Source organism: Syngnathus typhle, linkage group LG5 (genome assembly GCF_033458585.1).
Source record: "Syngnathus typhle isolate RoL2023-S1 ecotype Sweden linkage group LG5, RoL_Styp_1.0, whole genome shotgun sequence".
NCBI lineage: Eukaryota > Metazoa > Chordata > Actinopteri > Syngnathiformes > Syngnathidae > Syngnathus > Syngnathus typhle.
The window spans coordinates 4,024,734-4,096,822 of record NC_083742.1 but is presented as its reverse complement, the minus strand read 5'-3'; the positions used below and the strand labels follow the sequence as shown (position 1 = coordinate 4,096,822).

Genomic DNA, 72,089 nt, shown 5'->3' with positions numbered 1-72,089 from the left:
ATATATCGCGAATGAATCGCAGCAGGCTTTAAGATATCGGCAAATATCGTATCGTAGTTCTTTATATCGATATTATATCGTATCGTGACAAAACCCGCGATTTACACCCCTACTTTGAAGGATAGAATAATTGTACATAAAAGATGAAAATACCAAATGCAACACGGCCTCTTTAGTTTAAAGGAGACAAGAAGGGGAGGAATGCCGCCAGAGCAAAAACTATAGCGGTCTGATGCCACTGAACATTTTGAGTGGTTGAAAGTAAAAAAACTACCGCATTTTCCGCCCTATTAGGCGCACCGGGGTATAAGGCGCACCTTCAATGAACGGCCCATTTTAAAACTTTGTCCATATATAAGGCGCACCGGCCTATAAGGCGCATAAAATAGAAGCTTTACTGCAACAAACTGAGGTTGACTAGGGTTGCGGTATGCACCCACTAGCCAATAACCAACGAGCCCTCTGTAAACAATCGCGTTTCTCAAACGATCTCCTATAAAATGATTGGAACTGACTAAAGTTCAATCTAACGCATTGGTACTACTTACCTATGTTTCCCTTCCATATCGATCCGTAGATTTACTCGAAACATGAACAGAGCAGCCTATTTTGACATGAAATAGCATCACGCGTATAGCAGCTATCGTTATAGCATTAGCCATCCGCAAAAACCCATGACCCTCAGCTCGCAATCTCCCATGAGCCTCAGCAAAGTGTAAACAATCGCGTCTCTCAAACGAGCTCCTATAAAATGATCAGAACTGACTAAAGTTCGATCTAACGCATTGGTACTACTTACCTATGTTTCCCTTCCATATCGATCCGTAGATTTACTTGAAACATTAACAGAGCAGCCTATTTTGACATGAAATAGCCTCGCGCGTATAGCAGCTATCGTTATAGCATTAGCCATCCGCAAAAACCCATGACCCTCAGCTCAGCAAAGTGTAAACAATCGCGTCTCTCAAACGAGCTCCTATAAAATGATCAGAACTGACTAAAGTTCGATCTAACGCATTGGTACTACTTACCTATGTTTCCCTTCCATATCGATCCGTAGATTTACTAACGGAGCAGCCTATTTTGAAATCAAATAGCCTCGCGGGTGCAACAGCTATTTGGTGACGCCCCCTGACTACAGTTACCGTAATGCTGGGAAGCGATGCGACCTTGTAATTTACTAGTCGTACTAAAACGTACTAAAACATTTTGGCAGAGCACTGTGTACAACCAGTATGGATCAACAAATTCATCACTTGATCCATATATAAGGTGCACCGGACTATAAGGGGCACTGTTGACTTTTGATAAAAATTTAGGTTTTTAGGTGCGCCTTTTAGGGCGGAAAATACGGTATTCATTAATTACTGTTATCACCTATCAAAGGCAGTGACATTTTCTGGACAAAACTAACACAAATCTATTAAAAAAATACACCGAGGGGGTTAAAGGTCCCGCCATCGAAATCCATTTTCCCCACTTTTTTTAGCATAGCAGCTCAAAGCGAGTCTGTAACATGTAACAAGTGAGACATCTATGCAGTTTGTCGCTTTGCAAGAATTTAATCCTTTCCCTACTAGTTTCCATTCTTTTCAGTTTGATATTTTGACTACCAGTACTCACATTATCAAGTTGCACATCACCACCAATGTCTGTGCCCACATCTCGATGTTGTTTGCCATTGTTGGTTTCTGATGCAAACACAATGGAGAAATGTTTCAACACAAGCTGTACAAGACTTTGAAGTATAAGCCTCAACACCAATCTAAAGCTCTCCTGGGCTGAAGAATTGTGATAATTACCTCAACACCAATAAAGCAGACTTTGACTTTGACAAACAAACCAAAAAATTCTCAAGCAGCATAATATAAAATTGCTGCCCACTGAAATGGATTCGGCACAAGAGGAAAAAAGTCATTAATGTTTGGCTGTGTGAAACAGTAGAATAAACCCATAGAATTTTGGGTGTATCAGTACAGTTTGAAATAACTTTGGAATTGTGCAACACTTTGTCACATTGTTCATCCATACAACTGTTTTAGAGCAGTGGTTCTTAACTTTGTTGGAGGTACAGAACCCCACCAGTTTTATATGTGCATTCACCGAACCCCTCTTCAGCGGAATTTTTTTTTTATTTCAAGTTCAAGACAATTATATTTTTTACTGGTGCACAAAATGAGCCGTGCATGATCGTCACCTTGTTCAACTAACAAAACCAACACAATGCATAAACTCACAACAAATTACATACTTGCAAATCAGTGTGCTTTTGCGAGAGCAGTTCAGATATTCATTATCACAAATTTACACGATAATTCAGGTGTTTGCGGACCTTCGCAGTGGAGGCTCTGCCGAACCCCTGAGACCGACTCACCAAAATCGTAGAGTTCGATTGAACCCAGGTTAAGAACCACTGTTTTGGAGGGAATAATTTACTCATATTTGGCTGTCTATACATAATGTTGACCTACTGTTTACTGCTACAATTACCGATAATAACATGTCCTTCTTACACAAATCACATTAAGTATATGAAGAATGAATATTCTCACACAGTAACTAGATGAATGCCCGTTTGTATGTTATGTATGCACATTGTTTGTTAAATGGAGCTAAAAAATTATAACGTTCTTAGTAGGGGTGTAAATCGCGGGTTTTGTCACGATACAATATCATATCGATACAAAGAACTACAATACGATATTTGCCGATATCTTAAAGCCTGCTGCGATTCATTCACGATATATCACGATATAGTGCTCTACGATCGATTTTTTTTTTTAAAATAAATAAAAAATATAGAACAATATCCTGATTTATAACAATTCATACGCAAAATCAACAAGGTACTGCAAAATCTTTATTTAGGAAATTACAAGAGTATTGTAGTATACAAAGTGCTTATTTTAACACTGAACTTTGATGTCGTGTTTTTTCTTTAAATGTGCGGCGAGATTTGTGGTCCCTGAATATTTGATCACCGCATGGCAGGATTTACAAACTGCACGTGTCTTGTTCGTTGAGCCATCTTTTCTTTGGAATCCAAAGTGCTTCCAAACGAATGACTTGAAGCCTAAAGGGGAGCAAATTTCCTCGTCTGTTTGGACACTAGCCATAGCACCAGCCCAGGAGCCGCGTACTAGTTGTCGACTCCCCTTTCACGTGCCTGCTCTGCTCACAACACAACAACGCCGCACACTGCTCCCGAAAAGAGGAAGCAAGCAACAATGAACTGGATTTCAAAATAAAGTTGCGTCTAATGTCCGAGGTCAAACACGGCGATGTAAATCGATGTTTACGTTTAGCATCGATGCCAATAAATCGTAGAGCATTATATCGATCAATCGATGTGTATTGATGAATCGTTACACCCCTAGTTCTTAGTCTGAACTATGGTCATTAAAAAAGGCCTAAACCTTACTTGGTATTTCTGCTACACTGTCAAGAAGCAGGTTGACTTTAGGTTTTGTTTTAGCCGCTTGCACCTGGGGTTTTTCACGAATGCCAAATGCAGTTTGTTCCTGCATTGTTTTTGACAGTGAATGTGCGCCATGTTTCAGAAGCAGCTCCACTATCTGCAATCAAACAAAATCAGCTGTTGCATTTACTGTAAATGGAAAATGAAAGTTGTTGTTTTAAGTGTATCAAGGTTTTTTTAAGTACCTTTTTATTGCCAAATGTGATGGCTTCATGCAAAGGTGTATTTTTCATTCTTGTTGCAATGTTGACCAGAGCGCCAGCGTTAATCAGACAAAAACAAGCCTCATACTGATTACGAAGAGCGGCTTCATGTAGGGCTGTTCGTCCTGGTAGCGAGAAAGATATAGACCAAGACAAATACAACAAAACGCACTACTTTAAAGACTCTGACTTTACATTGCATCGTACCTGTATGGTCAACCATGTTGACATCTACTCTAAGCTTCAGGATGTCTTTGAGCAGCTGAGTATCTCCCTTCAGTACAGCTTCATGGAGCAAAGTTTCACCGTAGCGATTCCTCCGTCTTACATCTTGGCATGTAAGAGTTTTTCCTGTGCATGTTATGTCAGTGGGCAGGGAAGAAAAACCATCAAAGCCAATAACATCTCTTTGCCTGTGATCCGAAGTCAACTGGAATGGGCTCCAATATGCCTGTGTCCCTCGTGATGATATGTGGTTCAGATAATGGATGGATACTAACATTTTTGGGAGAATTTCTGTGCTGTATCAGGACAACTGAAATGAAGAAACTACCAATAAAATGCAAGACGCGTTGATAGATAACACATACCTGTCAAAGATGTCTTCACTGTCGGAAGAATTTTCCTACTAATACTAGCTTTTGTCCTTACATTCTGTTGAATTTTCCTACAAACAATTATTTAATTTAAAAAAAGACAGATTACTCCCTAGCTTGATCTTGAAACATGACATGACTCATAACACAAGAAAAAAGATCATATATACAACCCTATTAAATGACTGAAATTGACAAGGGTAAAACCAATTCACTGATGATTAGAAGCACATACTACCTTGCTTTTGGACTCATGGTTCCTTGCAGAATGTCGTTGAGACTTGAATCCCGGTGATATTTGGGGGGGATGATGGACTTTACTTACTTGTTGATCTGGAGCAACCTTTGTGGAAATAAAATTAAGTAGAATTCCCAAAAACATCCCTATTTACTCTTAAAAGCAAAGGCGCAGATAGGGTTTTGGAGCTCAGCTCTAGCCTCCCTGTGACACAAACAGATAAACTGAATTCAAAGTGGATGGACAATATTAGGTAGTGGCAATGCTCCCTTTCAGCTCATTTTGATGTGGAATTTCAACAAGGAAAAGATAACTGGAAGATAACTATGGTTTGTTGAGGCAGAATTAGCTTTTGATGGCTAAACAAACAAATTGTGATCCCTCCTGTGACTCCCACCAAGACATGCATGGGCATATCCCTATTCAAAAGTGGGTGTTTTCTAAGGCAGTATTTATTTATTTCTCAAGGCATTATCCATCCATCCATCCATTTTCTGTACCCCTTAGTCCCCACGGGGGTCGCGGGAGTGCTGGAGCCTATCCCAGCCATCATCGGGCAGTAGGTGGGGGACACCCCTGAACCGGTTGCCAGCCGATTGCAGGGCACACGGAGACAAACAACCATTCGCACTCGCACTCACACCTAGGGACAATTTGGAGTCTTCAATCGGCCTACCAAGCATGTTTTTGGAATGTGGGAGGAAACCGGAGTGCCCGGAGAAAACCCACGCGGGCCCGGGAAGAACATGCAAACTCCACACAGGGAGGGCCGGAGGTGGAATCAAACCCACACCCTCCTGACTGTGAGGCGGATGTGCTACCTAGCGCGCCACCGAGCCGCTACAAGGCATTATTATTTCTTCAAAAAGAATTGATAAAACAGAAAATTAAAACTTATCCATCCATCTTCTTCCGCTTTGGAAGATGACTGAATGAATGACAACAGCTGCAACAAAACGCTTTACAAATAACAAAATAACAACAGCTACAAAGACATGTAATTTCACGGAGGGCTTTGATCAGAAATTCCAATGATGTTTCATGTAAAACCGGATTCGGTTGAAGTTGGTAACTTAATTGTTTTTGCCAAATAATAATTAACGTAGAATTTCATGGCTGGAACACATCCAGTAGAAGTTGGGAAAGGTGGCAAAAAATACTGAGAAAGCTGAGAAAAGCACCTATTTGGAACATCCCACATGTGATCAGGCTAATTGGGGACAGGTGGGTACCATGATTGGGTATAAAAGGAGCCTCCCCAAACATGCTCAGTCATTCACAAGCAAGGATGGGGCGAGGTTCACCACTTTGTCCACAACTGCATGAGAAAACAGTTTAACAACAACATTTCTCAAAGCAAAATTGCAAGGAATTTATGGATTTCAAATTCTACGGTCCATAATATCATCAAAAGGTTCAGAGAATCTGGTGAAATCACTGCACGTAAATGCCACGTCCGGAAACCAAGACTGAATGACCGCGACCTTCGATCCCTCAGACGGCACTGTCTTAAAACCCGACATGAGTGTGTAAAGGATATCACCAAATGGGCTCAGGAAAACTTCAGAAAACCACTGTCAGTAAATACAGTTCGTCACTAAATCAGTAAGTGCGGGTTAAAACTCTACCGTGCAAAGCAACAGCCGTTTATGAACAACATCCACAAACGCCGCCGGATTGTCTGGGCCCGAGCTCATGTAAAATGGACTGATGCACAATGGAAAAGTGTTTTGTGGCTTGATGAGTCCACTTTTCAAATCATTTTTGGAAACACTGGACATCATGTCCTCTGGACCAAAGAGGAAGCGGACCATCCGGACTATTATCAACGCAAAGTTCAAAAGCCAGCATCTGTGATGGTGCGGGGGTGCATTAGTTCCCATGGCATCGGTGACTTACATTTCTGTATAGGCAACATAAATGCTGAAAAGTACAAACAGGTTTTGGTAAAATATGCTGCCATCCAAGCGACGTCTTTTTAATGAACACCGCTGCTTATTTCAGCAAGATAATGCCAAGCCACATTCTGCACGTGTTACAACAGCGTAGCTTTGAGGTAATAGAGTCCAGGTTCTCCCCTGGCCCGCTTGCAGTCCAGACCTGTTCTCCATTGAAAATGTGTTGTGGCACATTATGAAGCGTAAAATACGACAGGGAAGACCCCGGCTTGTTGAACAACTGAAGCGGTTCATCAAGCAAGAATGGGAAAGAATTCCACATGAGAAGCTAAGATAATTAGTCTCCTCTCTTGCAAAACATTTATTGAGTGTTATTAAAAGGAAAGGTGATGTAACGAAGTGGTAAACATGCCCTTTCCCAACTTCTACTGCACGTGTTGCAGCCATGAAATTCCAAGTTAATTGTTATTTGAAAAATAAAATAAAGTTTATTAGTTTGAGCATTAAATATGTTGTCTTTGTAGTGTATTCAACTGAATATAAGTTGAAAAGGATTTTCAAATCATTGTATTTTGTTTTTATTTACATTTTACACAATTTCCTTACTTCAACCGAATCCGGTTTGTAAATCATCACCGATTGATCACAGCATCCCTGCAATCAAGAGCTGTGATCAGCTAAAAAGGGCCCTTGCAGCCCAGGCAACGTTGGGGTACTGGTACGTTGGGATACTGACATATTGGAAATTTAAAGTAAATTCAAAATATCCGGCTTCCTAATAGTTTTAGCATATGGCTCCAAGAGACTTTTCTTGTAGGTGTTGGGCTGTTACATATACCACCAATTTTTTTTTCGTAGAGCTACGTGAAAAGTACAACTGAGGCTGTTTTTTTGACATTTTGTAGAGGGGAGGAATTTTTTTTTTTTAAATCGCAGCATAAACTCAGAAAATATTTTTGACAATAGTGCTAGTATGTGGCGCTACCATTATGATAAAAAATTCTCATAGATGACTTCAGGCCTGGACTGTCATCAAATCTGTAAAATTTGGAGACAATAGGATCGTTTGGATCAAGTTACAGCAGCAGTTTTTTTTGTCACAGGGCATTATCAGACTTTGCAGCACCGTAATAGCCACACCTATTGCCAAAAAGTCATGAAATTCGACATAGAGCAATGTTTTGAGGCTGTTATGACATATTTTCAGTTGGATTTGATCTACAGGCTCATTGCAGTACATTAAAGTGCAAGAAATCTTTATTTCTTATCGCCACTAGGTGACACCATAGGTATAAGAAAATATATCGCTATTTTCAGATAGCTTCAGATCCCAACTATTTATATACATGTGAAGTTTCAAATGTTTTAAATCACGTGCAGGGAGTTAAAATTTTCCTAGTGTATCGAAGGAAATATAAAATGTTTTATTGATGCCTCGCCCCATTATATAATATTTCCAAAATTCAAAAAATATGGTACAGCCTAAGTTTGAAGTCAATTGAATAAATCCTCTAGGACAGTGGTTCTTAACCTTGTTGGAGGTACCGGACCCCACCAGTTTCATGTGTGCATTCACCAAACTTCTCTTTGGTGACAAATAAAATTATTTTTTTCAAATTGAAGACATAAATGTTTTTACTGGTGCACAAAATGAGTTGTGCATGAACATCCCTTTGTTCAAATAACAAAACTAACACAATGCATGAACTCAAAACAAAATGGTATAAACAGAAGTTGGGCGAAGGTGGGTAGTGGGATTTGGAAATGATTCACGAGAAGGGTTTTCGTACATTTACATACCTGCATTTACAATCAGCATAACTTCTGCTGTTGCCTTTGCAAGACCAGTTCAGATATGCGCCATCACGAATTTAACAGTATGGTGCAAACGACATAGCTCATATTTAGAGTTGACCCACCCCTCAAAAATGCAATTTTTTCAAATCTATAGACTATTGAGACTATAGATTATTTATTATTTTTCTCTGCCTAATTTTAAGTAAATTGGGAAACTTAAACACGATTTGTTACACCTCCCATGATGAGACAGTATTTTCCATTGCCTATGCTAATCTCATCACTTTTATCAAATCATATATTAATAAAGCACATATTAACCATGACATATTTAATATGCTGTTTCACAACCTATGGAGTGTTTGTTCAAGACTCTTTTAATTTGTCCCTCTCTTTGAATGCCATCTAATATAAACCATTAATAAAGGTCATTAGGTAGTTTTCTTTCTACATTTCACGCAATGTACAGTTAAAGTACATTTTACTAATAGGAGGCATTCAAATTATTTTAAGGTAAGAATACAATTTCAAGCTCACAGTAGTAAGCTTTCCAATGATACCAGCCTTTAAAAAAATAAGATGAAGAGGATGAGATTATGTAAATTCTAAACTCAGATTCAACAACCAAGATCACACCAAAAATCTTGGTGCCCAATGACTTTACATCAGGACATTGGCCAGAATTTTCACTGGTTTGGAAAAGTCAAACCTTTCTTAAAATGTGTCCAACACAGTTATCCTTTCATCACTGGGATCGTCTTTAAAATATCTGCCTGATAACGTGTAAATCAATTTAACTATACACACGTAACAGTACAGTCAAACCTCTACATATGATTACTTCTCTGGTTCTTCTATATCAAACAATTTGTTTTAGGTTTATTTACCTGACATGTTTCGGCGGGGCGGAAGAACCTAAACAATAACAATAAACCTAAAACAAATTGTTTGATATAGAATAACCAGAGAAGTAATTGAAAAGGAAAAAACAAGATGAACCCAGTACAACTCTACATGATTGCTTATACATACGAATGTTTCAACATACGATATAAAATTTGATCAAATATTTGACTCAACATCCGAAGTAATTCCCAACATACGAGGTCATCATGGTTAGCCCGCTTGACGGTGGCACGTCGGGATGACATCAGGATCACGTTATCATATCCAAAGAAGGCTATCGCAAATGGGAATAGTGGTGAAAAAAGAAAGAAGTTGATGATTTCCTTACAATTAAAACAAGAAATCATAAGAAAACATGAGCGCAGAGTGCGTGTGAGTGATCTTGTGAAACAATATGGCTGTAAAAACGAGTCAACAATTTCGACGATCATTAAGCAGAAGGAAGCCCTCAAAGTGGTCAAGCCATCCAACGGGATCATCATCATCTCTAAACGTCGCAGCTCTACTCTGGAAGAGAATGCATTTCTATAAAAAATCTGCAGTTTTTGAGTGATGGTGAGGAGGAAGGTGAAGCAAAGAAAAGAAAGCCTGACTTCAGTGGAAGTGAAGAGGGTGAAGACGAAAGTTAAAAAGAAAATGTAAAAAAATATATAACAAAATAAATAAGCTAAATTAGTTTTAAGTTAACGTTATGTAAGTTGGATAAAACAAGAAATAGAAAACATATATATATATGAAATATTTTTTTTAAAAATAAGCTAAGTTTGAAGCTCACATACTGTAATTTACAGTATGTGAAGTTACATAGTGTATGTGTCACTAAGGTACAGTGACAATAAAAACTCCTTTTTATTGATTATTTGTAGTTTATTTCTCTTTACCCCCTCTGATATAATGCATTTGTTTTATTACTATGTGTAATTATCTGCAGTATTTTTTAAGGAGTTATTGTGGGGTTAGGGTTTTTTAGCTGTGGAATGAATTAAACGAATTACAGTGTATTCTTCTGGGAATATTTGATCCAACATACGGCTATTTCAAAATATGACGTAGGTCCTGGAAATAATTAAATTAGTATGTAGACTCTACATACTAATTTAATTATTCTACATTGTAGAGATTTAACTGTACGGATTTCATATCCATGTCCACTATACAAAACGCTCAATTTACAAGCTAGCTTTCGAACAAAATACAAATAGGCCATTTTTACTCACGGTTTGATTTGATAATTCCTTTTCTCTATTTCCTCCTCTCGAGGTTTAACACTAATGGACGGATAATGAGTTCAAATTACCTGAAAAATACTCGACTTCGCCCTTCTAAAAAATGTCCAAGTCGGTCTGCAAAAGAAGCGTGCGTATCGATGACCACCTCCACCACTTGAACAATGTCGCCATCAAGTGGCGCGAAGCACGGTACAGTACTCACTGCGCATGTACACAAGAGGAACTCGACGACCATCCAACCACGCAACAAAGCGCACGAAATTCTGTTTAGTTAAACCGATTAGTTTATAAAGGTCTTCATTTTTGTTTTTAATTAAACTAAAGTATACAATCACAATACAAAATTGAAAGATGTACAGTCAACCAAACATAGTTGAACCAATTAAACACCTGGGAGTTTAAGATCAGGGGATGTTTGAGAATATTTGTCAACTTTCGCACATGTCCTGAGTGTTGTTAGTCACCTCAATATTGAACAGAGGCTGAGATAGACCGAAATCAAATTCCTTGTTTGGCATGCTCAAACACGGCCAATAAAAATTCTTGAATATTAAATCAAGGTCTTTATTTTTGTTTTTAATTAAACTACAGTATACAATCACAATATAGAATATAAAGATGTGCAGTCAACCAAACAAATACAAGAAATTTAGGAGGATAGATTACTTAAAGAAGAAGAACAACAACTAATTGTTATTTCATCAGTGAAGTTCACAGTGTTTACACAATCTTTTGAATGAATAGCTTTGGGGTTAACCCTAACCCGAACTCACATCATCCACATGGATTTAGAATACGATTTTAAATACGAAATATGGTTGATTTGCAGGTCAGTATCATATCACACACACACACACACACACACACACACACACACACACACACACACACACACACACACACACACACACACACACACACACACACACACACACACGCGCACACACGCACACGCGCACACGCGCACACGCGCACACGCACACACGCACACACACACACACACACACACGGTGTCGGCACAAAAGACTCCTTTTATCAACGGTTCTCTCCTCGCTCCGTCCCGACGACACAGGTCACAGGCGTGACGAAGTGTAAATGAGCGACACGCAGCACGTCAACACAACCCGTTCAACTGCGAGACGAATAGGGAGCACATTTAAAAGGACAATGGGATTTTTTTTATTTTATTTTTTTAAATTTACCAAAACCACATTTGTCTTTAGAGTCTGCTCATTCGAAAGGTTAACTATAACTATAGTAGTGCGATGAGGCGTCTTCACACGGGCCGCGCCCACATTGCCGTCACCAAGGAAACGGGGCGTGGAAATAGCGTCACTGAAGTCGGTGAGCGCTGTGATTGGCTTAATCCTCGTATGATGTAGTAACGTGTCATGGTTCCATGTGGCCTCGCTTAATTGCAGAATCCGCTCAACTTGGATGAAACTGATGTTGGGAGGCCCAGGTTCAGCCCACCCCCCCTCACCTTGACTAGAGCAGCCTTTATCGCTAAAGCTCTGTCGCATAACATTCTCCTCACCCTCACAGGTAAGTCACTCTTGTCTTGTGTGTATTTGTATCGGTCTTTTGCATTGGAGAGAAGGTAACATTTACTGCTTCAGTACCATGCAAGCTGAACGCATATACTGTGCAGTCTTAAAAACGTATACTGTAGAGAGGTACCAATTCAGCAGTTATAAAAGTAAAAGCTACTTGGTAAACTCATACGCAAGCCCATTTACTAAAATAAGTCATTCTGTGATGTGTTCTAAGGGTGTAAACATTTGAATAATTATAGTATTTTCAAAGCTGTTTTTAAAATCAATAACACCACTAAAGCCTGAGAATGCTTTAATAACTAAATCTATATAAACAAACATTTTATGTACATTACAATGCCTAACAATCATTACATTACATAGTACAAGATCTTATCCCATCCTTAAAAAAAACCCCAGTATATTTCCTGAAGATTGAAATGGATTAAAAAGGCAAGGGGCTAAGAATGAAATGAACATCTGGACAAAAATAACACTTGTATCTCATATGAATATATTTTGATAGCATATGCATGAAGCTTTGATTGTCTATTTATTTAAAACTTTTGGAATTCCATGCCCTGTCAGTTTGAAATAATTTCTCATTTTTAATGAAAAGAGTGAAATAAAAAAAATCACAAATCGATTATTTGAAAAACTTAATACAACTTAATTGAGTATTGTAGTTAGTTATTGTTAGATGCAGCCCTAGTGGAGATTATAATGACAATATTAGTTTCAAGTTTGGCAGGACCATTACCCTGCACACTACTAAAGCACATTGAAATAGACAACTCAGTGCACCGCTGTTTTTAACTGGACACATTAGTATTGTTCTACTGTTGCAATAAATGCACATGTTGTTGTTGTTGGTTTTTCATGTAGTATGTGGAAAATTGTACTTTTTTTTCCTCTTACTGTTGTGGTTCTCCCATTCTGGTATTCAACAGTGCTCTTCCACCATGCTGACCCACCTGTTCCGTATTCATGGCCTGGTGGTGGCTTCCCATCCTTGGGAGGTCATTGTAGGCACCGTCACCCTCACACTCTGTATGATGTCCATGAATATGTTCACTGGAAATGACCAAATCTGTGGCTGGAACTTTGACTGCCCCAAAACAGATGAGGTGAGTGAATGCAATGATGTAATCTACTTTAAATATTAAAACTGTGGTTGAATTGGTTTTCATTTGGGTGGTCAAGCTCCCTCTCGCATTCCAAAACCATGCATTATCAAGCAGCCACAAGTCAGAATAGACTACCGTTTTTTTCCATGTATAGTGCGCAAAATTTAACTAATTTATTGTCCTAAAATCTGGGGTGCGCATTACCGTTTTTTTCCGTGTATAGTGCGCAAAATTTAACTAATTTATTGTCCTAAAATCTGGGGTGCGCATTATACATGGGTACAAAAAAAAAAAAAAATATTTTTTTTTTTTTTAATTTTTTTTTTTTTTTTTTTTTAAAGTCCCAATGATCGTCACACACGCAGGGAGGCAATGGGTCCCATTTTTATAGTCTTTGGTATGGTCTTAACTAGGCTGGATGTAATTTTTTTTGTTGGCGTTGATTTCTCCGACTGCCCATAAACGCACCACCGCGCTTCGTGCGCGCACGGGACAGCAAACGAGCAGGTGATCGAGCAAGCGTCTGATACGAGAGCATTGCGGTCGCATGGAGCGTGTTTGAAGTGAACAGCAGAGAAGAAAGGCAAAGTGTTGTGAAATAGAATGCACAGAACGGATGCGCAAGACACGTCAGCTATATAAAGAGCGAGAGTTGTTTTCTTCCCATTAGTTTCAATTCACAGTTTAATTAGCAGTTTCAATCAGCAAATAACAAAATGCGTATTCAGGTAATATTTTATTTCACAACACTTTGCCTTGTTCCTTTGGTCTCTGCTGTTCATCCGAAAACACAAAGGTGCTCTTTAAGCAATGCGACAGTGAGCGCCCGGCGCGCTGCGGTTGCGCGACCGCACCAAATTAAGCTCCCTGCGCAGTGCGCACTGAGGTCCACTTAAATTTTAGAAAGTACATCAGGACTTTAAAGATATCTTCTAAATTTCAGCGACGGCTCTGTCACAATAATCGACCAGCCCGGTGCAGTTGGGCGGTCGGCGGCGCGCTACGGTTGAGCGTTCTCTCGCGCGCTCTCTCTCTCGCTCTCTCTCGCTCTCGCACACACGCAAACCGGATATCATACGGAGGCCGCCATTACAGATGCGCAGAACGGATGAGCAAGACACGTCAGCTATATAAAGAGCGAGAGTTCAGTTCTCTACCTAAATCCGTATTACAGGTAATATTTTATTTCACAACACTTTGCCTTGTTCCTTTCTTCTCTGCTGTTCACTTCAAACACGCTCCATGCGCACGGAGCGCGGTGGTGCGTTTACGGGCAGTCGGAGAAATCAACGCCAACAAAAAAAATTACATCCAGCCTAGTTAAGACCATACCAAAGACTATAAAAATGGGACCCATTGCCTCCCTGCGTGTGTGACGATCATTGGGACTTAAAAAAAAAAAAAAAAAATTTAAATTTTTTTTTAAAAAAAATTCATAAAAATTGGGTGCGTATTATACATGGGTACAAGCTTTTTTCCAGCATCAGCATGCCATTTTTAGGGGTGCGTACTATACATGGGGGCGCACTATACACGGAAAAAAACGGTATACATGGGTACAAATTTTTATTTTTATTATTTTTTTTTATTTATTTATTATTATTTCTTTTTAAAGAAAGTCATGGTACAACAAAACCAACAACAGGACTGACCGACAAAGTCGTGGAACAAAAAGACAGCGTGACATTACCAAAGACAGGAACAGAAACCACATCATGACAGTAACACATGCAATGATCCGACGGTGAGCGAGGGGCAGACAGGACTTAAATACAAAACACGTTACATCGATTGAGGTGACACAGGAAGAGAGGGGCGACGCAAACAGAAACTATGGCAACCTAGACACATAGCAAAACTGGGGACGAGACATGACAAATCTCCCTCGAAATAAAACTTGAAATCACCTTTCTTCTTGTTTGTTGTCAATCGCGCATCGCATTCAGCCATCCTGCCCAACACACTTAGTAAAATTCATAATTGACGACACATCGTTTGATGCGATGGTGCAATCCTTGATGGTGTGTTATTGTCAAATATTGTTTGGTTTTTAATCTCCATCGCGGACCGGACGTCATACGGAGGCCGCCATTACAGAGGCGCAGAACGGATGCGCAAGACACGTCAGCTATATAAAGAGCGAGAGTTGTTTTCTTCCTATTAGTTTCAATTCACAGTTTAATTAGCAGTTTCAATCAGCAAATAACAAAATGCGTATTACATGTAATATTTTATTTCACAACACTTTGCCTTGTTCCTTTCGTCTCTGCTGTTCACTTCAAACACGCTCCTTACGACCGCAATGCTCTCTTATCAGACGCTTGCTCGTTTGCTGTCACAATGTACCCTACACAAATCCGAAACATTTGTTGCGGCTCCGAGTCACGACGAGGGGCAAGTTTTGGTTTCCAAGGGTGTTTTTATTCCTCTTCAACGTCTCTCCCATACAGAGCCGCCTTTTTCACATCCGCACGCCTTTTTCACATGCGCGAACGGAGCGCGGTGGTGCGTTTACGGGCAGTCGGAGAAATCAACGCCAACAAAAAAAAATTACATTCAGCCTAGTTAAGACCATACCAAAGACTATAAAAATGGGACCCATTGCCTCCCCGCGTGTGTGACGATTATTGGGACTTAAAAAAAAATATATATATATATTTTTTTAAATTCATAAAAATTGGGTGCGTATTATACATGGGTACAGGCTTTTTTCCAGCATCAGCATGCCATTTTTAGGGTGCGTATTATACATGGGGGCGCACTATACATGGAAAAAAACGGTAATTATTATTTGGATTCCTGTATTGCAAGCTAAGAACACATGACACCACTGTATACGCGCAGCCAACTGGACTCCATATCCACAGCCGAATCGTGTGTTACTCCCTCCAAGCTATGTAGCGCACATTTGTGCATTGATTAAATGAGATAATTTCCTGTACATATTGTTGTCTCATGTTGCTTTCAATAAAAGTGGGTTCAGTTGATCTATGGCGCCAACTATGTCAGCTACTTCCACCTGCCTGACCTGCCAGGACAAAACAAGCCAACATACAAACAGAGTTGCCATGCACACAAAAATTAACAGAATCATGAAACTCCCAATGATAACACCATTTATACCTTTACATCCCTCGTGCTCGACTTGGAAGCAGTCTGCAGTCTACCAGTCTGTGATCGACTGGTTTGAACGCATACCTGCTCAGGCCGCTTCTAAATATTGTTGTAGTTGGTCTAACACGATTTTACTGAATTATAATAATAATCACACAGATTTCGAACTTTACGGACACTTCACTGAGCAGATACATACCGTAATTTCCGGACTACCGTTTTTTTCCGTGTATAGTGCGCAATATTTTACTAATTTATTGTCCTAAAATCTGGGGTGCGTATTATACATGGGTACAAAGAAAAAAAAAGTTTTTTTTTTTTTTTTTTAATTTTTTTTTTTTTTTTTAAATAAAGTCATGGTACAACAAAACCAACAACAGGACTGACCGACAAAGTCGTGGAACAAAAAGACAGGGTGACATTACCAAAGACAGGAACAGAATGACAGTAACACATGCAATGATCCAACGGTGAGCGAGGGGCAGACAGGACTTAAATACAAAACACGTTACATCGATTGAGGTGACACAGGAAGAGCGGGGTGACACGAACAGAAACTATGGCAACCTAGACACATAGCAAAACTGGGGACGAGACATGACAAATCTCCCCCGAAATAAAACTCACCTTTCTTCTTGTTTGTTGTCAATCGCGCATCGCATTCAGCCATCCTGCCCAACACACTTAGTAAAATTCATAATTGACGACACATCGTTTGATGTGATGGTGCAATCCTCGATGGTGTGTTATTGTCAAATATTGTTTGTTTTTTAATCTCCATCGCGGACCGGACGTCATACGGAGGCCGCCATTACAGATGCGCAGAACGGTTGCGCAAGACACGTCAGCTATATAAAGAGCGAGAGTTCAGTTCTCCACCTATTAGTTTCAATTCACAGTTTAATTAGCAGTTTCAATCAGCAAATAACAAAATGCGTATTACAGGTAATATTTTATTTCACAACACTTTGCCTTGTTCCTTTCGTCTCTGCTGTTCATTTCAAACACGCTCCATACGACCGCAATGCTCTTGTATCAGACGCTCGCTCGATCACCTGCTAGTTTGCCGTCTGTCACAATGTACCCTACACAAATCCGAAACATTTGTTGCGGCTCCGAGTCACGACGAGGGGCAAGTTTTGGTTGCCAAGGGTGTTTTTATTCCTCTTCAACGTCTCTCCCATACAGAGCCGCCGTGTGCGCACGGAGCGCGGTGGTGCGTTTAGGGGCAGTCGGAGAAATCAACGCCAACAAAAAAAATGACATCCAGCCTAGTTAAGACCATACCAAAGACTTTAAAAATGGGACCCATTGCCTCCCTGCGTGTGTGACGATCTTTGGGACTTAAAAAAAAAAAAAAAAAAAAAAATAAATTAAAAAATAAATTAAAAAAAATTGGGTGCGTATTATACATGGGTACAAGCTTTTTTCCAGCATCAGCATGCCATTGTTAGGGGTGCGTACTATACATGGGGGCGCACTATACACGGAAAAAAACGGTATTAGCCGCACCTGATTATTAGCCGCACCAGCAAAAAATTGCGTAAAATGTTGTGTTCTTTTCATAAATAAGCCGCACCGTACTATAAGCCGCATGTGCACAGTACACAGAAAGCCTTTTCGAAGTTTTAATAACATACCTTAACATTTCTTTCCAAACACTGTCTGTGATGCGGCAGTAATACCGCAGCAACACGGAAGTAACACAGCACTAATAGAGCTGGATTTAAAAAAGCATACCGGTAAAAGTCACTGAGACGCAGTGGTAACACAGCAGCAACATGGTAGCACAGCACTAACAGGGCTGGTTAAAAAAACATACCAGTAAAAGTAAAAAAAGAGCTGTCTTCATCTTCCTCTTGTGCACTGAAACCGTTGAAGTCCTCCTCCTCAGTGTCCGATTGGAATAGTGTTAGATATCCTTCGCCACAGACTTTCTCAGTCTCTCTTTGGTCGGCGCTTTTATGCATTTCTTCTAGCATTTTCCATGATGAGGATCTGTTCATACTAATTTTATTCATGCTCGAAGCGCAAAGTTCCATTAAACTAGCGAGCTGCACGTATAGCTCCAGAATAGACGTGACTGGGAAATAAAGAAAGAAAAGGGTGACGCAACACGATGTCATCAACAATGGCCCAAATCGACTGCCTTTAACTTAAAAGCGGCATCATATGCATTTCTTTTGTACCCCATAATGACGGCTTGTGTATAAAAGCTTCCTTTCTTCAATAATGTCTGTAAGTGAATTCTATGGCACTATTTGTTTGGTGGATGGACATGCAATCAACACGTCCCTTTTCTTTCCAGTGACAGTGTCACATATCCCTCCGCCCAGCAAAGCGGTGCCGCATAAAAGCGGTCCACAGCCTTTTTACGAGTGTATAAAAGTGATCAAGTCATCACAAAAGTCATGGAAAAACCCCATAGGTAAACCGCATCGGACTATAAAACTGCAGGATTAAAAATTTGAGAAAAAAGTCGCAGCTTCCTCCATGTTGACACACTAGTTCAGTCAGTGATTCTCAACCAGTGTGTCATAGCACATCAGTGTGCAGTGACAGATCATCTGGTGTACCGTGGAAGATTATCCAATGTCAATTATTTTGATAAAAAATGCTTAGCCAACCACATATTGTAACAGGCACAAAACAAAGTGCTCTTCTACTCGATGACTCAAGGTAGAAAATTAACCTGTACCACTTTTGTGAATTATTTGGCTCAGTGCTGTGCCGTGATTTTTTTCCAATGTGAAATATATGCCTTGGCTCTATAAAGGTTGAGAAACATTGCTATAGTGTGTAACACAATTGTGCTCGACTAGCGTGGGGAATGAAAGGAGATGCCATGATCGAAAATCGCTGTGACCAGTCACAAAAATGAAACCCATAATCTGGAGGAACCACCCTATACATACCTACTGTATGGATTTGAAACTGAAATTGTTGAATTGAGTTCCCAAAAATGCAACGTTCTATATTTGTCTGCCAAACTCTGCCCACATTCAGTGATTAACCTTGACATAATTTTCAAGTTATCCATTTGTATTATCTACTCTTTCATATTGTGTATTTTATCAGACATCTGCCATGCTGCATTTAAAGTATCATACTTATTATTTATATTGTAGTAGAGATGTGTTACAAGGGATGTCCTTTTACCATATTTCGATGCACCATGTCGTTAACATCTTATTGAACACTATGCAACCCATTTTTAACTGTGTGCACATCTTTTTGACAGCAAATTCTGAGCAGTGACATAATTATCCTGACCATCACACGTTGCATTGCCATCGTCTACATTTACTTCCAGTTCCAGAACTTGAGACAACTGGGATCCAAATATATTTTAGGTATCAAAATTGTTGGTCTTACTCAGAAGGACAATTACTAAAATCGGTTTTGTGTGTAATTTTTGACTCATCTTTTTTTTTCAGGCATTGCAGGGCTCTTTACAATTTTTTCTAGCTTTGTGTTCAGCACAGTGGTCATTCATTTCTTTGATAAAGAACTGACCGGCCTCAAGTAAGTTGTTGTTCTTCTTCTTCTACTTCCTCTTCTTCTTCTTGTTATTATTGTTATTATTCAAGGGTTGAAATAAGCCGTTTCACATCGCTGTTTATACACCAGGATTAATAGTTTGCGCCTCCTTATTACATATTGAATAGCAACTGGGAATCACACGCCAATGTCAGAAGTAGTGATGAATATTGGGAACGTTCCCCATGTTCATTTGAAAGAGCCAGCACATGATTGGCTAATACAAATTGTTTGAGACTAAATGTCAATTACAAATGGTCTGAAACTAATTGTCAATTAGTTACTGCCAGCACGACCCAATGCTCGATTGGGAGTAAGAGCTCAAAAGAAGAAGAGGTCTATTTAGTACTAGTGAAAAAAACAGGGACAGCACAGTAAAGTAAATTTTCTGAATATACGGATCAGCTGCTCAAAATTTTATAAACAGCAAGTATAGAAAAAAAAAGTTATTCATACATTATATTCCATGATCAATTGGCCTACCATGCATGTTTTTGGAATGTGGGAGGAAACTGGACAACCCGGAGAAAACCCACGCAGGCACGGGGAGAACATGCAAACTTCACACGGAGAGAGCCAAATTGAACCCACAACCTCTGACGCCCTAATAAATCAATCAATCATTAAAAGAGCCAATTCCTTGATGCAGTTCCGAGGGATTGACCTAGAAAAAATAAAGCTCCACAAAATAAGAAAGTTGCTTCCTTCCCTTCCTGGGAGTTAAGATCATGGGATCTTAATATTTTTCTCGTATGGGTATGTGAAGCCCTTTGAAATGTTTCTGTGACTAAGGGCTATTTTAATAAATTTGACTTGATTCACAAACTGCTCTGCAAAGAAAACTATTTTAAAATCTTAATTTCTTATTATTATTATTGTTATTTTATTTGACTGCTGTCACACATTTGAGAAACTTCAGTGGTTCATTTTCTTTCTGGTGTGCCTTTCAGCGAAGCTCTACCTTTCTTTCTCCTCCTGATCGACCTTTCCAAAGCATGTGCTCTTGCCAAATTTGCACTTAGCTCCAGTTCTCAGGTACCAAAAATGTGCAGAAGAAATGTATGATTTATTGATTGATTTTGCAATGTCAGTGTTTCTTATTTTCAGGATGAAGTTAGGGAGAATATTGCTCGAGGTATGGCAGTACTGGGACCTACATTCACCTTAGATGCTTTGGTGGAGTGCTTAGTGATCGGTGTGGGAACCATGTCAGGTACTGTTATTTTGAATGCGAAGGTAAAAAAGAAGCATAACGAAAGTCTTGAGATTGGAAGTTGATCTTTATTCGATTATGGTTAGGGTTTAGTCGAAAAGTCAACCAGCTCGTTTGTGTCGATCACAAAAATTGCTCAAAACAAAAATGCATGCCTCGAAATTAAAAACATTTAGTGCCCCCGGAACCAGTGTTAAAGTGAACCCCCAGAGCTCCTACGTTGAGGTCTTGCTGGGGAAAGGGAATAACAATGTGAAGTTTGGTCAATCCCCTGCTCTTAAATGGACGGCATTAGGTTGGAACTAGGTGACGTCGTATCATTGACAGGGCTCAGCACCTGCTATTGAGTGGATAGCCATATTGCTTTCCTATAGATGGAAATCATTTTCTTTTTCACTAGGTGACAAATATTTTCAGTAGGCGACTTTAATAAGCCGTCTTATGGGGAGAAAAGGTTAACTGTACGCCAGGCAGGCCACCGAGCAAGGTCCTCGCCACCGCTGCGGCACCTGCTTCCTTATTCGGTTTGAGATGTCAACATAATCCATATTTCCCGGACAGTGGACAACACCCATTTCTGACGAATCATCCCAATTTTGCAGCACCAATATTGATGAAACGTTCATCACTCTGTCATTGGAAAGCCGCCACCCGAAAAAAATAAAATACCCAACTGCTGCAAGCTCGTAGGCCCCGCCGTCGCAGTGCCGCCGCTTGCTTGCTCGTTCAGCATGCTGTGTTGTCTACTCTACCCAATTTTAACGAATCTGAGTTATCCTTGCAATTTTGCAGTGTCAATATTGAAAAAAAGGTCTGTCAATCTGTCACCGATGACACGCGCTCCGTGTGACATCCACGAGTACACTTTAAACCACTTTCGCATTGACAGTCGTTGCTGCGGCCTCTGTTTTATATATTACTGGCGATGAGCCGGTGCTGCTCGTTGGTGCCAGAGGTAAAAACAACACAGGTTAAAATTAGTTTCTGTTTTAGCAAATTCACACTGGACAAGCTTAATCTTCACAGTACGCCCCATTGCCACTTGGGGCAAAGTGTCTTCCACTCAATTGTGAGGGCAGTGCGCGTTAAAGCCTCTCCAGCCAACTTAGCTGAGCAAAGCTTCCCGTCTGTGTAATATTACACGCATAATCATTAAAACACCCAAGAAAGTTGTTTATTCTATGAGTGTAAATTATTCGGATGTCAAGCTTCCAAAATGCAATTATAAATTGCCTTGTAATTTTGTATATTTCAGGTGTTCGACAGTTAGAAATAATGTGCTGCTTTGGCTGCATGTCTATTTTAGCCAACTATTTTGTCTTCATGACATTCTTCCCTGCATGTGTGTCACTTGTGCTGGAGGTAAGAATTTAGTTTATCTTTCCATGCAGTCAAAGTGTTTGGAATTGTATTTATGATGCCTGTTTTTTTCCTGAAGCTGTCTCGTGAGAGTCAGGAAGGCCATCCGATTTGGCAGCTGAGCCAGCTCTCTCAGGTGATGGAGGAAGAGCAGGATAACAAACCAAATCCTGTCACCCAAAGAGTAAAAATGATAATGGTAATACTAGTATTTTTTTCAGTCTGTTCATTGTGTTGTTTTTGGTCAGAACGTGCTTGATGAGTTATGTATCTTGCTTTGTCTGCAGTCTCTGGGCCTTGTTATGGTTCATGCTCACAGTCGGTGGATTGCTGAGCCCCTATTGTTCAATGATGCAATGGGAATTCCACTGAGTACCTTTGATGAAGAACACCTGTCCCCCAGGAGGATTGAACCAGAGATACCTCTGTGTCATTTTTACCTCACCAGGTAAGTGGACATCAACATTCCAGCTTCTGTCAAACAACACATCAGGAGTAAATCAATTTCAAAAAATGTTTTCAAATTGTTGTCAAAAAAACATCCTACCCATGGCTCACTAATTAGTCATTTGCATTTGACTCAATCACAGTCTTAACGACCACAAATAAATCGTCGCATCAATAACAAGACATCAAGCCTCTTATGATGATGGGACTGCTGTGTGAGGTGCTCAGTTTCAGAGCCACAGCAAGACCAAAATACAGATAAATGTAATATTTGGTCTGGTTTATGTTTGTGAAAGGAGCTATGAGGAGGAGCTACATGCAATCTGCATGCAAAAGACATGAATGAGTGATGATAAACACATTGTTTTTAGTCCCATCCATCCGATCAGTGCTGCCGTAGCCTACTTCAGCACCTCAGCGCATGCTCCCTGGGAGAGAGAAGGTTTGTTAGGGTGGTGCTCACTCTAACTTATTTTGCAAGGACCACACTGGAGACAAGTTAGTCATTTTAGACACCTGCAGGCGGAGAGTTCACTCGTCGCTGTGCTTACAGCGATGGTCGAATGAAGTCTGACTCAGGCCTCGTCAGGTGCTTATTTATTGAGAGAAACCGAGTGGGGTGAAAGTGGGGGTGTGGGAACACACAGGATAAGGTGAAGACAGTCCCCTACTGATCAAAGCATAGCAGGGGACCTTTTACGACGTTCTGTAAACAAAGCAACTTTGATTGCTTCCTCTGCAGCTAGTCAATAAGTTGAAAAGATCTTAGCACTTTGGTAAACTAATTTTGTCTAGACAGGACAACCTAGTTAAATTATTACAAGTTATATTCCAACATAATCATACGATGAAGATATTCTGCAAACCCTAACAAGGTTCAGTGAAAACTAAGTGTTTTTTAGTTACCATATTTTCCTCACCACAAGGCGCTTTGGGTTAAAAGGCACAGACTCAATTGCGGGGTCTATTTTGTATTTAACCCACACATAGGGCATTATAGGGCGCATGATTCACGGTAAACAAAAAAAAGTCACGGGAGTAACACAATGAGTTCGGTTCTACTTTATTCTACTGTTTAACCCTGTACTCTATTGTACTCACATTATTGTTAATCGATATTCATACCTAAATCCGTCCAAGTCCTCATCTTTTGTATACAAATTAAACAGTTGGGCAAATTCGCCCCTAAACATGCCAAGTTCCCTCTCGTCATTGTCTCATTGTTGTTACGTTGCTCTTCTGCAATGATCCTGGCTTTCCAGAAAGATCTAATTGTGCCTCATAAGCAAGTCTCTGTCTGTCATTTTAGAGGGTCCTAATGCTGTTTTCTTTGCACAAACGATTGTATTTATTTATCAATGGCTACTCTACGTGTTACGTGAAATCCTATGATTGGTTTACCGCCCTTGATCTATGTCAAATGTGATGTCCTCTTATTGGTTCATCGGGTCTACATATCACGCCTATTTATTACGTTTGTGTGGCAGAAGCCACATAAAACAACTTTACAGATTTGCACAAACGGTAGTATTTATTTATCAATGGCAATAGAGGTACGTACTTTGCACAAACGATAGTATTTATTGACCGATGGCGGCAAAGATACGTTCTCCTCTACATCCAGTCCTCTGACTAGTTTACCGCCCTGATGTACGTAAAACGTAATGTCCTCTGATTGGTTCATCAGGTGCTTGTATATTACGCGATAGTATTTATTTACCAATGGCGGCGGAGGTACGTACACCTCTACGTGTTACATCCAGTCCTCTGATTGATTTTTGTTTGGCCCAATCTACGTAAAACATAATGTCCTCTGATTGGTTCATCAGGTCTTCATATTACGCCTGTATATTACGGAAGCCACACAAAACAACTTTACAGATTTTGGAATTTGGTCCACACGAAAGGCGCAACTTACTTTTTTGAGAAAATTAAATAAGTGCGCCTTATGGTGCAGAAAATACGGTATTAATTGAAAAGGATGTGCATTTTTATAACTTACTGGCAGCCATCAAAATTAACAAAGTCGACATTAATGGTTAGCAGTTCAAAGTTCCCATGCCAATGACAAAGGGATGTCTTGTGGCTAGCACAAATCGCCATACAATAAAATGAACTAGGAGGAGTATTGTGGTCAATACAAGACGAGACACAAAAATAGAAACACCAGATATTTATCAAATATTACATGATCAGTCCTTTCTCCATCAAGACATCAATGTGGGAGGTCAGGAGATACGCTTTATCATAAAAAAATACTTAGATGGCTTATGTTGGGGTAGTCTTTCCTAATTTGTAGCTACAGGTATGCTGTTTTATTTTTTTGAAAAGATCGTATTGCAAATTGTCTTGCAGACCGGCAATCTAGAGACCAGAAATTATTTGCACCTGCATTGTTATGTATCTGAGAATCCAATTAGTCTACATTTATGAACCAATGTTCTTCGACAGAATGATCACCATGGATATTGAGCAGGTGATCTGCCTGTCCTTGGCTCTGCTTCTGGCCATCAAGTACATCTTCTTTGAGCAAGTGGAGATGGAGTCTACCCTATCAATAAGGAACTCCATTACTATGTCCCTGGCTCCACGACAGGACATGGAGAGTTGCTGCCGGAAGGAGGTTGATCTTACCCAACACCATGCACCCACCGCGTGTCTTCCTCCTACCATAAGATCCAACAAGGAACCTATAGGTATGCCTGTGCTCAATTGGAGTCAATTGACCATCCCAGTTTGTTTGTTTGTTTGTTTGTGTATGTATGTATGGATGTACTGGATGTACTGGATGTACTGGATGTACTGGATAGATGGATGGATGGACGGACGGACAGACGGACGTCTTCTGTTTTATACCAAGTAGAAAATATTCAAGGGTCAGAGAAAAATGTGAAACTTTTTTTGCAAGTTAATCCTAGGGAACTGAACCAAGGCTTTTATTTAAAACTCAAAAATGACAATATAATGAATTAACATTATATTTAAGGAACCTTGGCGGATTGGCTCAGTGGTAGACTGATCTTCTCCCAATACATTGATTAGGGGTTTGACCATTGTGACCATGTCAAAATGTCCCTGAGCAACGTACCGCAAAAAAAACAACAACAACTAAATTTCGCTGACATTATTGTACGGTGTCTGTTGCCAGGTTTAGTGGTGGGTCCAGCGCGAGCTTCCCACAACATTAGCACAAGCAATGCTCAAGTGTGCCATACAGGCTGGTGAGAGGTGTCTCATTACTTTTCAAAGGCAGTTTATTAAACCTAAATTACCAAAATGTCAAAATATTCCATAGCTGCGGCAATAATTGGTAATGAGTAAGAAAAGAAGTGCATCTGCCTTGAAAGGGTGATCCGTGTGTCCAGATATGCCTTTTACCGCTGTCTCTCATTTAATTTACTATTCCTTCTTACCATTATCTCTCTCTGATTGCCTCCTGCGCAACTTTGGCTCGTGCAGTCAGTGTCTAATTGACAATTAGTAATCGGCAATCATGTGTTGGCTCTTTCAAATGAATATGAGAACGGCTTCCAGTACACATCACTACTTTTGACAGTCGGCATTTGAGTCTCGATTTTGCTATTTTAATATGCAACAATGAGGTGCAAAATAGGATTTTTGATGTAAAAACAAAGACAAAAACACTTATTTTGGTATATATCTTTTATTTTTTGTCTCTATTTTTGTCTTATTTTACTTTTTACAATTTTTAGTAGGATATCCAAATACCAAACTATTTGATACCTTCAATTCTAGTTCGTTAAATGATTATTTCTTATTTGTTTCTACAGCCTGTTATATAAATATTTAGAGCATGTGTTTAACACAGTTTAATCATGTCCAACTTTATGTATATGTTCAAGTTAAAGAGGGGGTATATAGAATGTGTTTATTTTTCAAAGTTAATTTATTTTAAAAACTCACTATTTTTGGCTTGCCGCCATCAACATCCATAAGGCGGCGGGCCCTGACAACATCCCGGGTCGAGCGCTGAAGGACTGCGCTGGTGAGCTTACGGGTGTCTTCACGGACATCTTTAACACTTCCCTGCAGCAGGCCATCGTCCCTTCGTGTTTCAAAGCTGCCACCATCGTACCTGTGCCGAAGAAACCTGCTCCGTCCTGCTTCAATGACTACCGCCCCGTGGCACTTACGCCCATCATCATGAAGTGCTTTGAGCGGCTTGTCATGGAGCACCTCCGATCCGTTCTCCCCCCCACCATTGACCCCTTCCAGTTTGCGTACCGAGCCAAACGGTCCTCTGAGGATGCCATCTGCTCTGCCCTCCACTCGGCCCTCACCCACCTGGAGAGAAGGGACTCGTATGTGAGATCGCTGTTTGTGGACTTCAGTTCTGCCTTCAACACCATTGTGCCACAACGCCTCATCAGCAAACTTGACACGCTGGGCCTCAGTACCTACCTCTGCAACTGGTTACTCTGTCAGAGGCCACAGGTGGTACGTGTTGGCCACAAAATCTCCGCCAGCATCACGCTGAGCACGGAGGCCCCCCAAGGCTGCGTGCTCAGTCCACTGCTCTTCACCCTCCTGACGCATGACTGCACTGCAACCTACAGCGACAACCGCATAGTGAAGTTTGCTGACGACACGACTCTGGTGGGTCTCATCACCAAGGGAGACGAGACTCAATACAGGCTGGAGGTTGACCTTCTGACCACGTGGTGCAGGGACAACAACCTCCTGCTAAACGTCGACAAGACCAAGGAGATTGTTGTGGACTTCCGGAAGGGTCACACCCAACACCTGCCGCTGACCATCGACGGTGCTGTGGTGGAGAGAGTGAGCAGCACCAAGTTCCTGGGGGTGCACATCAGTGAGGATCTCTCCTGGTCCACCAACACCGCATCACTGGCGAAGAAAGCCCAGCGCCGCCTGTACTTCCTGCGGAAACTCAGGCGAGCGAGCGCACCTCCGGCCGTCATGACTACATTTTACCGCGGCACCATTGAGAGCGTCCTCTCCAGCTGTATTGCTGTTTGGGGTGGCGGCTGCACTGACTACAACTTGAAGGCCCTGCAGCGCATAGTGAACACGGCTGGTAAGATTATTGGTACTTCGCTCCCCTCCTTGAAGGACATTTACACCTCCCATCTCACCCGCAAGGCGACCACGATTGTGTGTGATGTGAATCACCCAGTTCACTCTTTGTTTGAGCTTCTGCCCTCTGGGAAGAGGTACAGGAGCCTGCGCTCCCGCACCACCAGACTCTCCAACAGCTTCATACTCCGGGCTGTTAGGAACCTGAACTCGCCCCCCCTTTCTGCATAGCGTCCTGTACTTTGCGCTATGCTTACTGTCTGCTGTACGCACACTGGCTCAGTTTTGCTCCTCTTATTTATTGGGTTATTTGTTTATTATTTATTCATCACTCATTTTATTTATTTATTATTTATTGTTTGTGCCTTCTTGTTTTTATTTTGTGTCGTCTACTTGTATGTTTATCGTGTACTGTGTCTCGTCACCGTGGGATGGAGGAAACGGAATTGCGGTTTCTTTGTGTGTCTTGACATATGAAGGGATTGACAATAAAGCTGACTTTGACTTTGACTTTGACTTAATGTCAATAATATTGTTTTTAATAGTATGCAAAGCAATATGACATCAATGTACATTCTGTTTGTATAATTGTTAATAGTTTAGTATGATTTATAAAACCGCGAGTAAAAACCCTCCGTGAGTCGTCACCTTATCGTGGTGGAGGGGTTTGCGTGCCCCTATGATCCTAGGAGCCATGTTGTCTGGGGCTTCATGCCCCTGGTAGGGTCACCCATGGCAAACGGGTCCTAGGCACAGCCCGAAAAGAAAACGTGGGTCCCCCTTCCCATGGGCTCACCACCTGTGGGAGGGGCCAAAGGGGTCGGGTGCAGTGCAAGCTGGGCGGCGGCCTAAGGCAGGGACCTTGGCGGTCTGATCCCCGGCTGCAGAAGCTGGCTCTTGGGACATGGAATGTCACTTCTCTGGCTGGAAAGGAGCCCGAGCTGGTGTGCGAGGCAGAGAGGTTCCGACTAGATATAGTCGGACTTGCCTCCACGCACAGTTTAGGTCCCGGTACAATCCCTCTCGAGAGGGGCTGGACTCTCTTCCACTCTGGAGTTGCCCACGGTGAGAGGCGTCGAGCAGGTGTGGGTATACTTATTGCTCCCCGGCTGGGCGCCTGCACATTGGGGTTCACCCCGGTGAACGAGAGGGTAGCCTCCCTCCGCCTTCGGGTGGGGGAACGGGTCCTGACTGTTGTTTGTGTCTATGCACCAAACGGCAGCTCAGAGTACCCACCCTTCTTGGAGTCCCAGGAGGAAGTGCTGGAGAGCACTCCTTCTGGGGACTCCATCATAAGGGTGTCCATGTGTGCACTTGGCACCAGGACACCCTAGGCCGCAGTTTGATGATCGACTTTGTGGTCATGTCATCGGATTTGCGGGCGCATGTTTTGGACACTCGGGCGAAGAGAGTTGCGGAGCTGACAACTGATCACCACCTGGTAGTGGGTTGGCTCCGATGGTGAGGGAAGATGCCGCTCCAACCTGGCAGACCCAAACGTTCTGTGAGGGTCTGCTGGGAACGTCTGGCGGAATCCCCTGTCAGGAAGAGCTTCAACTATTTTCCCATGTCCCGGGGGAGGCGGGGGACATTGAGTGGACTCTCCAATCTCTGGGGTCGAAGTCACTGAGGTAGTTAAAAAACTCCTCGGTGGCAAGGCCCCGAGGGTGGATGAGATCTGCCCGGATATTTTAAGGGCTCTGGATGTTGTGGGGCTGTCATGGCTGACACGTCTCTACAACATCGCGTGGACATCGGGGACAGTGCCTCTGGATTGGCAGACTGGGGTGGTGGTTCCCCTCTTTAAGAAGGGGGACCGGAGGGTGTGTTCCAGTTACAGGGGAATTACACTCCTCAGCCTCCCTGGTAAGGTCTATTCAGGGGTGCTGGAGAGGAGGGTCCGTCGGGAGGTCGAACCTCGGATTCAGGAGGAACAGTGTGGCTTTCGTCCTGGCCGTGGAACAGTGGACCAGCTCTTCACCCTCAGCAGGATCCTCGAGGGTGCATGGGAGTTCGCCCAACCAGTCCACATGTGTTTTGTGGACTTGGAGAAGGCGTTCGACCGTGTCCCTCGGGAGGTTCTGTGGGGGGTGCTTCGGAAGTACGGGGTACCGAGCCAACTGATAAGGGCGGTTCGGTCCCTGTATCACTGATGCCAGAGTTTGGTCCGCATTTCCGGCAGTAAGTCGGATTCGTTCCCAGTGAGGGTTGGACTCGGCCAAGGCTGCCCTTTGTCACCGATTGTGTTCATAATTTTTATGGACAGAATTTCTAAGCGCAGCCGAGGCGTTGAGGGTGTCCGGTTTGGGGACCTCAGCATCGCGTCTCTGCTTTTTGCAGACGACGTGGTGCTGTTGGCTTCCTCAGGCCGTGATCTCCAGCTCTCACTGGAGCGGTTCGCAGCCAAGTGTGAAGCGGTCGGGATGAGGGTCAACACCTCCAAATCCGAGTCCATGGTCCTCGATCGGAAAAGGGTGGAATGCCCGCTCCGGATCGGGGATGAGATCTTGCCCCAAGTGGAGGAGTTTAAGTATCTTGGGGTCTTGTTCACGAGTGAGGGGAGGATGAAGCGCGAGATCGACAGGCGGATCGGTGCAGCGTCGGCAGTAATGCGGACTCTGTACCGGTCCGTCGTGGTAAAGAGAGAGCCAAAAGGCAAAGCTCTCAATTTACGCTCCTACCCTCACCTATGGTCACGAGCTATGGGTCGTGACCGAAAGAACGAGATCCCGGATACAAGCGGCCGAAATGAGTTTTCTCCACAGGATGTCCGGGCTCTCCCTTAGAGATAGGGTGAGGAGTTCGGTCATCCGGGAGAGACTCGGAGTAGAGTCGCTACTCTTCCACGTTGAGAGGAGCCAGATGAGGTGGCTCGGACATCTCATCAGGATGCCTCCTGGACGCCTCCCTGGGGAGGTGTTCCGGGCATGTCCCACCGGTAGGAGACCCCGGGGACGACCCAAGACGCGCTGGAGAGACTATGTCTCTCAGCTGGCCTGGGAACGCCTTGGGATCTCCCGGGATGAGCTAGATGAAGTGGCGGGGAGAGGGAAGTCTGGGAGTCCCTCCTGAAGCTGCTGCCCCCGCGACCCGACCCCGGATAAGCGGAAGAAGATGGATGGATGGATGGATGGATGGATGGATGGATGGATGGATGATTTATAATAGCACTTTTATTCCTACATCACAGCTTCTAACTCTGTTAACTTTTTGTCATTGTTTCTTTAGATGATGTCATCCGGCCCCTGGTTGATCCTGTTAATGATTTTGGGTCAAGTAATGTCTCCATTCTTGGTGAAGGAGAAAAAGACATCAAATCTGAAATCACTGAGCCACATCTCCCCTTGAAGCCAAGAGACCTTTTTGAATGTGTGTCCATTCTCAACAATCCAGTGGTAAGACACCTCTACTTAGTTTTGGTACTCCCTAGGGTCAACCAAGGACCTCAAGTATCATAATTCCTGCCATATCAAATGGATGTGATAATGAAAATTCCATGAAACATTGAAAACTCAACTTAAACTCAACTTAAAACAACTTGAAAGAACAAGAAAAGAACAAGAAAATAATGAAGCAAAATAATATATTTTATATAAATATACGTATATACCGTATTTTTCGCACTATTAGTATTATAAAGCGCACCTTCAATTAACGGCCCATTTTAAAACGTTGTCCATATATAAGGCGCACTGGATTATAAGGCGCATAAAATAGAAGCTATACTGCAACAAACTGAGGTTGACTAGGGTTGCAGTATGCATCCACTAGCCAATAACCAACGAGCACTCTGTAAACAATGGCGTTTCTCAAACGATCTCCTATAAAATGATCGGAACTGACTAAAGTTCGATCTAACGCACTGGTACTACTTACCTATGTTTCCCTTCCATATCGATCCGTAGATTTACTCGAAACATTAACAGAGCAGCCTATTTTGACGTGAAATAGCCTGGTGCGTATAGCAGCTATCGTTATAGCATTAGCCATCCGCAAATTCCCATGAGCCTCAGCTCGCAATCTCCCATGAGCCTCAGCAAAGTGTAAACAATCGCGTTTCTCAAACGATCTCCTATAAAATGATCGGAACTGACTAAAGTTCGATCTATCGCATTGGTACTACTTACCTATGTTTCCCTTCCATATCGATCCGTAGATTTACTCGAAACATTAACAGAGCAGCCTATTTTGACATGAAATAGCCTGGTGCGTATAGCAGCTATTGTTATAGCATTAGCCATCTGCAAATTCCCATGAGCCTCAGCTCGCATTCTCCCATGAGCCTCAGCAAAGTGTAAACAATCGCGTTTCTCAAACGATCTCCTATAAAATGATCGGAACTGACTGAAGTTCGATCTAACACATTGGTACTACTTACCTATGTTTTCCTTCCATATCGATCCGTAGATTTACTCGAAACATTAACAGAGCAGCCTATTTTGACATGAAATAGCCTGGTGCGTATAGAAGCTATCGTTATAGCATTAGCCATCCGCAAATTCCCATGAGCCTCAGCTCGCAATCTCCCATGAGCCTCAGCAAAGTGTAAACAATCACGTTTCTCAAACGATCTCCTATAAAATGATCGGAACTGACTAAAGTTCGATCTAACACATTTGTACTGCTTACCTATGTTTCCCTTCCATATCGATCCGTAAATTTACTCGAAACATTAACGGAGCAGCCTATTTTGAAATGAAATAGCCTCGCGGGTACAACAGCTATTCGGTGACGCCCCCTGACTACAGTTGCCGTAATGTTGGGAAGCGATGCGACCTTGTAATTTACTAGTCGTACTAAAACGTACTGAAACATTTGGCAGAGCACTGTGTACAACCAGTATGGATCAACAAATTTATCAATTGATCCATATATAAGGCACTCTGCATTATAAGCCGCACTGTGTTTTTTTAGTAAAATGTAAGTTTTTAGGTGCGCCTAATAGTGCGGAAAATACGGTATATATGTACCGTAACTATAAATCGTGGTTTTTTTTTCATAGTTTGGGTGGGGGGGCGACTTATACTCAAGAGCGACTTATATATGTTTTTTTTCACAAATTTTAACACATCACCTACTTACAAGTATAGTTGACCACTTCACATGTTATTTTTAGTACAGCTGATCACTTCACATGCTTTGATATCTTTATCTTGAACATATTCAAAACATGAAAAATAGAGAGAAAAAAATCAATTAAAGTAATTAACACTTTAAAGCGCCATATCCTCTGGACATGTCTTCTGTCACCAGGATGACATAAAGGACGAGAAATTTGATCGATGGATTTAATGATTTGGAGTGACACAAATGGTTTAATAATATTGGTTTTTATGTGATAGTTATTTAAAATATAGTTAATATATCGTTGTATGGGCCTGTGGAATAATTTGAACTGCGGCGCGACACACGGCATTGTTGACAAAGGACGAGCGATAAAAGACGAGAAATTTGATCGATGGATTTAATGATTTGGAGTGACACAAATGGTTTGGTATTGTCTTTTATGTGATAGTTATTTAAAATATAGTTTATATATCATTGTATGGGCCTGTGGAATAATTTGAACTGCGACGCGGCACACGGCATTGATGACAAAGGACGATCAATGGATTTAATGAATTGGAGTGACACAGATGGTTTTATAAACGTGTTATTTATGTAATAGTTTTTTTTAAATAACTGAATGTTAGGTCAGGCCCGTTCTCAGCTCCTCGTTTGTGTTTGTCACGTTAGCATACTGTATCGTTTAACCTGTTGTTGCTCGTTCATGTCTGTTCTTGGTGTTGGATTTTGTCGAATAAATTGCCCCCCAAAATGCGACTTATACTCCGGAGCGACTTATATATGTTTTTTTTCACATTTTTGGGCATTTTATGGCTGGTGCGACTTAAACCGGAGCGACTTATAGTCCGAAAATTACGGTATGTGTGTGTGTGTGTGTCTGTGTGTGTGTGTATATATATATATATGTGTGTGTGTGTGTGTGTGTGTGTGTGTGTGTACCGTTTTTTTCCGTGTATAGTGCGCAATATTTTACTAATTTATTGTCCTAAAATCTGGGGTGCGTATTATACATGGGTACAAAGAAAAAAAATTTTAATTTTTTTTTTTTTTTTTTTTTTTTTTTTTTTTTTTTAAATAAAGTCATGGTACAACAAAACCAACAACAGGACTGACCGACAAAGTCGTGGAACAAAAAGACAGGGTGACATTACCAAAGACAGGAACAGAATGACAGTAACACATGCAATGATCCAACGGTGAGCGAGGGGCAGACAGGACTTAAATACAAAACACGTTACATCGATTGAGGTGACACAGGAAGAGCGGGGTGACACGAACAGAAACTATGGCAACCTAGACACATAGCAAAACTGGGGACGAGACATGACAAATCTCCCCCGAAATAAAACTCACCTTTCTTCTTGTTTGTTGTCAATCGCGCATCGCATTCAGCCATCCTGCCCAACACACTTAGTAAAATTCATAATTGACGACACATCGTTTGATGCGATGGTGCAATCCTCGATGGTGTGTTATTGTCAAATATTGTTTGTTTTTTAATCTCCATCGCGGACCGGACGTCATACGGAGGCCGCCATTACAGATGCGCAGAACGGTTGCGCAAGACACGTCAGCTATATAAAGAGCGAGAGTTCAGTTCTCCACCTATTAGTTTCAATTCACAGTTTAATTAGCAGTTTCAATCAGCAAATAACAAAATGCGTATTACAGGTAATATTTTATTTCACAACACTTTGCCTTGTTCCTTTCTTCTCTGCTGTTCACTTCAAACACGCTCCATGCGATCGCAATGCTCTCGTATCAGACAAGGCTTGCTCGATCACCTGCTCGTTTGCTGTCTCACAATGTACCCTACACAAATCCGAAACATTTGTTGCGGCTCCGAGTCACGACGAGGGGCAAGTTTTGGTTTCCAAGGTTGTTTTTATTCCTCTTCAACGTCTCTCCCATACAGAGCCGCCTTTTTCACGTCCGCAGCCCATGCGCGCACGGAGCGCGGTGGTGCGTTTAGGGGCAGTCGGAGAAATCAACGCCAACAAAAAAAATGACATCCAGCCTAGTTAAGACCATACCAAAGACTTTAAAAATGGGACCCATTGCCTCCCTGCGTGTGTGACGATCTTTGGGACTTAAAAAAAAAAAAAAAAAAAAAATTAAAAAGAAAATTAAAAAAAATTCATAAAAATTGGGTGCGTATTATACATGGGTACAAGCTTTTTTCCAGCATCAGCATGCCATTGTTAGGGGTGCGTACTATACATGGGGGCGCACTATACACGGAAAAAAACGGTATATGTATATGTATGTGTGTGTATATGTGTATTGTAGCGTTAACAAAGTACAAGGAAAGACATGGGTTCTGTAAACGGCTCTTAATTTAACAAAACAAACTTCCAGGCGTGTGGCGGCATGGACTTCCATCCCCGGAGGTGGCACTTCCAGCCACGGAGGTGGAAGAGAGCTCCATAGAATAGGACGGCGGGTGCGTAAAAGCCATTTCCGAGCCCCATCCACCGTCCCCGGACAGCCACCCGGCCGATTGTCGGCCCCCGACTCCCATCCACGGAGGTGAAAGAGAGCTCTGTGAGTAGGGCCGGGCGTGCGTAAAAGCCATGTCCGAGCGCCATCCACCGTCCCCGGACAGCCACCCGGCCAAGCGCGGGCCCCTACTTCCATCCACGGATGTGAAAGAGAGATCCGTCGAGTAGGACCGGGCGTGCGTAAAAGCCATAATAGATTTTCAAACCTTCTGTGTCACTCCAAATCATTAAATCCTTCAAACTCTTCGTCCTTCGTGTCACAAACAAAGCCGCTCATGATGCCGGTAGTAGTGGGGCCCTTCGTCATCCCGTGATCGAATATTTGTCCTTTATTTAAACAACCGCCGTGCCGCTGACGTCACTTGAAATTCAAATTACAGTAATCCCTTGCTACATTGTGGTTCGTTTATCGTGGTTTCACTTTTTCTTTTTTTTTTTTTGAAAATATGTGAAAAAATTCACATACATAAATCGCTCCTCAGTATAAGTCGCCCCCCACCCAAATTATGAAGAAAACGCAATTTATAGTCCGAAAAATACAGTATGTAAATAAATATTTGAAAACCAAATGTTCTCAAAGTTTAAGTGCACATGCATAGTAATTAGTTAAAACTGAACTGTAATTGACAAATGGACTATTCTAGATGTAAAAACTGTTTATGATGTTTCAACCGTACAACAATTGTCATCTGATCTCAAACAGATCCATGACACAGCGTGACATTTGTTTTGCAGCAAGGGCCCCGTTTCCTGAGTGATGCTGAGGTGATAATGCTGGTCAACTCCAAACACATTCCAGCTTACAAATTGGAGGCCGTCATGGAGAGGCCTGAGAGAGGTGTGGCCATACGGAGACAGATGATTTCAGCAAAGCTTTCCTTTCCCTCTGCACTCTCATCTTTGCCATTCACAGATTATGACTACTCCAAGGTAAGATGATTCAAATGAAGGAAACACAAATAATCTTTTCTGCATATTAAACAAAGCTATGACTGCGTCCTCCAGGTTATGGGCACCTGCTGTGAAAATGTGATTGGATATATGCCTGTGCCGGTGGGCGTGGCTGGGCCACTACATCTGGATGGGAAGCAGTTCCACGTTCCCATGGCAACAACAGAGGGATGCCTTGTGGCCAGCACGAATCGGGGATGTCGGGCAATTGCGGTGAATTTTGTGTTTTGTAGTTTTGAAGATGTAAACAGTACATAGCATATGTCCTAAAGGGAGCTGTCACCGATTTGGAACTTTCTCAGCCATTTTAGTGCCTGAACTTGCACCCCAAATCTCAGCTTGTTATTCGTGCTGTCATCATTGAATGAGTGCTGGATCAGTTCGAGTGACTCTCTCACACTCGCTTTCTCTCGCTCGCTCGCTCTCTCATTCTCGCGTGTGCTATGTAATGTGGGTTTTTCGTTTTGTTTTAGAGCGTAATTAATTAATCAATCGGATTTATTTATTGCATGTAAAACGTCTCGTAGTTCCACTTTTCACCATTAAGTAACAATGTCAATCCATTTGGTATGAATCAGAAACCCTGTGATATAGAGGATTGCTGTAATTTGGAAGCTGAAGTTCTGTGACACCAACTCTTGAACTTTTTTGTCACAATTTATAACTGTATACTGTATAGGCTTATAAAAGGATATATCTTCACACCATTATTCTTGGTACCATGAAAGAATACTAGAGAGCCAAGTATTAGCCAAATATTACCGTATTTTTCGCACCATAAGGCGCACTTAAAACTTCGATTTTCTCAAATAAGGTTTTTAATAAGGTGCATTTTTTGTGTGGACCAAATTCCAATAATAATTCTGTAATATGTAGACCCAATGAACCAATCAGAGGACATTATGTTTTATGAAGATCGGGGGGGATAAACCAATCAGAGGACTATACGTAATACGTATAGTATGTGCTTCCGCCATCATTGGTAAATAAATACTATCGTTTTTTGCAAAGCAAACAGCATTAGGAGCCTCTGAAATGGCACACACAAAGAGACATGCTTACGAGGCACAATTAGAGCTTTCTAGAAAGCCGGGATCATTTCTGAAGAGCAACTGTTTAATTCGGACACAGAAGATGAGGACTTTGATGGATTTGCGTATGAATATTGAGGACTATCTATCTATCTATCTATCTATCTATCTATCTATCTATCTATCTATCTATCTATCTATCTATCTATCTATCTATCTATCTATCTATCTATCTATCTATCTATCTATCTATCTATCCATCTATCCATCTATCCATCTATCCATCCATCCATCCATCCATCCATCCATCCATCCATCCATCCATCCATCCATCCATCTATCTATTCACTTTGTTCCTTGTGGCACATAAGGCCTTCACAGAGCACTTCCACTTGTCGCGGTCAGCTGCTGCAGTCCTTGCTTCAGACCATGACTTCCATCCTGCTTCTTTCCTTTCTTTCTCGACAGTACGCCTCCAGGTGGTCTTCGGTCTTCCTTTCCTTCTTTTTTCTTCTGGTACCCAGGTCTAGGCTGTGTTGCAGTCGTTGTTGTGGTCCTGCCGTACGTAGTATGTGTCCAATAATTTTCCATCTACGCATCCTAACTTCTTCACTCAATGGCTCGCTTTCAGCTCTCTCTAGTAGGTCTTTAGTGCTGATGCGGTCTTGCCAATGTATGCGGAATATTCTTCGTAGGCATTGGTTGTGGAACACATCAATTGCCTTGCTGTCCCCTTTATTCATTTTCCACGTTTTGCATCCATACAGCAGTACTGGCACTACTAGCGTCTTTATAAAGCTTTAACTTGGTTCTTCTTAAGATGTCATTGGAGCTCCAGGTCTTTTTAAGTTTGATAAATGGCACTCTTGCTTTTGACAGCCTATTCTTCAGATCTTTCATACCGCCTCCCTCTTTACATACTATTGCTCCCAAGTAAGTGAACTGGTCTACATCCTCAATATCTTGCTCATTGATCTTGATTCGTTCCTGTTTATTTGCATTTATCCTCATTGTTTTTGTCTTTTGCGTATTGATCTTGAGTCCTACTCACTTGGCTTCTGCATCCATTCGGGTTGTTTTATTCTGCATATTGTGTTTTGTAGAGGAGAGTAACGCTATATCATCTGCGAAGTCCAAATCATCAAGTTTTGATGTCAGCGTCCATCTAATTCCATTGTCTCCCTCTTGAACTGTTCTTCTCGTAATCCAGTCTATTACAATTAAAAACAAGAATCCTGACATATTGCATCCTTGTTTTACGCTGGTTTTGATGTTGAACCACTCACATACTTCCCCTTGGTCTTCTACTGCACACTGGAAGTCTTTATAAAATAGTTCTCACAATCTTCTCCGAAATTCCATACTTCGTCATGATGATCCACAGGCTTTCGTGATGCACAGAGTCGAATGCTTTCTCAAAGTCTACGAAGTATAGTGTTGCTTGCCACTCATTTACCTGTTCGATTATGTTTCTCAATATGAAGATTTGGTCTGTTGTTCCCCTACCTGTCCTGTAACCTGCTTGTTCCTTTCTCAGCCTGCAATCGATTCCATTCTTTATTCGATCTACTATAATCCTGCCCAGTATCTTTCCCACTACAGAGCAGGGTTATGCCTCTTGAGTTTTTGCATTCTTTGAGATTTCCCTTTTTTGCTAGTTTGATTAGTCCTCTCTTCCACTTTGTTGGAATCTTCTCATGTTTCCATGTTTTCTGTAACAGTTGGTGTACTTTCATTGCTGAAAACTCTACATCTGCTTTTGATAATTTGGCTGTGATGGAGTCAATTCCTGCTGCCTTGCCATTCTGCAGTCTTTTTATTACTTCTTTGACTTCACTTAGTGTGGGTTAATTTACCGTGATCTTTTCAGCTCTGTTGCTGAATTCACGTGTCTTCAGGTATTGGGTTTTCCGGCTCTGTTCTATTTAACACTTCTTTGAAGTGTTTCATCCATCTCATCTTAATCACATCCTTTCACTAACGAGGTTACCATTCTTGTCTAGTACTGCTGTGCTCTGCCTGGGTCTCTCGTTGCACAGTGTCTTTGTTAGTCCATAAAGTGTCTTCATGTGTTGTTTTCTTGCAGCAGCTTCAGCTTCACTTGCAATGTCCTCCATCCATTTCTTTTTGTCTGCTTTTATACTTCTCTTCACCTCTTTGTTCTTCTCTGCATACTTCTCTTTTAACTGCTTCTTGTTTCTTTCGGAATGTTTTCCCAGGATCTTCTTATTTATTTCATCTCTTTGCTCTACGAGGCTCCATGATTCCTTGTTGATCCATGGTTTCTTCTTTTTCCGTGGTGTACCCAATACTGCCTCTGCTACTTCTGTGTATGCCCTCTCCATTACTTGGAAGTCACGCTCTACCTCTTCATCTCCTGTTCCTCCTCACTCTTCCTCTTCCAGTACTTGATACCTGTTTCTTAGACGGATAGTGAAGGTCTTTAACATGTTTTCGTTCTTCAGTTTTGCAATGTCATACTTGATTCTGGTGTTTCTCCTTTCTTTTTGTCATTTCATCTTCGTCTTAGCTTGATTGTTGTACATACAAGATAATGGTCACTTCCAATGTCTGCAGACCGGTGTACCGTAATTTTCGGTCTATAAGTCGCGTTTTTTTTCATAGTTTGGGTGGGGGGGCGACTTATACTCAGGAGCGACTTATATATGTTTTTTTTTCAAAAATTTTCAAAAAAAAAACAAAGTGAAACCGCGATAAACGAACCGCAATGTAGCAAGGGATTACTGTAATTTGAATTTGTTATCAAACCTGCTGACGTGCGACCGCGACCTCGCGCCGCGCTGCTGACGTCAGCAGCGCAATGTCGCGGTCGCGCGTCAGCAGCGCGGCCGTTGTTTACATAAAGCACAAAGATTGACTCGACGGACCTCTGTTTCACTTCCGTGGATTGAAGTCGGGGGCCGGTGCTCGGCCGGGTGGCTGTCCAGGGACAGTGGATGGGGCTCGGACAATGCTTTTACGCACGCCCGGTCCTACTCTACCGAGCTGTCTTTCACCTCCGTGGATGGAAGTCGAGGGCCGGCGCTCAGCCGGGTGGCTGTCCGAGGACAGTGGATGGGGCTCGGTCATGGCTTTTACGCACGCCCGGTCCTATTCTATGGAGCTCTCTTCCACTTCCGTGGCTGGAAGTCCACGCCGCCAGACGCCTGTAAGTTTGTTTTGTTAAATAAAGAGCCGTTTACCAAACCCACGTCTTTCCTTGAACTTTGTTAACGCTACAATATAGTTATACAGTAGATCTGTGGAATAACGACGAGGCTGACGTCAGGGCGCACACACGGCGATGTTGACAAAGGACGAGGAATTTGATCGATGGATTTAATGATTTAGAGTGCACAGATGGTTTGATAACATTATTGCTTGTATAATAGTTATTTGATATATAATTTATATATCGTTATATGGGCCTGTGAAATATTTTGAAGTGCAAGAGCTGTCAGCGGCGCGCACGCATTGTTGACAAAGGACGATTGATGGATTTAATGAATTGGAGTGACACAGATGGTTTTATTAACGTGTTATTTATGTAATAGTTTTTTGAATAACTCTGAATTTTACGTCAGGGCCGTTCTCAGCTCTTAGTTTGTGTTTATGTCACGTTAGCATCGTTTAGCCTGTTGTTGCTCGTTCATGACTGTTCTTGGTGTTGGATTTTGTCGAATAAATTGCCCCCCAAAATGCGACTTATACTCCGGAGCAACTTATATATGTTTTTGTCTTTCACTTTTTGGGGCATTTTATGGCTGGTGCGACTTATACTCCGGTGCGACTTATAGTCCGAAAATTACGGTACTCTTGTATCATTCACTGAGTTCCTAAATCGTTTATTGAGGAGTGTGTGATCAATGTGATTCCTGGTCTTCCCATCTGGAGATACCCACGTTGCTTTGTGTATGTCTTTATGTGGAAACAGCAAAACGTGTTATGACTAGTTCATTCATTCACACAATTCGCACAACCTTTCTCCTTTGTTATTCAGCGTTCCGAGTCTGTGCTTGCCCATGACCCTGCCGTAATCTTGGTGTCCATCTCCTACTTTGGCATTCATGTCTCCTGTTACGATCAACATGTAATGTTTGTTTCTGCTATCTAGTACATCTTCCAGTCTCGTGTAGAATTCGTCTTTTGCTTGCTCTTCTGCATCTTCTGTGGGTGCGTAAATATTAGGGGTGTAAATCGCGGGTTTTGTCACGATACGATATAATATCGATATAAAGAACTACGATACGATATTTGCCGATATCTTAAAGCCTGCTGCGATTCATTCACGATATATCGCGATATAGTGCTCTACGATCGATTTTTTTTTTTTTTAATAAAAAATATAGAACAATATCCTGATTTATAACAATTCATACGCAAAATCAACAAGGTACTGCAAACTCTTTATTTAGGAAATTACAAGAGTATTGTAGTATACAAATTGCTTACTTTAACACTGAACTTTGATGTCGTGTTTTTTCTTTAAATGTGCGGCGAGATTTGTGCTCCCTGAATATTTGATCACCGCGTGGCAGGATTTACAAACTGCACGTGTCTTGTCCGTTGAGCCATCTTTTCTTTGGAATCCATAGTGCTTCCAAACGAATGACTTGAAGCCTAAAGGGGAGCAAATTTCCTCGTCTCTTTGGACACTAGCCATAGCACCAGCCCAGGAGCCGCGTACTAGTTATCGCCTCCCCCTTTCACGTGCGTGCTCTGCTCACAACACAACAACGCCGGGCGCACTGCTCCCGGAGAGAGGAAGCAAGCAACAATGAACTGGATTTCAAAATAAAGTCGCGTCTAATGTCCGAGGTCAAACACGGCGATATAAATCGATGTTTACCTTTAGCATCGATGCCAATAAATCGTAGAGCATTATATCGATTAATCGATGTGTATCGATGTATCGTTACACCCCTAGTAAATATGTATAATCATTAACTTAATGTGTTGGGAGTGGTACCTGGCTTGAATGATTCCTTCTTTCACTGGAGTCCAGTCAATCAGGTCTCTTGTTGCTGCCTTCGACATGAGTTACCTACGCCTTGTCTGTGGTTGTCGTCGTCTCTTCCTGAGTAGAGGATGGGTTCTCCTTCTGCCAGTTCCACTCTCCCTTGTCCTGTCCAGTGTGTTTTGCTGATACCCATGATGTCCATTCCTCTGTTGGTCATTTCTCTAGCTGCTAGTGTGATGTTGCCGCTTACGTATAGTGTTCGCACATTCGAGTTTCCAATCTTCATAGTGTTTTTCGGGTGCAGCAGTGGTCTATTCGGCCCAAGGGCGTCCTGTTGGCTTTGGCCCCTGTGTGTCATCGTGTCTCTGGTTACAGGACTGGCTACAGCGTTCCCCTGATTTGTTGTGTGCACTCTGCTTCTGGTGTCTGTAATAATGCTTTTTTCCGGGAGCGGGTTATCAGCCCACAGCCCAACCCTCAACCTGGAGGGCCAGTGGAATCACTCTTTGTCTGGTCTCTACCCTTCGACCTGTTCGGCATGGGTGACCCTGCCAGGAGTGCAATACTCCAGCCGACATAACTCTAGGGGTCATGGAGACATGCAAATAACCCATAATGCGGTATACCCTATGTGTCGATTAAGTACAGAAGAGCCCCTGAAATTGAGTGCCTTATGGTGCATAAAATACAGTACTTTTGCATTTTGTGAGTGTCTGAATGGCTATGTCTTCTGTACTTCTGTAGCTTGGAGGTGGAGCCAGGAGTCGCATACTTGCTGACAGTATGACACGAGGACCTGTGGTAAGGCTGCCTTCTGCTTGCCAGGCTGCTGAGGTTAAAGCCTGGCTAGAGAGCACAGATGGTTTCCAGATAATCAGAGAAGCCTTTGACAACACTAGCAGGTAAACCGACCACACCTGTTAACATGTAGTGTACATGTCCGCATGAAGTGTTTACCATGATGAGGCACATTTGTGGTTGACGTTGTGGCAGGTTTGCTCGGCTCCAGAAACTTCTTGTTGGTCTGGCTGGAAGAAATCTGTACATTCGTTTTCATGCTAAGACAGGGGATGCAATGGGAATGAATATGATCTCAAAGGTAATTAACAAAGAACTTTGTGAGAGTCATTATGTCAGTGTCAATCAAATTTTATTCTGACATGAAAAATAGGCATGGCAAATTAATGGTGTACCTGTGATCATAGTGTGTTGTGTCCTGCTGCAGGGTACAGAGCAAGCTTTGAACAAACTTCAGCAGCACTTTCCTGAGGTGCACGTTTTGGCTGTCAGTGGGAACTACTGTACGGATAAGAAACCAGCTGCAGTCAACTGGATAGAGGGCAGAGGAAAATCGGCAGTCTGTGAGGCCACCATCCCTTCTAATGTAGTCAGAGAGGTAAGGTTAGGTTTATCTTATTATATATATTTTGTCTCTGGCAAAGTAATCCCTTTAAAGCAGACAAGAAGTATGTGACATAATTACCTGTATTTCTGCATAAATATTCATAAAATGTAATTGTAATTAGTCATATTTATGACCGACAACACAGTTTGCTTCATCGGATACTATATACACACACAAACAATTAGAGGTGGGGGAAATATCCGATTCTTAGATTAATTGTGATTTGGCCGTGGAAGAATCGAGAAAGATTACCGTATTTTGCGCCCTATTAGGCGCACCGGGGTATAAGGCGCACCTTCAATGAACGGCCCATTTTAAAACTTTGTCCATATATAAGGCGCACCGGACTATAAGGCGCATAAAATAGAAGTTTTACTGCAACAAACTGAGGTTGACTAGGGTTGCGGTATGCACCCACTAGCCAATAACCAACGAGCCCTCTGTAAACAATCGCGTTTCTCAAACGATCTCCTATAAAATGATTGGAACTGACTAAAGTTCGATCTAACGCATTGGTACTACTTACCTATGTTTCCCTTCCATATCGATCCATAGATTTACTCGAAACATGAACAAAGCAGCCTATTTTGACATGAAATAGCCTCGCGTGTATAGCAGCTATCGTTATAGCATTAGCCATCCGCAATTTCCTATGAGCCTCAGCTCGCAATCTCCCATGAGCCACAGCAAAGTGTAAACAATCGCGTTTCTCAAACGATCTCCTATAAAATGATCAGAACTGACTAAAGTTCGATCTAACGCATTGGTACTACTTACCTATGTTTCCCTTCCATATCGATCCGTAGATTTACTCGAAACATGAACAGAGCAGCCTATTTTGACATGAAACAGCCTCGCGCGTATAGCAGCTATCGTTATAGCATTAGCCATCCGCAATTTCCTATGAGCCTCAGCTCGCAATCTCCCATGAGCCTCAGCAAAGTGTAAACAATCGCGTTTCTCAAACGATCTCCAATAAAATGATCAGAACTGACTAAAGTTTGATCTAACGCATTGGTACTACTTACTTATGTTTCCCTTCCATATTGATCCGTAGATTTACTCAAAACATTAACAGAGCAGTCTATTTTGACATGAAATAGCCTCACGCGTATAGCAGCTATCGTTATAGCATTAGCCATCCGCAATCTCCCATGAGCCTCAGCAAAGTGTAAACAATCGCGTTTCTCAAACAATCTCCTATAAAATGATCAGAACTGACTAAAGTTCGATCTAACGCATTGGTACTACTTACCTATGTTTCCCTTCCATATCGATCCGTAGATTTACTCGAAACATTAACGGAGCAGCCTATTTTGAAATGAAATAGCCTCGCGGGTACAACAGCTATTCGGTGACGCCCCCTGACTACAGTTACCGTAATGTTGGGAAGCGATGCGACCTTGTAATTTATTAGTTGTACTAAAACGTACTAAAACATTTTGGCAGAGCACTGTGTACAACCAGTATGGATCAACAAATTCATCACGTGATCCATATATAAGGCGCACCGGACTATAAGGTGCACTGTCGACTTTTGATAAAAATTTAGGTTTTTAGGTGCGCCTTACAGGGTGGAAAATACGGTATTTAAATATGCCAAGTAAAGCGGAACTAAAATACAGTAAGCGCATTCTCCGAGACGCTATGCGCAACGGACCAAGAGCACAGTGGCACACTCAGCACACTTCCGCAGTACACTTCTCCAGAAAAAAAAACAACAAACATGGCTAAGCCTGAGATATTTAACCCACTTCGCCAAGAGATCCACCCTGCTCCTAAAAAATTAAAAGCAGACGTCTGGAATCATTTTGGATTCTCCAATGTTGACGGAGGAAATGAATTGGACAAAAGCTACGTTGTATGCAAGATTTGTTGCCCTAAAATAAAATACTTTGGCAACGCAACGAATATGAGAAGTCATGCAGCACGATTCCACCCTATAGAGGAGGTGGGAAAGCCGGCTGCTGCTGTTGCTAATAGCAGCCAGAGAACAATTGAGGACGCTCTGAGTAAGCTGCCAAACGCATCACAAAAGGCCAAGCAAATTACGAACGGCATTGCAGAATTCATTGCAATGGGTTTGCAACCGTACTCGGTTGTACAGAATCTGGGATTTTGGAGAATGATGGAGGCAACGGAGCCGATGTACGTCATCCCATCCCGACACTATTTCACAGACACGGCCGTCCCGGCACTCTACAAGCAGACTAAAGCAGAAATAACATCATCGCTGTTGAATGCAGACCGTGTCGCCGTTACATGTGATGCGTGGACGTCTGTAGCCACCGAGTCATTTGTTACTCTAACTGCGCATTTCATAACCGATGAGTGGGAGCTGAAAGCACACGTGCTTCAAACAAGAGCAATGCATGAAAGCCACATTCAGTGAGACAGAAAGAAATGTGGAAAAAGTGCATCATATACATGAATTAAAAATGCATCAATAATCGTTTTATAGTCGAATTGTAGCCTCTGAATCGTAATCGAATCGTGAGGTGCCTGAAGATTCCCACCCCTACAAACAATTGTGTTTCCATGTTTTTTTTAACTCATGTAAAGTGCTGATTTTGCATGTCATTACCGGTTTGCCGTTCTTTGGCAGCAATAAGCACAACCAAACATTTCCTGTATTGGCAAAACTGTTTCACTTTTGCAATATGGTTGGGACTAGGGCAGGGGTGGGCAAACCTTTGACTCGCGGGCCAAACTGGGTTATAAATTTGGACCGGAGGGCCGAACCAGGAGCAGATGGACGTAGTGTTTGTGTGAAGTAATATAAGCGACCTGTAAAGGTCATTGCATAAAAGATTTTGGCCTTTACTAAGAAGTAAAGCATGGATATTCCAAAAAAGTTTTTTGAAAACAAATGCATTTATTAACAGCATCAAAAAAAAAAAAAAAACACACTAAAAAACTGCTATCAGTGATTCTCATAAAATACGACACTGTTATTATGAATAACAGCTTCCATCACTTCAGTGCCTGCAGGTCAGATTAATGAAAGATGTTTATCTTATGAGATCACATCAAACAGCAAACATTCTGACCAAATATATCATCTTGAAGAATCGGTGAAAGCATACATCCAAATAAAGTAATCAAAACAGCAACACGGTGAGGGGTATCTGAAAATCAGAGCAGAGTTTTAACTCACCTGGCAACAGAGGTGAGGAAGCGGGAAACACTTCCTTAAAGTAAGCCTTAAGAACTTTACAGGTTAAGATTACCGTTTTTTTCCGTGTATAGTGCGCAATATTTTACTAATTTATTGTCCTAAAATCTGGGGTGCGTATTATACATGGGTACAAAGAAAAAAAAAATATTTTTTTTTTTTTTTAATATTTTTTTTTTTTTTTTTTTAAATAAACTCATGGTACAACAAAACCAACAACAGGACTGACCGACAAAGTCGTGGAACAAAAACATTACCAAAGACAGGAACAGAATGACAGTAACACATGCAATGATCCAACGGTGAGCGAGGGGCAGACAGGACTTAAATACAAAACACGTTACATCGATTGAGGTGACACAGGAAGAGCGGGGTGACACGAACAGAAACTATGGCAACCTAGACACATAGCAAAACTGGGGACGAGACATGACAAATCTCCCCCGAAATAAAACTCACCTTTCTTCTTGTTTGTTGTCAATCGCGCATCGCATTCAGCCATCCTGCCCAACACACTTAGTAAAATTCATAATTGACGACACATCGTTTGATGCGATGGTGCAATCCTCGATGGTGTGTTATTGTCAAATATTGTTTGTTTTTTAATCTCCATCGCGGACCGGACGTCATACGGAGGCCGCCATTACAGATGCGCAGAACGGTTGCGCAAGACACGTCAGCTATATAAAGAGTTCAGTTCTCCACCTATTAGTTTCTATTCACAGTTTAATTAGCAGTTTCAATCAGCAAATAACAAAATGCGTATTACAGGTAATATTTTATTTCACAACACTTTGCCTTGTTCCTTTCGTCTCTGCTGTTCATTTCAAACACGCTCCATACGACCGCAATGCTCTTGTATCAGACGCTCGCTCGATCACCTGCTAGTTTGCCGTCTGTCACAATGTACCCTACACAAATCCGAAACATTTGTTGCGGCTCTGAGTCACGATGAGGGGCAAGTTTTGGTTTCCAAGGTTGTTTTTATTCCTCTTCAACGTCTCTCCCATACAGAGCCGCCTTTTTCACGTCCGCAGCCCATGCGCGCACGGAGCGCGGTGGTGCGTTTAGGGGCAGTCGGAGAAATCAACGCCAACAAAAAAAATGACATCCAGCCTAGTTAAGACCATACCAAAGACTTTAAAAATGGGACCCATTGCCTCCCTGCGTGTGTGACGATCTTTGGGACTTAAAAAAAAAAAAAAATTAAAACATTTTTTTAAAAAAATTCATAAAAATTGGGTGCGTATTATACATGGGTACAAGCTTTTTTCCAGCATCAGCATGCCATTGTTAGGGGTGCGTACTATACATGGGGGCGCACTATACACGGAAAAAAACGGTAGTCGCAAACAGGTGGTGCATCAATGTGCTTGAGCATCCTGCATTGTTTGAAAATGAGACTGGTCGCTAGTTTCAATCCCTGCTATGTGTACAAATCATGTTCAAAATGCATTTTTTTACAACAAACTTGAGAGCCTCCCCTTCATTTTCAGTGGGAACAGTGTTGTTGGTCTCCCTTTTTTGCGAGTGCGTCATAGTCTGGAGTAAAATTTGTTGTGGCAATTCTTAGGAGAGATCCGAGGTATTGGTCCGTTTACCTTGATCTGTGACGGGTTGATGTTGATGTGGCTGAACGTCACGTCGCGTACGTCGAGCCAAATTGGCCACTCTTTTTTAACATTCGGCACTCACTTCTTTTTTTTGGGCGACTCATTTTAATGGAAGGATTCCAGGGGAAGGTTTGTGGGTGACTTTAGCGTAAAACTGCATCTGAAAGCTCAGCGCGCGAATTACAAGAATGCTGTCGTCACAGCCCACGCTCTAAATTCGGGACTGATACAAATAGAGCGCGAGTGGGCCATGTCCGTACTACTGAGTACGTACACGCACTTGTGAGTGTGCACCGAGCTTTCTGACACGGCTTCCGGTAGTAAATGCGCAGGCGAGCGCTTCCCCATCTACTGGGGAAATGCAGTCATTGCAGGCAAAATGACCAAAAAAATTTTAATAATACAATTTATTCAGGGTTGGCGGGCCGGATTAAACGGTCCCGCGGGCCGGATGTGGCCCGCGGGCCGTAGTTTGCCCACCCCTGGACTAGGGTGTTCACGTGAAGTAAACAATACCGTAATTTTCGGACTATAAATCGCTCCGGAGTATAAGTCGCACCAGCCATAAAATGCCCAAAAATGTGAAAACAAAAAACATATATAAGTCGCTCCGGAGTATAAGTCGCATTTTGGGGGGCAATTTATTCGACAAAATCCAACACCAAGAACAGACATGAACGAGCAACAACAGGCTAAATGATACGGTATGCTAACGTGACAAACACAAACGAGGAGCTGAGAACCGGCAACATTCAGTTATTTAAAAAAAAAGAATACATAAATAACACGTTTATAAAACAATCTGTGTCATTCCAATTCATTAAATCCATCGATCGTCCTTTGTCATGCCGTGTGCCGCGCCACAGTTCAAATTATTCCACAGGCCCATACAACAATATATAAACTATATTTTAAATAACTATCACATAAAGAACAATATCAAACCATTTGTGTCACTCCAAATCATTAAATCCATCGATCAAATTTCTCGTCTTTTATCGATCGTCCTTTGTCAACAATGCCGTGTGCCGCGCCGCAGTTCAAATTATTCCACAGGCCCATACAACGATATATAAACTATATTTTAAATAACTATCACATAAACAACAATATCAAACCATTTGTGTCACTCCAAATCATTAAATCCATCGATCAAATTTCTTGTCTTTTATCGATCGTCCTTTGTCAACAATGCCGTGTGCCGCGCCGCAGTTCAAATTATTCCACAGTCCCATACAACGATATATAAACTACCGTTTTTTTTCCATGTATAATGCGCCCCCATGTATAATACGCACCCTAAAAATGGCATGTTGATGCTGGAAAAAAGCCTGTACCCATGTATAATACGCACCCAAATTTTGACTCCTACTTAAGTCCGTAAACGTAAAATTATTTCAGAAAAAAGATCATCTTTGGGAACAACCGGATGTTATTCTGCCGGTTAGTATCACTGCGCATGCGCTAGCAAACTCGATAGGGAAGAAATGGTTCGGATTTGTGTAGGGTACATTGTGACAGCAAACGAGCAGGTGATCGAGCAAGCGTCTGATACGAGAGCTTTGTGTTTTTATGGAGCGTGTTTGAAGTGAACAGCAGAGAAGAAAGCGCATCTGTAATGGCGGCCTCCGTATCATATCCGAATAAAAAAAAATAATAAATAAAGATTTTTTTTTTTTTTTTTTGTACTCATGTATAATGCAGATTTTAGGACAATAAATTAGTTAAATTTTGTGCATTATACATGGAAAAAAAACGGTATATTTTAAATAACTATCACATAAACAACAATATTATCAAACCATTTGTGACTACAATGCGGCCCGCGAAAAAAATGAGTTTGACACCCCTGTGGTATGGTTTTCGTTCTTGAATGTCTCACCCTTTGCATTAATCTGCAGTGTCCCCAAAGGAGCTCCTTCAGTGTCAAACTTATATTTATATACCCTTTAAGTGCAGAAAGGAACTCTACTTCATGTCAATTCTGCCCACAGCAAGATCAAGATGTTCAATTCCACTAAATAACTATATAGCAGGGATGAGAATCTTCCGCGGATCCGCAGATTTCCGTGTTTTTTTCCGTCTGGAGTATCATTTTCGTGAATCGTGTAGATCCGTTGAGAAATTTTTTTTTATATGGGGGGGTTGGGACAAGTAGTACAGGATCAGGAACTACTTCAGATGGGCATGGCTCGAGAGCAGTGTCATCTTACAACTCGGAACACAAAGACGCTCTTAAAGCAATGCGACAGTGAGCGCCTGGCGCGCTGCGGTTGCGCGATCGGACTGAATTAAGCTCCCTGCGCACTGAGGTCCTCTTAAATTTTGGAAAGTACATCAGGACTTTAAAAATATTTTCTAAATTTCAGCGATGGCTCTGTCACAATAATGCGATCAGCACGGTGCAGTTGCGCGCTCGGCGACGCGCTACGTTTGCGCGTTCGGCAGTGGGCTGCAGTTGTGCAATCGGACAAAATTAAGGTCCCTGCGCACTTAGGTCCACTTGAATTTTGGAAAGTACATCAGGAGTCTAAACATATTTCCTAAATTTCAGCGATGGCTCGGTCACAATAATGCGATCAGCGCGGTGCAGTTGCGCGGTCAGCGGCGCGCTACGTTGGCGCGTTCGGCGGTGCGCTGCAATTGTGCGATCGGACAAAATTAAGGTCCCTGCGCACTTAGGTCCACTTGAATTTTGGAAAGTACATCAGGAGTCTAAACATATTTTCTAAATTTCAGCGACGGCTCTGTCACAATAATGCAACCAGCGCGGGGCAGTCGGTGACGCACTACGGTTGCGCGTTCGGTGGTGCGCTGCAGTTGCGCGATCGGACAAAAATGCGCAAATGAAAAAATGCTTTAAAAAGTCTTGGAACGGATTAAAAAAAAATCCATTATTTGTAATGGGAAAAATAGATTTGGAATTCGACCGATTCGCTTCTCGAACCGCCTTCTGGAACGGATTGTGGTAGAAAACCGAGGCTTGACTGTATTATAGTCACCTTGGTATTCCACCAACCAGGAATATTTTTTTAACAAAACTGTTGAAATTGAGTGATGAAAGTAATGGTTTTGGGGTTGCTATACTGCCAAAATCCAGGAGTTTCCAAGGAGCTTTTCCCCCTTAGCCCCCTCCGGGGCGTTGCCCGTGGCCCCCAATAGAAATTAATTAAAAATGAACCACTTTAACAGCAGGCTGCTGAATGTCTATCTGTATACTAGATCGTCCTTTGTCAACGATGCCGTGTGCCGTCGTCCTTTGTCAACGATGCCGTGTGCCGCGCCGCAGTTCAAATTATTCCACAGGCCCATACAACGATATATAAGCTATATTTTAAATAACTGTCACATAAACAACAATATTATCAAACCATTTGTGTCACTCCAAATCATTAAATCCATCGATCAAATTTCTCGTCCTTTATGTCATCCTGGTGACAGAGGACATGTCCAGAGGATACGGCGCTTTAAAGTGTTAATTACTTTATTTGATTTTTTCTCTCTATTTTTTATGTTTTGAATATGTTAAAGATAAAGATATCAAAGCATGTGAAGTGATCAACTATACTAAAAATAACATGTGAAGTGGTCAACTATACTTGTAAGCAAGTGATGTGTTAATGATCAAGTAAAAATCTGTGAAAAAAAACATATATAAGTCGCTCCTGAGTATAAGTCGCCCCCCCCCCACCCAAACTATGAAAAAAAAACGCGACTTATAGTCAGAAAATTACGGTACATCATACTCACCTGACTTTCATGCAGACAGTGTGGTTTCAGTTTCTGCTCACTGGCAATGTGTGTGTAAATCATTGTCGTATAGAAAATGAATATTTGTTGTTTTTGAAAGAAAATAATGTTCTCAGCAGTTCTCAATTTGGTGGCATTTACTTACAGTCAGTACTATCATCACAGGTTTTGAAAACTTCGGCAGAAGCTCTGGTGGATGTCAACGTCAATAAAAACCTTGTTGGGTCAGCGATGGCTGGCAGCATTGGTGGATTTAATGCACATGCAGCTAACCTGGTAGCAGCCTTATACATTGCCTGTGGACAGGTAATATCATTCTATCGCTGCTCATTTTATTTGGATTCCTAGGTTAATAGTGTAGCCATATGTGTGCACCCCAGGATCCTGCCCAGTCGGTGAGCAGCAGTAACTGCATCACCCTGATGGAGGTGTCAGGCCCTACAGGTGAAGACCTTTACATCAGCTGCACCATGCCCTCAATAGAGCTTGGCACTGTAGGGGGTGGAACAAACCTGCGTCCCCAACAAGCTTGCCTCCAGGTATACTCACATTGCATGACCATAAATAATTAGTGCAAGTAGTGTAATGGTGCATTCACATTAATATTATTCTTGTGCCTAAAAAGGTCTCATTGTTGAAATATTGGAATGTGTCATTGCAAAAGTAAGATTTTTAATTTTTCCTCAAAGACACTAGAGGGGGTGGAAAACCTGCTAAGATGGCAAGACCTGGAGTGAGTTCAGATGCATAACATTGCTAAAAATTACAGCATAGGGACATCCCCATTATATACGTATAACAATAAAACTGACAGCTCAGTATTATTGTTTTAAAATGTCTGATTTGTTTTGTCATGTACAAGACAGGACAACCAGGTGCAGCACAAACTTCAGTTTATTTAGAGAAAGGGAAAAAGGAAAGTGGAAGAATGGGGTTCCAGGTTGGGCAGCCAAGGGATTGTCAGGGCTGAGTGATGACAGGTGCCGGGACACGACTGGATGTTTCACAGGGTTGCAGGTAGGCAAGCAAGTAGGCGGGCAGAACAGCAGGCAGGTAGGTGGGCAGGCAGGCAGACAGGCAAGCAAGTGGAGGATAACGGGGAAGGAGAACAGGGATACCGTTTTTTTCCGTGTATAGTGCGCAAAATTTAACGGATTTATTGTCCTAAAATCTGGGGTGCGCATTATACATGGGTACAAAAAAAATGTAATTTTTTTTTTTTAAATTTTTTTTTTTTTTTTTTTAGAAAACAAAACCAACAACAGTACTGACCGACAAAGTCGTGGAACAAAAAGACAGGGTGACATTACCAAAGACAGTAACACATGCAATGATCCGACGGTGAGCGAGGGGCAGACAGGACTTAAATACAAAACACGTTACATCGATTGAGGTGACACAGGAAGAGAGGGGCGACGCGAACAGAAACTATGGCAACCTAGACACATCGCAAAACTGGGGACGAGACGTGACAAATGTCCCTCGAAATGAAACTTGAAATCACCAAGTTTTGGTTTCCAAGGGTGTTTTTATTCCTCTTCAACGTCTCTCCCATACAGAGCCGCCTTTTTCACGTCCGCACGCCTCTTTCCCGTGCGCCCACGGAGCGCGGTGGTGCGTTTATGGGCAGTCGGAGAAATCAACGCCAACAAAAAAAATTACATCCAGCCTAGTTAAGACCATACCAAAGACAATAAAAATGGGACCCATTGCCTCCCTGCGTGTGTGACGATCATTGGGACTTAAAAAAAAAAAAAAAAAAAAAAGAAATACATAAAAAAAAAATCATAAAAATTGGGTGCGTATTATACATGGGTACAGGCTTTTTTCCAGCATCAGCATGCCATTTTTAGGGTGCGTATTATACATGGGGGCGCACTATACACGGAAAAAAACGGTAGTTGGTCGGGTCAGGCAATGTCCAGACCGATGGTTGTTGGGTCAGGCAGGGTTTGGTAACAGAGATCAGTTTGAGAGACAGCCAGGAACGGGTAGCAACGCGGACGAACTGACAAGGAATGACGGGAAACAGGCGTGTAACTCTTTAAATGCCAAGTGTTTTCGGAAAAGACAACCCCTAAAATCCCAAACAATTTCGAGCATTTTCATTCATTTTTCAAGGCCTACAGAGTATTGTTTGCTATGGCTATGTAAACTAGGGATGGGCGGATCGATACCAAAATATCGATATATCGATCCAGGCTGCTCATTTTTGAGTATCGATTTCCCTAGCTAAAATATCGATACTTACAATTGTTTAATTATATTTTTCCTCATTTTTTTCTGCTCCAATTTGACGACTTGCACTCATGCTAGCACTACTTTTCCTTCCGCCTGCTGCACCGGCGTGTCCTGCTCTGCTCTGCTCCCGCCCCCTTTTCTCACAAGCCAAGCCCTCCTCCTCCGCCCCCCCGTTCCAATCCAAACAAACACAAACAATCATGGCCACGGCGGCGGCCCAGTCCGAACGCAAGAGAAGTCTGGTTTGGGGATATTATATTTTACTTAATAACAACGAGGCAAAATGTGAAATATGTCACAAAACAATTAAATATTGTGGCAACACCACAAACTTGACAAAACATTTAAGCAAAATTCACCCGACGGTTCATGAAGAGCTGCAGTTGAAACGTGCCGCAGACACTAAGGCAGCGACGGAAAACCCTGCAGCCACACCCAGGCTAAGGTACCAAAGTACCTTATTAGCAGCGTTTCAGAAAGGCAAGACATATCCAGGTATCAGGTGCTAACCAAAAATCGTAAGCATTTGTGGTTGATGTGCTATTTGAAGCAATAATTACTACGCTTTAGTCAGTCATTTATAAATAAAGTTTTCCCCTTTTCAATTTGTGGTCGAACGCCATACGTTTTATTTGTAACTCCACTTCCTATAAACAACACTAAAGTATTACAATATTAAATGTAAGTATCCAGTGGCTTTACAAATTGATAGTTTTGCTGCTCATGACGATTAAGCCCTGCATCTCTGTTGGTACCATGTCTCTTTTTAGATTATACTAAAAGACAAAACTTTTTCCCAACAACAGAGAGAGAGAGAGAAAAAAGTAAAGAATAGCTCCTTTTTATTAAAGTTATACTATTAATATGCATCTTCCACTAATGCACTAATGTCTAAAAAGGTTAATAATTCATGTACATGACGTAATACTTTTTTCTACAAAATTCAATAGATGACTCTCCAAGAGCAAGAATGCCACTGCATTTAAATTGTTTTTTTGGCGGGAAATTACACTTCCGGTATCGATATCGGATCGAATATCGGGTATTTTGGGTAGGAAATACTTGGTATCGGATCGATTCCAAAATCATTGGTATCGCCCATCCCTAATGTAAACATGGGTGGCACCAAAGAAAGATTAGACTCCATTCTTTCCATAGAAAAAAAGTATGATTCTACCTTATACTGTTCTTTAGTTATCACCACTTGAAAATCGCTTAGTTTCACTCAAATCAGCAATCTCAGAGAAAATGAGGAGAAAATGAGTTTGAAAATTTGTTTTTTGTGCAAAACTCTGCACAACTGTGATTTTGACACTACCGTTTTTTTCCGTGTATAGTGCGCAAAATTTAACTAATTTATTGTCCTAAAATCTGGGGTGCGCATTATACATGGGTACAAAAAAATTTTATAATTTTTTTTTTTTTTTTTTTTTTTTTTAAGTCCCAATGATCGTCACACACGCAGGCAGGCAATGGGTCCCATTTTTATAGTCTTTGGTATGGTCTTAACTAGGCTGGATGTAATTTTTTTTGTTGGCGTTGATTTCTCCGACTGCCCGTAAACGCACCACCGCGCACGGGAAAGAGGCGGCTCTGTATGGGAGAGACGTTGAAGAGGAATAAAAACACCCTTGGAAACCAAAACTTGCCCCTCGTCGTGACTCGGAGCCGCAACAAATGTTTCGGATTTGTGTAGGGTACATTGTGAGACAGCAAACGAGCAGGTGATCGAGCAAGCCTTGTCTGATACGAGAGCATTGCGGTCGCATGGAGCGTGTTTGAAGTGAACAGCAGAGAAGAAAGGAACAAGGCAAAGTGTTGTGAAATAAAATATTACCTGTAATACGGATTTAGGTAGAAAACTGAACTCTCGCTCTTTATATAGCTGACGTGTCTTGCGCATCCGTTCTGCGCATCTGTAATGGCGGCCTCCGTATGATATCCGGTTTGCGTGTGTGCGAGAGCGAGAGAGAGCGAGGGAGAGAGCGCGAGAGAGAACGCTCAACCGTAGCGCGCCGCCGACCGCCCAACTGCACCGCGCTGGTCGATTAGTGTGACAGAGCCGTCGCTGAAATTTAGAAGATATTTTTAAAGTCCTGATGTACTTTCTAAAATTTAAGTGGACCTCAGTGCGCACTGCGCAGGGAGCTTAATTTGGTGCGGTCGCGCAACCGCAGCGCGCCGGGCGCTCACTGTCGCATTGCTTAAAGAGCGCCTTTGTGTTTTAGTCTTAACACCAAAGGAACAAGGCAAAGTGTTGTGAAATAAAATATTACCTGTAATACGCATTTTGTTATTTGCTGATTGAAACTGCTAATTAAACTGTAAATTGAAACTAATAGGAAGAAAACAACTCTCGCTCTTTATATAGCTGACGTGTCTTGCGCATCCGTTCTGTGCATTTTATTTCACAACACTTTGCCTTGTTCCTTTCTTCTCTGCTGTTCACTTCAAACACGCTCCATGCGACCGCAATGCTCTCGTATCAGACAAGGCTTGCTCGATCACCTGCTCGTTTGCTGTCTCACAATGTACCCTACACAAATCCGAAACATTTGTTGCGGCTCCGAGTCACGACGAGGGGCAAGTTTTGGTTTCCAAGGGTGTTTTTATTCCTCTTCAACGTCTCTCCCATACAGAGCTGCCTCTTTCCCGTGCGCGGTGGTGCGTTTACGGGCAGTCGGAGAAATCAACGCCAACAAAAAAAATTACATCCAGCCTAGTTAAGACCATACCAAAGACTATAAAAATGGGACCCATTGCCTGCCTGCGTGTGTGACGATCATTGGGACTTAAAAAAAAAAAAAAAAAAAAATTAAAAAAAATTCATAAAAATTGGGTGCGTATTATACATGGGTACAAGCTTTTTTCCAGCATCAGCATGCCACTTTTAGGGGTGCGTACTATACATGGGGGCGCACTATACACGGAAAAAAACGGTAATACTTTTTAGTTTAGTGACAACTCAACAGCCCTTCCCTTCTATAAAACATGAACAAAAATAATGAAAATGTGTTTTTGATGGCAAAAACATTTATTGCCATATTTGATAATGTGCTCAAACAGCAACATTTTCACATTTGACAATCTATTTGGAAATTTTGGGCCATTTACGGAGATGTTTGCTCACAATGCGTGTGCGTGTTTTGCTATTTAAAAGGGATGTATTTGTGCGCATCAAAATACTCGTCAGATGACAGCTATTCATCCGAACTGTGGCACAAAGCACGCACACTATGTGTATGCCCGAGCCGGGGGTGGATTTTGGAGCGGACTTCTGTGTCTGTCGCATACTCACAGCCGTCTCCTCTAAATTCGCTCCATCGTGTTGCTCTACCGGACTCACCAAGAGCAATAGTTTGTTTAATTGTAAGCTACTTGAAAGCCAATCGCTTCCGTTTCTCTCACTCTCTGACTTCTTCCTCCATAACTCCACAACTACACTCTCCATTGTGCTCCCATTTGGGGTGGGTTTACACTTTACGTTAATGAAAACACTGGCAATGTGGATGGCTCTTTATGAGCCAGCAAGAGCAACTCTGCCATCAAGTGGTTGGAGTTGACGACTACAATGCTCTATAGACCTGATTTTAGATGGAGAGGTGGCCAGGAGTCTTATTGACCCATTAATCAAATTAAAATAAGTTGACGGGAATACTTGTTGACAGGATATTACGTCATTAATGTCAGTGACGGGTATTCTCGTCGCTGGCATACAAAGAGTTGAATACATGCCCGGATGAGCGCTGAATGTGTGAAGGCAGGCGGTGGCGTGGCAGTGTGGTAGAAAGCTACCCAGCCGTAGGGGAAATTAGACATGTTTACAACCACCTTTTGGTGCGATGATAAAAAAAAAAAAAAAAAAATCCCAGCGTTTTTGACGGACTGAACAATAGCGTATGACTTTGACCAGTAACAATTGCCATTTTATAATTGGAATTTATGTTTTGGATTGTTTTGGGAAAGTTTTAATGCCACATATTTTTCCCCCCAAAAAATCTCTGAGTCAGGAATTTTGTTTGTGCTTGTGGTCAGATGCTGGGTGTACAGGGGGCCAGTGAAGCTTGTCCAGGGGAGAATGCCAGGCAGCTTGCCAAAGTGGTGTGTGCCACTGTGCTGGCTGGAGAACTGTCACTCATATCTGCTCTGGCAGCTGGCCATCTGGTTAAGAGTCACATGACTCATAACAGGTAAGGATTTTTTAGGTAGTTTGCTGTTGAAATTTAAATGTTTTTGTTGTATTTAAGTACATTTTTATTTCATAGAAATAACCGAAAGATGTGAAAACTGTACTTGATTTGAGATTGTGATTGTTAAATGAAAGGACATCACAAGGCTTAAATTCTAGCTTATTTTAAGATAAGCTTAAATAAGCATAAAAAATAATTCTGTCTTTAGATCCAAAGTGAACCTCCAAGAGATAGGAACCTGCGTCAAGTAAGCCTCCTGAGAGTATGACAGCATGGCTCACCTCTGAGCCCTGTTACTGACTGTATCAGCTAGTCCAGGACCATATCGCCAAATAAGAGACTGAGATGACTGCGGACTTAAAGTGCTTTCAAAATAATACCTGTATTTGGTCTGGACATGGTGTGGTCTGTTTCGCTTCAATCATATGATTTTATTTCAATGTGAATTGAGTTTGTTTAAAATCATACAATAAATGCACATCATCACCTTTATTAAAATGAAAAATAAAAAAGTTAACTGTGTTATGTTGAACAGGTCTGGTGCTATATTGATTGATTGAAACTTTATTGATCCCCGGGGTGAGGAAATTCAGGTTCCCAGCAGCATTCATACCAGAGAGTGGGTATATAAAAGACACACAGATGACATGAGCACAACTCAGTCGGCTCCTATAAAAGGCTGCCACACAACGGCGCCACAAAGAAAGCGAATATGTGCGAAGGTTAAAAGCCATCAAAGCAAAGCAACAAGACAAGAACAAAGAAGAAAAGTAACAGCGGGCCAGCTGGTGAGAGGCCTAAATATTGTAAATGGTCCCGCCAATCAGCCCCCCTCGATACCATAAGAACACCCCAAAAACACACAAAATCCATCTAAGGCCAGTCAAGTTCAATGGTGCCCAATGGACCATGGTTGATGGATGGATGGATGGTCACCAATGGGCAGGCACGGCCAAGGTCATTGGCTCCGACGAGCACGGGGGAGCGGACCTCCCACAGGGGTCGCGGCTGCGAGGCCAAGGCGAGGGAGCCGGTCAGCACCGACCGGATGAGCAGGATGGCTGTCGTAGAGTCGCGCCGGTCCCGAGCGATGTGCGCAGCCGTCCCGGCTTCCAGGGAAAAAAATATCCGAACCGATCTGCACACGCCGAGGTGCGGTAGAAGGCACCGGCATCATCGAATGGACAAATCGAAAGAAAGAGAAAGGAGAAAAGAAAAGAAAGTAGAAAAGAGAGAACACTGCTGGGAGGCTGTCACTCACATCGGCGCCATACCAAAAAAAAAAAAAAAAAATTCAAAGGCTGCATAGGACACAACAGAAACATGATACATTTCTTGGAGTGCTGTGTGTTATGGACACAATTTCCCACATCTATTTTTGATAGTTTTTTTTTTGGATTGAGCATAAATTGATTACTCGTACCTTGAGTTATGTACAATGTTGTCACGAAACGGAATGGAAATGGAGCAGGGCGACCAAGTGCAGCTTGGACCAGGGTTTATTCGACCAACAGAAACTAACAGACTCGGTAAACTGACATAACTCACTAACAAAACCAACAGCAGAAACCGAAAAGAGACGTGAAACAAAAAGCCAGAGTGACATTGACAAGACAACAATGATCCGACAGGGAGTGACACACAGACAGGACTTATATACAAGACAGGTAACAAGAGGCAGGTGACTGAGATTACAATGATTGTGAGGTAACACAGGAGGGGAGGGGCGACGCGAACAGAAACCATGGTAACAGACATAAAGCAACCCGGGATGAGTCCTGACAAATGTTGACGTAATAGAAAAGTGACTGTTGTGTTATTAGAGGTGGCCATTCCATCCCAGGTACAGAACGCTCCGGGGAGACACCCATTTTGCAGATGAAGGTAAAGGGATGAGAATAGGAAAAAAAATAGGACTTACTAATCATCCTTTCCGGATCAAGTGCTGACTCAACTCTCAGCACGTCCAAGGAACCATTTTGGGACACTGACAAGGAAGTCTGCCAAAGACAGGGGTTTCTGTTTACGCTTTGTCTCATTTGTAATCCTTATGTTCAGAGTGTGAATGTTAAAAAGAAAAAAAAAACACGTTGATTTCTGTATGAAACCGGTAAAAAAATCAGACTGAAGTAAAATAAAGTGATTTTTTGTTTTTATAAAATCGTATTTATGAGAGATTACATTGACAGAAATACTACTGAGATAGGCCCCAGCATGCCCGCACCTTCGTGAGGATAAGCGGTTCGGATGATAAATCAAGTCAAGTCAAGTTTATTTGTATAGCCCTAAATCACAAGCAGTCTCAAAGGGCTTCACATAGACAAACAATTGACAATTATTCTCAAAGCATCCCCTGATCTTAAGCTCCCAAAAGACCAAGGAAAAACTAAAAAATAACCTACCAGGGGAAAAATGAGAAACCTTGAGAAGGGACCACAGATAGAAAGATCCCCCTTTCAGGATCACCAGGCTGCAATGGATGCAGAGAGGGTACATAAAATACGTAACATGAAAATGAAGGAAAATGTGGATGTCCAAGTCAAAGCGAAGAGCTGCCGGAGGTGCCCTCGATTGTCCTGGCAGTGTCTTCGAGGAGGGTAAGCTGCAGTTCCCTCATCCTGAATTGGTCCACGAGAATCCAGATAGCCACTGTCAGCTTGGGTGCCACCTAACCACCTTTCCAGCCGGGGAGGGGGGATGGGGAGAGGGAGCAAAATCAAACTCCAGCCGAATCGGCCACTACAGGTTAATTAAAAGCCATATCATAGAAATGTGTCTTTAAACGTGTCTTAAATGTTTCTACTGAGGTAGCAGTTAATATCCATTGGTAGGGCATTCCAAAGCTCTGGAGCCCGAATACAAAATGCTCTAGACCAGGGGTCTCAAACTCCAGTCCTCGGGGGTCGCATTCCTCCATGTTTTCCAAGTTTCCCTCGTTAAACACACCTGATTCAAATGATCAGTTCATCCTCACGTTCTGCAGGGGCCTGATAATTGAATTGGGTGTGGTTAATGTCAGGCTTTATTCGCTGACTGAATAACTGTTAAGAGAAAAGCATCAGCAGACAGACCACAAGTGAGGCAGAATATTGAGTCTTAGCTTGCGCAAGGAGTGCAGTACAGACAGCTTACAATGACCGAACTACACTAATGTCTGTCTGCATCCTTGCTCTTTTTATTTGGATTTGCCCTACCCACAAACTGAAACAGAAGCCACTCAGGGAAAGGGGAAGCGCAAAGGCTTCTGCTTCGTAAACGTAAAAAACGGCAGGTGATATACTTATATGGCAATATAGGAAGAGGCATTAAGAGTTCAGCAAGTTCAGCAACCACTTGGGCAGGAAACCAGGGGCGCTCCTAGCGCTCCGTCGCTTGAGAGTGTGAGGGGGCGGTGACAGCTACTCGACCAAGAAAGATGATTGATAGACACAATGCCGTTGCAGGGCATTGTTTTCTCTGCAGCTGCATCCCGCCGACCCAGATGTAACCTCACACCTTTTCTGCGGTAAAATATAAGAACAGCAAAGCAGAGCAGCAAGCACATATTCGTAGTTATATAGCGGTAAAGCATTCGTCGTAATATAGCAATAAAGAAATAAAAAGAGAACGCATGATAACATATATATACATTTTTCCAACAGTTAACGAGGGAAACTTGGAAAACATGTAGGAATGCGGCCCCCGAGGACTGGAGTTTGAAAAAAAAAAGAAAAAAAAAACACGTTGATTTCTGTATGAAACCGGTAAAAAAAAACCTGCTCTAGACCCTGCAGATATTTTCTTGCCCCTCGGTGACACTGTTAGAAAAATGTATATATATATGTTATCATGCGTTCTCTAATCAATGCTTTACCGCAATATTACTGCAATATATACTTGCTGTTTGGCCTTGCTGTTTTTATGATGTACCACAGAAGAGAAAATTATGGCTGGGTCAGACAGGACGCAGCTGGCAACTCAGTGACAACTCAGCAAAGAGAAGACATCTCTTTTCTAACAAAGACCACTTTGTTAGACAACATGCCTCATTGCTGTCTTGCACCCCAGATGAACCTCCAAGTGACCATTAAAGTCAGGGTTTTTGCTAACTATCTTTATCGTAGGATTAGGTTGGAATGTATATAACCAGTAATAAATAACTTAGCTTGTTGCATCCTACACAATGTCGTAAAACTTCCCTTGCTATGCTTTAACTAGAGGTCAAAGGTTTTTTCTTCTGTATCCAGTCCACTCAAACTCCTCTTCCCAGATGTTCTTATCAGTATGTAAACACCTAGTGATTTTTTCCTTACGAGACAAAGCCCACATGCTTTCCTCCTCCCCTTTAGTGGCTTATGTCTCACACTGTGGGTAGGGCAAATCCAAATAAAAAGAGCGGGAGTGCATACAGATATTTTAGTGTCGTGAGATTGTTGTAAACTATCTGTACTGCACTCCTCGTGAGAAAAGACCTAATATTCTGTCTCACTTGTGGTCTGTTTGCTGTTTCTCTTCTCTTAATAGTTATTCAGTCATCGAATTAAACCTGACAGTCACTAAAAGACTAGCGTTTTGCGAACGAAGGTTACGAGACGGAACATAAGGAACAACTAGGTCGACGAGATGTGAAGGCGCGAAGCCATGCAATGATTTATAGTGTTAATAGAAGAACCTTGAAGTCACATCTTAAATGGACCGGGAGCCAATGTAAGTTGGCTAATATTGGGGTAATATGATCAAATTTTCTTGCCCGTGAGAGCAGCCTTGCAGCAGCATTTTGTACTAACTGTAGACTTTTGATACTGGATTTAGGAAGACCAGAGAATAATCCATTACAGTAGTCCAGGCGTGACGTGATGAACGCATGTATAATAGTTTCCGCATCACCGGTCGAGAGGATCGGACAAATCTTAGCAATATTACAAAGGTGAAAAAACGCAATTCTGGTTATATTCTTAATGTGCTTTTGAAAGGAGAGCGTTTGGTCAAATATTACCCCGAGATTAGTTACAGTATCGCTCTGAGTGATAGTAGGGTCATCTATAGTCATAGTGGTTTCCTTAAATAAGTGTTGATAACGAGTTGGACCAATTATCAACATCTCAGTTTTATCTGGGTTAAGACGAAGGAAGTTGAGAGACATCCATTGCTTGATCTCCGCAAGGCACGCCTCAAGATTACAACAGTCCCATGGATCTGTCATCGATAACGGCATATATAATTGGGTGTCATCCGCGTAACATTGAAAACTAATATTATATTTACGTATTGTGTCCCCAAGCGGAATCATATAAATATTAAATAGAATTGGTCTGAGTACCGATCCCTGTGGGACGCGTAACATTATAGAGCTCAGGACGTATTGCCATGGACCACTCGGTGCGTCCTGTCTGATAGATAGGAATAGAACCAGCCTAATGCTGACCCTGAAATACCAACACAACTTTTACGACGCTCTAATAAAATATGGAAGTCTACAGTGTCGAAGGCAGCACTAAGATCGAGTAGTAACAATACAGAGGAAGTGTTTAAATCCATAGTTACTATGAAGAGATCATTAGTTACTTTAGCAAATGCTGTCTCAGTGGAATGATTAGCTGTAAAATCAGACTGAAAAGGTTCATAATGATTATTGGCGACCATGTAATCAATAAGCTGCTGCACTACTACTTTTTCAAGAAATTTTGCTATAAATGGGAGGTTTGAAACTGGCCTATAATTACTGAGACAGTCCGGGTCAAGATTTGGTCGCTTAAGTAACGGTTTAATGAAAGCGTTTTTAAAGGCTGTTGGCACTATCCCAGAGGAGACAGACAGATTAATTATATTTAAGACGGACGGTCCTAAAATTTGAAATAATTCTTTAAAAATCGAGTAAACATGTTTGTTTAGCCGCACTAACCAACTGTGTAAGCCTTTCAAGGGACACGCTTTTAAAATTTGAGAGTGTTATTGCATGATCGTCAGCGCCGGTAATCGGCGGTCTCGACTGAGCGATTGGAATGGTCATTCGTTTCGTTTATTTTTCGTTTATTTATTTTGAGGAGCTGGATAGATACCAATGATCATCATGCAGGACTGTAAACTCTACTCACAACCATGACACACATCGAAAGAAATCAAGCATCTACATCTGAAGACAACAGTAACATAACTCAGAGGATTAGTGAACACGACAAACTGGAACTCCAATCATTTCAATACACTGACCACAGTTCACTGGATATGGAACATGATATAGACCCGGATAACAACTTCTTTAACTCAATCAACAATAACTGCAGTTATTATACTAATAAAGAATTTAATAAAATCAATACAGATAGCAGACTGTCTATTATACATATTAACAGTAGGAGTCTGTATGCCAACTTTACAAACATTAAGGATTATCTTCATCAGTTTACTCGCCCATTCAACATTATTGCAATAACGGAAACATGGATCAACACAGTAAAAGGGGCGGACTTTGAGCTGGAGGGATATGACTTTATACACATAGATCGACAAAACAAAGGTGGAGGGGGAGTTGCGATCTATGTGGAAAAGACATTAAACGTCAGGGTGATACAGGATATGTCAATGGTAGTTAATAACATATTGGAATGCATAACAATTGAAATACTTAAGGAAAAAAAGAAAAATGTAATCATCAGCTGTATATATCGGACACGAGGTTCTAGCATTGAACTGTTCACAGAATGGATGGAGGAGGTATTTTCAAAGGTCAGTTGCAAAACAATTTTCATCTGTGGAGACTTCAACATTGATTTACTCAATCCAAACAAGCACAAACTGACCGAACACTTTGTTAACACAATATATAGCATGAACTTGTATCCAAAAATCACTAGACCAACCAGAATAACTTCTCACTGTGCCACTCTTATTGATAATATATTCACAAATTACATTTTAAACAACACCATAAGTGGGTTATTAGTCAGCGACATCAGTGACCATTTGCCAGTTTTTATGGTTTTTGATGACAACTATAAAATTATCCAACTGGCCAAAAAACAGGAATACAGAAGAATTAAAACAGAAGAAACAATAAACGCATTTAAAAATGGTTTAATGTCGCAAAACTGGGATATTATATACAATGAAAATAATATTAACTGTGCATATGAGGAATTCTTAAAAATTTTCAAAAGGTTATATGACAAATACTGCCCTGTAAAAGTATATAATAGGAAACTAAAGTACGGAGATCATCCCTGGATCACAAAGGGCTTACAAAATGCCTGTAAAAAGAAAAATACACTTTACAGAGAATTTATGAGACAAAGAACTAAAGAGGCAGAAAATAAATACCGTTTTTTTCCGTGTATAGTGCGCCCCCATGTATAGTACGCACCCTAAGAATGGCATGCTGATGCTGGAAAAAAGCTTGTACCCATGTATAATACGCACCCAATTTTTATGAATTTTTTAAAAAAATTTTTTAAATTTTCTTTTTTTTTTTAAGTCCCAATGATCGTCACACACGCAGGGAGGCAATGGGTCCCATTTTTATAGTCTTTGGTATGGTCTTAACTAGGCTGGATGTAATTTTTTTTGTTGGCGTTGATTTCTCCGACTGCCCCTAAACGCACCACCGCGCTCCGTGCGCGCATGGGCTGCGGACGTGAAAAAGGCGGCTCTGTATGGGAGAGACGTTGAAGAGGAATAAAAACACCCTTGGAAACCAAAACTTGCCCCTCGTCGTGACTCGGAGCCGCAACAAATGTTTCGGATTTGTGTAGGGTACATTGTGACAGACAGCAAACTAGCAGGTGATCGAGCGAGCGTCTGATACAAGAGCATTGCGGTCGTATGGAGCGTGTTTGAAGTGAACAGCAGAGACGAAAGGAACAAGGCAAAGTGTTGTGAAATAAAATATTACCTGTAATACGCATTTTGTTATTTGCTGATTGAAACTGCTAATTAAACTGTGAATTGAAACTAATAGGAAGAAAACATATCTTGCTCTTAATATAGCTGACGTGTCTTGCGCATACGTTCTGCGCATCTGTAATGGCGGCCTCCGTATGACGTCCGGTCCGCGATGGAGATCAAAAACAAACAATATTTGACAATAACACACCATCAAGGATTGCACCATCGCATCAAACGATGTGTCGTCAATTATGGATTTTTTTGACTAAGTGTGTTGGGCAGGATGGCTGAATGCGATGCGCGATTGACAACAAACAAGAAGAAAGGTGAGTTTTATTTCGGGGGAGATTTGTCATGTCTCGTCCCCAGTTTTGCTATGTGTCTAGGTTGCCATAGTTTCTGTTCGCGTCGCCCCTCTCTTCCTGTGTCACCTCAATCGATGTAACGTGTTTTGTATTTAAGTCCTGTCTGCCCCTCGCTCACCGTTGGATCGTTGCATGTGTTACTGTCATTCTGTTCCTGTCTTTGGTAATGTCACCCTGTCTTTTTGTTCCACGACTTTGTCGGTCAGTTCTGTTGTTGGTTTTGTTGTACCATGACTTTCTTTAAAAAAAAAAAAAAAAATTAAAAAAAAAAAAAAATTACAATTTTTTTTTTTTGTACCCATGTATAATACGCACCCCAGATTTTAGGACAATAAATTAGTTAAATTTTGCGCACTATACACGGAAAAAAACGGTATAAACAATATAAGAATAAACTAACTAATATTAAAAGAGCTGCTAGAAAAGAATACTATAGTAAGATAATAAATGATAATAAAAACAACACCAAAGAAATATGGAATATAATGAATACTGTAATAAAAAATGGCTCTAAAAAAATTAGTTATCCTAAATATTTTATTATCAGGAATACTGAGAAGTATGATATGCAAGAAGTGGCTGAAAACTTCAATGCATTCTTTGTAAATACAGGACCTGATCTGGCCAAACAAATCCCAGATTCAGTAACAACTGAGGAGCAATGTAATAGTTTAATAGATAGGAATCTGAGCTCAATGTTCCTCAAAGCAGCGGATGAGAAAGAAATTATAAAGATAGTTTCCCAATGCACAAACAAGACATCCAAAGACTGTGATGACATTGACATGAGTATCGTAAAACGAGTGATTGAGGGGATCTCTAAACCATTAACATACATCTGTAACCTATCATTTCAGACCGGTATATTTCCAGATAAAATGAAAATAGCAAAAATCATACCTTTGTATAAAACCGGGAACAAACACCACTTCACAAACTACAGACCTGTATCATTACTATCACAATTTTCTAAAATACTGGAAAAACTTTTCAATAACCGACTGGATAAATTTATAGATAAATATAAAGTACTCACTGAAAGTCAATATGGATTTAGATCCAACAGAGCAACATCACTGGCACTAATTGACTCAGTGGAGGAAATTACTAACGCAATAGACCTAAAACAATATACAGTTGGGATATTCATTGATCTAAGAAAGGCATTTGACACAATAAATCATGAAATATTATTCAATAAATTACATCGGTATGGCATCAGGGGGAAACCATTAGAATGGATCAAGAGCTATTTAACAAAAAGGAAGCAGTTTGTGAAGTTGGGTGACACTTGTTCAACGTGTTTGGACATTAGTTGTGGCGTCCCTCAGGGGTCAGTGTTGGGCCCTAAACTTTTTATATTATATATAAATGATATATGCAAGGTATCACATATTTTGAAGATGGTTTTGTTTTCAGATGACACAAATATTTTTTGTTCTGGTAGTGATTTACACACCTTAACAACAATAATAAATAATGAATTAAGCAAATTAAAGGTATGGTTGGACAGCAATAAATTATCCTTAAACCAAAGCAAAACAAGAGTAATACTTTTTGGTAATCACAGAACTAATTTGAAAATAGAGATAAAGCTGGATGGGGTTAATATTGAAAGAGTGAATGAGATTAAATTTTTAAGGGTGATAATAGATGATAAGATCAGTTGGAAATCACAAGTTAAACATGTACAAACTAAAATCTCAAGGTGCATCGCAGTATTAAATAGAGCAAAACAGGTTCTGGATCATACAACACTTCGTATCCTTTATAATACACTAGTTCTTCCACATTTCATGTATTGTGTAGAAATCTGGGGTAATAATTATATAAGCACAATATATCCACTTATTATTTTACAAAAAAAAGCAATACGGATCATTCATGGGGCAGGATACAGGGATCATACAAATTCATTGTTCTTAGAGTCAAAACTCATCAAACTCAAAGATATAGTGGAATTCCGGACAGCACAAATACTTTTCAAAGCAAAAAATAATCTGTTGCCAACTAATATTCAGAATCTTTTCATTAGGAGGGAAGGGGGTTATAAATTAAGGGGGACATTTAATTACAGGATTAGGAAGGCACGTACAACAAAAAAACATTCTGTATTTCAATATGTGGAGTTAAGGTATGGAATACTTTGGAGGAAACGCTCAGGGAATGTTCTAACATCTATCAGTTTAAAAAAAGATATAAAGAAGAAATTATTTTTACAAGGTACGGAAATGAGGGTGTATGAGTGCCATGGGGTGCTCAGTAATTATTGATTTACGTTTCTTTGTTGGTTTTGTTTGTCTGTTTGTCATGTTTTGTTCAGGATTTTTTTATTTTTTGTTTTTTGTTTATTTCTACCATTCAGGTATTTTGTGTTGTATTTGAGGTATGTATGTATGTTAAGTGTCTGTGTGTGAAATATACGTACGTATTAATAGTGTGTCGGTACATGTTTAGTGTGTAGCGAGCAGCCGGTGGGAGATAATTTAGTAATTTAGTACTTTGTTGGGATAATTGCAAAATGATTTATCGCTGAGTAATTAGGGATTATTAAATAGGGGGTGGGATTAAATAAATTATACTTCTTCCTACCATTTTTTCCCATGTATAATGCGCCCCCATGTATAATACGCACCCTAAAAATGGCATGTTGATGCTGGAAAAAAGCCTGTACCCATGTATAATACGCACCCAAATTTTGACTCCTACTTAAGTCGATTAACGTAAAATTATTTCAGAAAAAATATCTTTGGGAACAAGCGGATGTTATTCTGCCGGTCAGTATCACTGCGCATGCGCTAGCAAACTCGATAGCGAAGAAATGTTTCGGATTTGTGTGGGGCACATTGTGACAGCAAACAAGCAGATGATCGAGCAAGCGTCTGATACGAGAGCATTGTGTTCGTATGGAGCGTGTTTGACGTGAACAGCAGAAAAGAAAGCGCATCTGTAATGGCGGCCTCCGTATCATATCCGGATTTAAAAAAAAAAAATAAATTTTTTTTTTTTTTTTTTTTGTACCCATGTATAATGCGCACCCCAGATTTTAGGACAATAAATTCGTTAAATTTTGCGCATTATACATGGAAAAAAACGGTACTCCTTTTCAGACATGTGAATGTGACTTATGGTTCTTTTGCGGTTATATGCTATATGTATGAATGTAGGTATGTCCGTATGTGTATATGCATGTATTTTGTCATGTCTTTTATTGTGTACAATAAGCTTATTCTTTTTTTCACATGTTTGAAATGAATAAACGAAACGAAACGAAACGGAATGGTCATCTTGAAAATTTCATGAACTCGTCAGCTGAGTGGAAGGAGTTATCGAGGGTTGGCTGGCGTAGTGTTAGCTTTGCCACTGTATCAAATAGGTGTTTTGGATTGTTTTTAGATAAATAAATGAATAAAATGTATGAACAATCGACTTTTTAATGCTTACACTGTCAACCAAATCTTGTAATAGATCTAGGGGTCTTTGTGTCACTGTAGTGTCTTTCTACATTATTTCCTTTATGTCATTTTATTTTATGCTAAGTAGATAGCATAGCTCTACTTCCTTGCCTTTCGCTTCTTCTTTCGGAGTAGCTTTGGTCACGGCTTTCTTGGCGAATTTCTTGGCGGCAGGTTTGGCGATGTCAGATTTGTCAGATTCCATTTGGAATATTCTGACCGGATCAAGCCCATTCTGATAAAGATTTTACTACCATCGCTATTGAAAACAAATTGCCCTTACCACATATGTCTGTGTCATCAGTATTCGCATTTCTGTTATTGCCAGAAGCTGCCACTGCATCTCCATTAGGAAGTGTTAACTCAACATAACAGCATAAAACTCACGTTTAAAGTAGAAATGGACAGTGGGATGTTGACACGGAAGTCGTTCCAGCTTCGTCTTCTCATAGTATTTCTGGAATATTTGGTCAATCTACACGTCAAAATAATTTGTTCCGATTGAAAGTGTGAGGGTGGCACGGTGGGGCACTAACAATTGTTAGCACAGGGGTGTCAAACTCATTTTTTTCACGGGCCGCATTGTAGTCATAGCTTCTTTCTGAGGGCCATTATGACCGTCAACCGAAATAAATGTATGAGCAATCTCATATTATATATAGTAAAAGCTACAAAACAAACTGACAAATAACTCGTTTTCAAATCAGACGAGTAAAAACTTGTCAAATATTTAAAAAAAAAAAAAAAAAAAGATATTAAAAGTGTAGACAATTTGCAATTCTAGTAATGACACGAATTTGATGCACAATTTGTTTTCGCGGGCCACATAAAATGATGTGGCGGGCCGTATCTGGCCACCGGGCCTTGAGTTTGACACCTGCGTGTTAGTATGTCTGCCTCACAGTTCAGAGGTTGTGGTTTAGATTTTGACTCGGGCCCTCCCAGTGTGGAGTTCTCCCCACATTTTTCTGGGTGCTCAGGTTTCCTCCCGCATCCTAAAAACGTGCTTGGTAGGCCAATTGAGCACTCCAAGTTGTCCGTAGGTGTGAGTGTGACTGTGAATGATTGTTCGTCTATGGTGTTCGTCCGTTGGCTGGTGACCAGTTCAGGGTGCCTACTGCTTGAAGTCAGCTGGGATGGGCTCTAGCACGCCTGTGACTTTCGTGAGGAGAAGCGGTTTAAAAGATGAAAGTTTGTTGCATGAACATGCAAGTCCTAGTCAATATTTTAGTGCCCATGAAAACAGTACATGCGATTATAATTTTAATCCGAACTGATCAGATTAAAACAAAATTATCCATCTAAACAGCCATGGTCAGAGTCGTAGTCCAACAAATCACACATGAGCCAATTCACAAACACGAAGATCCCTGAAAGGGAAGTGGGAAGAAAACATCAAATGCACATAATTTAAGTGGAGAGCAATGTCGTTAGGATTGCTGCTGGATAATATTTTGTACGACACTGCAATAACCGACTTGGATTTTATTCTATTTATGCAGAGCAGGATCCTGGTTAAAGTAAGCATAATGTTAGACTAACCCAGTGCTTCTCAATTATTTTCTGTTACGCCCCCCCCTAGCAAGAAGAAAACTATTCGCGCCCCCCCTCCCCACCGTGACTATCCTAACTTGTCTTGTAAATCGTAAAATGTTGCACTGTCGCAAACGTGACAGAAGTAACAATGAGAGCGCCACTGCCCCCTGCTGTAGTAAACGCGCAATTACACTTTATTCTAGTACTGCCAAAAAAAAAAGCCTGTTCCCCAGGGTCACACGCGCCCCCCC

The 72,089-nt window shown here is 41.4% G+C and overlaps 1 protein-coding gene across 1 annotated transcript; it reads left to right on the top strand.

Moving 5' to 3' along the window:
* The first annotated feature begins 11,749 nt into the window (after positions 1–11,749).
* On the top strand, positions 11,750–59,154 carry hmgcra (3-hydroxy-3-methylglutaryl-CoA reductase a). Its single transcript, XM_061279333.1, has 20 exons — positions 11,750–11,890; positions 12,831–13,007; positions 19,363–19,474; positions 19,559–19,646; positions 20,612–20,696; positions 20,769–20,874; positions 22,130–22,236; positions 22,313–22,432; positions 22,521–22,681; positions 25,132–25,376; positions 30,967–31,133; positions 36,042–36,236; positions 36,312–36,470; positions 42,993–43,150; positions 43,242–43,347; positions 43,474–43,644; positions 52,357–52,497; positions 52,572–52,730; positions 58,468–58,622; positions 58,831–59,154. Exons 2-20 carry the CDS (start codon positions 12,843–12,845, stop codon positions 58,871–58,873), a joined length of 2,643 nt encoding a protein of 880 aa, XP_061135317.1. The 5' UTR covers positions 11,750–11,890; positions 12,831–12,842; the 3' UTR covers positions 58,874–59,154.
* Positions 59,155–72,089: the final 12,935 nt, after the last annotated feature.

Bases quoted from the DNA above. Each gene is read 5' to 3' on its own strand.
- hmgcra (XM_061279333.1), top strand. From the start codon at position 12,843: ATGCTGACCCACCTGTTCCGTATTCATGGCCTGGTGGTGGCTTCCCAT. The intron at 36,471-42,992 runs GTGAATTTTGTG...GTACTTCTGTAG, and splicing joins GGGGATGTCGGGCAATTGCG to CTTGGAGGTGGAGCCAGGAG. The intron at 43,151-43,241 runs GTAAACCGACCA...ACGTTGTGGCAG, and splicing joins GCCTTTGACAACACTAGCAG to GTTTGCTCGGCTCCAGAAAC.